This window comes from Bos javanicus, chromosome 2 (genome assembly GCF_032452875.1).
Source record: "Bos javanicus breed banteng chromosome 2, ARS-OSU_banteng_1.0, whole genome shotgun sequence".
NCBI classification, from domain to species: Eukaryota; Metazoa; Chordata; class Mammalia; order Artiodactyla; family Bovidae; genus Bos; species Bos javanicus.
Window position 1 is genome coordinate 128,169,746 of NC_083869.1, and position 57,370 is coordinate 128,227,115.

Here is a 57,370-nt window from a genome sequence, read left to right on the forward strand (position 1 = left end):
CATGTGCCATGGAAAGGTCTACTTGGTGAGCAACTGAGGCCTCCTCCCAACATTCATGTAAGTGAGTCATCTTGGAAAGGGATCCTTCAGCCTCAGTCAAGCCTTCAGATGAGTGCAGCCATAGCCAACATCTTCCTATAAACTCCTGAGAACCTGAAACAGAACCACACCCATTTAGGCTCTCCAAATTCCCAACTCTTGACCATGTGGGATAATAAATGTTTGCTGTCTTTAAGTTGTCAAATTTAGGGTAATTTGCTATACAATAGTAACTAATAAAAAACACAGACTGAGTTCTATTTCTCAATGAAGTCTCTAGGCTCTGCCTGCCTCTGTATATTGACTTTATCCTCAAAAGGGATCCTCCTTGGGCAGAAGAGCTGCTGCACCTCCAACTCTCACATCCCCTCAGTACACTCTGCAGGCAACCATATCCTGCCCAATACTTCTGCAAAAGCAAAAAGTAGCTTCTCTCCTCTGAAAGCTGTACTTTTCTTTTTTTAAAAGAAAATCTTTATTGAATGTTACAATAGTGCTTTTGTTTTTTAATGTTTTGTGGTTTTTTTGGCAGTGAAGCTTGTGGTATCTTAGCTCCCCAACTAGGGAACCAAAACACACCCCCGGCTTTGGAAAGCAGTCTTAATCACTGGGCCACCAGGCAAGCCCCCGCTGCTGCCTTCTTTTGGCAGATCCCTGACTCTGGCTCAGGTAGTGTCTGTTTTGTGACTGAGTGTAAGGGGATGAGGCATTGCCTGCTCCAAGCCATCAGAGCCCCCCCTGGAGGTGGAGGTGCCACCCTTACCCCCAGCTAGTCACGTGGGGTTCCAGTAGAGCCAAATATGGTTCCGACATGGGAGAGACGGGGAACACGTGATGAGAAGCCACATAATAGCCATGATGTCACAGTGGTGGCGGTGGAATGCTCAGGAACAGGAAATGAACCACGGGCTCCAGCATCCTCCAGAGCGAATGGATGACAGACAGGACTGAGGGGTTAAGGGGCAGGCTGTGTGATCAGACAGGATCCAAATCCTGGATCTATACTCACCTGCTTATGTGACTTTTCTGGGATGAGTCCTACTGTTCATTCAAAAGCTTCACTGAGCACCCACTGTCGCTTCATCGTCTCTTTCCATGGCTAGACAAAAAGGCGCCCAAAGAAAACTCCGTGATCAAGTCCTTGTTGTAGTAACCCAAGTGCTTGGCACTCTGGAGGCACATGTGGCTCGAGAGTTGAAGCATTTGGAGAAGTGAGCAAATGTTCTTCGTGGCTCCAAGGAACCTGAAAGGAGCTCTAAAGGACAACTTTCAGATAAGAGGAGCACAGATACTGGAAATAAAAGAGAAAATGAAAGAAATAATTATAGATACTTACTATGTGCCAGGAAAAAGCCTGTTTCAGGTCCGATTGCGTTAATTCTTCGCAAACATATGAGGTGAATACTGTTATGAACCCATTTCACAGGTGAAGAAACTGGATGCAGAAGACAATTGACGTTGCTCATTTACTTATTTACCACATGAGTGCCTTTCCTGTGCCAGGCCCTGGTGATTCACTCATAAACAAAGCAGCAAGGGTTTGAATCACTCGTTGAGCAAAGAGCAAAACTGGGACATTAGAACCCAGCTGGGTTTATTTTCAAAGTTTGAGTGCTTGACTATTACATGGATTCCTTGCACAACAGAAGCCTCATAATGTAGCGAGTTTCCTGTCACTGAAGGTATGCAGGTGAGAACTGGAGAGAGCTAGGGACTGGCTGCAAAAGAATTACAACTTGGGATGGACTAGGTGAGCTGCCAGGGCCCTGGAGCTGTTCTTCAAGCTCTGGAACCCTCCAGAGAGCCTCTGAGCACTGAATCTAGTGTCCCACCGACCTGAAGAAAGATAGGGATGGAGGGAGAAGGAAAGAGAAGGAAAAAGGAAAGAGAAAGCAGGAGAGATTGACTAACATCTAGGGCGTCTGCTCCTGCTGCGGGGCCCAGGGTCTGGGCGCCACCTCGTGGAAGAATGTGAGAAGCTGCTGGAACAGGAAAGAGAGAAAATGAAGGAGCTGGAAGTAGAGTCCAGTTGCTAAGTCATGTCCAGCTCTCTGAGACCTAGTGGACTGCCGCACGCCAGGCTCCTCTGTCCTCCACTGTCTCCCAGAGCTTTCTCAGATTCATGTCCACTGAGTAGGTGATGCCATCCAACCATCTCATCCTCTGCTGCCCCCTGCTCCTTTTGCCTTCAATCTTTCCCAGCAGCAGGGTTGGCTCTTCACATCAAGTGGCCGAAGTATTGGAGCTTCAGCTTCAGCATCAGTCCTTCCAGTGAATATTCAGGGTTGATTTCCTTTAGGATTGACTGGTTTGATCTCCTTCTGACAAATCATGGTTCACTGGAGAAGGTAATGGCAACAAAGATAAACGTGCATGTGGAACAATTCTCACAGGAAACCAACGGGGAACAGGCTGAGGGAGGTGAAGTGGCTTGCCTCGTCTCAGTGCGTCTGGCTGAGACGCTGCTGCAGAACATTACTCCTGACCATTGCAACACTGCACCGCTCCTCTCTTTCATGTCCCTGAGCATGAGGTCCATCCCTGATTCATCACCCCTCTTCCCAGCCATGTGCCAAGAGCTTCACTGGGGCAGGGACTACGTTCTGTTCATCTCATTTAATCCTCCTCACAACCCTGTGAGGTGGGTACCATGATTACCATTTTACTCATAGAGGCAAGAGTTTAAATAAACTAGAAGTATCTAAGGTATCCACCACCTTCCCTGGTGGCTCAGAGGTTAAAGTGTCTGCTGGCAATGCGGGAGACCTAGGTTCGATCCCTGGGTCAGGAAGATCCCCTGGAGAAGGAAATGGCAACCCACTCCAGTATTCTTGCCTGGAGAATCCCATGGACGGAGGAGCCTGGTGGGCTACACAGTCCACGGGGTCGCAAAGTCAGACACGACTGAGAGACTTCACTCACTATCTAATATATACGTAAAAAAAACTAGATATTAAGTATACAAAAGGGAGAACTGTAGCGGTTTTGATGTTGGCCTGAGTTAATTCACTTTCTATTTTCCAAACTTCCTGGTTGTAGAAAATCTTTACAATGTATCCGCAGTTTTAGTTCATGGTATGTTGAATGGAAAAAAAATTACTAAACTTTACAACGGACTTCTCTGGCGGTCCAGTGGTTTGGAATCCGCCTTGCAATGCAGGGGGCGCAGGTTCTAGCCCTGATCAGGGAACCAAGATGTCACACGCTTTGGAGGACTAAGCCCTTGTGCCACAACGAGAGAGGCCCCGCACCCCAACAAAGGACCCCACATGATGCAACGAAGATCCCGTGTGCCAGTTAAGACCCAACGCAGGCAAACTAATAAAACGTTATATATACATGGTTTGATCCTGATATGCTCTGTACTTCTAAATATATTTGGGGGAAAACCTGCTTTGTTTCATATATTAAAGGAGGGGAGCTCAGTGATGGTTGATTGTTTTCAAGTACAGTACTTGACCTGAGGTAGGTGCCTTTGGTTTTATTTGGATGATGGGATCAACAATTCCTTTTTTTTTTTTTGGTGATGGTGGTATGGGGGCACACTGCTGTGCTGTGTGGCTTGCGGGATCTTAAGTATCTAGACCAGGAACTGAACCCAGGCCCCCACAGTGAAAGCCTGAGTCCTAACCACTGAACTGCCAGGGAATTTCCCAAGTTCTTTTCTTTTTGTTTTCCAGTTTCTCTAAAAGTGAACATCAGTATCAGTTCAGTCACTCAGTTGTGTCTGACTCTTTGTGACCTCATGAACCGCAGCACACCAGGCCTCCCTGTCCATCACCAACTCCTGGAGTTTACCCAAACTCATGTCCATTGAGTCAGTGATGCCGTCTAACTATCTCATCTTCTATCATCCCCTTCTCCTCCTGCCTTCAATCCTTCCCGACATCAGGGTCTTTTCAAATGAGTCAGCTCTTCGTTCAACATCAGTCCTTCCAATGAACACCCAGGACTGATTCTCCTTTAGGATGGACTAGTTGATGTGTATTTTATAGTTAGAGACCATCATCTTAAATACAGTTCTAAGTCCCAAAAGGACATGGACATTAGGAGACAAGAAAGGGTATCCCAGGCAGAGAACAGCAAGAGAAACGCAAAAGAACGAAAGTGGGAAATCAAGGGTACCTGAGGGCTGCTCAGCACACCTTGGCTGTCTGGATGGGTCCCAACTGGTTGAGGTGAGCTTCCCCCTCCAGGTTGGGTCCAGACCCGGCAGGCTTACCAACTTCTGAGCCTGTGGGCTACGTAAGCCAAAGCCTCCATGCTTAAACTGCTAGAAAGGTCCCTACCCAGTTACGCTCTAGGTAAGGAGCAGATGTGGGACTTGAGGTTCACAAAGGCCACATTTGCACATCCTTTCCTGTTTGGGGGTTTTTCCTTCCACATTTCCACTATTCATTGCAAGCTACTACTACCCCTGCCTCAGAAGCACCTGGGTACTCTGTTCCCTTCGACTACAACAGAATTAAAGCTGGGGGCCCTCAATTCCTTGAGGGGATGGAAATAATTCTGAAAGAAAGTGAAAGTGAAGTTGCTCAGTTGTGTCTGACTCTTTGTGACCCCGTGGACTGTAACCTACCAGGCTTCTCTGTCCATGGGATTCTCCAGGCAAGAATCCAACTCTCTTGCAATCCCATGGACTGTAGCCCACCAGTCTCCTCTGTCCATGGGATTTTCCTACTGGAAGGGGTTGCCATTTCCTCCTCCAGGAAATCCCAACCCAGGTATTCAACCTGCATCTCCACTGCCTACTGGATGGCAGGTGGATTCTTTACTGCTGAATTCTACTCTGCAGAAACCCTGAGAGCCTACAACTACAATTTCAGGAATATTCTCATACAGATACAAATCTGCCTTAATATGGCATTGAAGTCTGTCAGCACATGAAAAGATGCTCAACATCATTAGCCATCACAAGACAAGCAAATCAATCCACAGTGAGATACTAGTTCACACCCACTAGGCTAGTTATTATCAAACCGTATTGTTAAGGATGTGGAGAAGTGATAATCCTCATACTCTGCTAATAACAATGTTAAGACAGTACAGCTGCTTTTGAAAATAGTCCAGCAGTTTCTTAAAAAGTTGGATTATGTATGACCCAGCAATGCCACTCCAAGGTATACATATGTATGTATATACATACCCAAGAGAATATATGTCCACATAAATAAAAATTTACATGCAAATGTTCATAGCAGCTTTATTCACAATAGCTGGAAAGCACAAACAGCTCAAATGTCCAACTGATGAATGGATAAACAAAATGTAGTATATCCACATAAGGCAAAGCCACTTAAGAAATAAAAAATATCAAGTGCCATCGATGAACCTTAAACACACGGGCTTCCCAAGCGGTGCAGTGGCAGAGAATCCACCTGCCAATGCAGGAGATACAAGAGACGCAGGTTCTACCCCTGGGTTGGGAAGATCTCCTGGAGGAGGAAATGGCAGCCCATTCCAGTATTCTTGCCTGAAGAATTCCATAGACAGAGGAGCCTGACAGGCCACAGTCCATGGGGTCGCAGAGTCAGACACAACTGAGCAGTTTGTAACTTAAATGACAGAAGTCAGACACAAAAGGGCACATACGAAATGATACCAATGAAATGTCCAGAATAAACACATCTATAGACAGCTGGGTCTGCTGGGACTGTCAGGAGAGTGAGAAGTGACTGCTAATAGGCAGTGTCTTTTTAGGGTAATGAAAACGTTCCAGAATAGTGGTGACGGTTGCATAACCTTGTGAATATACTAAGTACCACTGAACTGCACACTTTAAAATGGTGAATTTTATTTAAAGAAAAAATTACATTGTAAAGAGATGATTAAAATCCCTTTCAGACAGCCAAACTAAAACTCGTCATAGTTAACAGAATGACCACATATTATGTTACCTAAGAAAATGGGGACCTCGCTTTGTACTATCGTTACTTTATATGTATTAACTAACACATTAAACTCTTTAAAAACGGAGGTTGTTCCATTATTTGACTCAGATCCAAGAAAGGGAAGCACTTAGATGTTAAGTAACTTTAACCAAGGTCACACAGTGGAAAGCTATGGCAGAAACTTTGGCCTGCCAGACTTATGTTCTTGCCCACTCCAGATTGTATGTTTTTATCCCCAGGAGGCAAATCCTAGATAGCTGGCAGGAGTCACCATGTCTTCGCGTTCCTCACCTCGAGCCCCAGCAATGTCCGGCAAATGACAGTCAATTAAACTTCTTTCCCATCTGTTCATCCAGTATTTGTGCCTCTACAGCCTACTAGGCACTGGGGACAGTCACAAGCAAGACCAAGTCCCTAGGGACCAAAAATACGTCATTTCAGGTCGTAATCATCGCTATAAATGAAAAAAGAGAAGTCAGGAAAGCCTGTCTGAAAAAAACTTAGTAAAGAAACAGGTTAGATCGGGCAGTGAAAACAAAGGCTTTTGGAGAGAACAACTTTGATCAAAGCAAGAGCAAGGACGTAGATATGGCTTGAACAGACTGAGGGGAGGAGATGAGGATGCCCAAGCAGGTGCTACTGGGTCTTGCAGGCCAGAGTAAGAAATTTGGATTTTACTGAGGCAGGAAAGAAGAGTCTCTTGAGGGTTTTGAGCAGTACTATGATCTGACAAGACTCCCTGGTAGCCCAGTTGGTAAAGAATCCACCTGCCAATGCAGGAGACCTGGGTTGGATCCCTGGTTGGGAAGATCCCCTGCAGAAGGGAATGGCAACCCACTTCAAGTTCTTGCCTGAAAAAATCCCATAGACAGAGCAGCTGGGCAGGCTACAGTCCACAGGGTTGCAGAGAGTCAGACACGACTTAGCAACTAAACTGCCACCATGATCTGACAGGCTACTGGGAACAGAACGGCCTGTGTGCATGAGTACTGGAGGGTGGACGCCGCCACTGACGCTATCGACTCAATTCTGAGTGAATGTAACAGCTACCAAATGAGACTGAGACAAGATCGGAGGACACGTTCAATTTGGTATGCCTTTCAGACACCCAAATGAACTTATCAACCAGGTAGCTGGACAGGGGTCTAGGTCAAGGGGAAGTTTAACTGGAAAACGTGACACATCAACAAAAAGACATTTAAAATCAAAGGACCTAGGGATTCTTTTGTGTTCGGCAGCTTTCTCTCCAGACTCCCATCACATCACATTTCAAAGCATCCACGAGAGAGCAAAGAGCTAGTGAGGTAGAGGAAACCTGGTGTTCCCTCTAGAAGGTAAGGGTTTCAGTAAAGGAGCGAGTAAGTCCAAGCCTGCCAGCAGGGCTAGCGAAGGAGGGAAACTGCTCGCTCACTTTGGCAAAATGAAGGCTGCTGCTTACCTTAACAAGAAGTTCAGTCAAGTGGAGGAAGGAAAGCCTGCTGAATAAATGAGACAAGTGAACAAATGCATTGGATGAGTGAATGGCTAGACACAAGTACCCCCAAATAATGTTCATGGGTTTGTTCATATTGGAAGGGGTAAGTCAGGAGCAACCACCTTAGATACGGGATATTCTGTGCATTTCCAACATTACCGAATTGTAAAATCAAAAGGAAGTCACATGGAAGATCCTTGAACGCTCTCTTAAGTTGCCCCTACACAGAGATGTGAATGCTACTGTTCTACCTTACACAGTGTTATCAGCTTCCAAGTTCTCTCAAATTATATTACTCTCCTCAATCTTAAAATTAAAAATGGCCAGTAGGGAGCCAAACACCATACCCACTGACACCAGACACCACCCATACCAACCACCCTCGCCCCACCCCCCACACAGGTGCACGAACGCACCTCTGATAGAGGGAGGCTGCTCCAGTCATTTGTTAACCTTCATTCACTTCCTGGAATGTGCCACACTCCTTCTGCCTTGGGGTATACATACTGTGTGCTCTGCCTGAAATTCTTCTCTTCCCCTATGCCTGGCTGACCTGCCCATTATATATGTTCCAATCTCACTGTGTACTTCCCTCTCATGGCACTTATCATATTACTAAATAAAGATGCCAGGACAATTTTATCACCTTGTATTTCCCTTGCCCAATCCTTCCTCTGCCAAAGCTGCCAAGGGGGTAAAAATATAGGCACTGTAAGATTTCTAAGGTGGGTCTCCTGCAGTATTCAGATGGGTAATAAAAGTGAGTGGCCAACATTTTTAAATTTAGAAATTTATTCTGTTTAATCCACAAGCTTTATATAGCTTTAGTTAAAAAAAAAAAAAAAAACAGAAACAAAAACAAAACAATAACAGTGAAAACAAGACACTATTTCAAAGTCTGGGCCCTTCCAGCTTTCCAAATACAAGAGCTCTGAAAGTTGTATATACTGACTGGAACAAGACAAAATTATGAATGGAGCCATGACATTTCATAAAACAAAATTTTACGTACTGAAGGATCCTTCCTGGGGCTAATTAATTGCCTTTACAAAAAAAGAGAAAAGAATGAAATTCCAGTGTTCCAAATCAACTTGTTACACATCTATATAAACCCACAGTGTCCTGGCAAACAACATGCTTTCATTTTCTGTCTCATCTTAGAGTTCGAATCCTGATTCATTTCAGCAGAGACTCCACAGGCAACAGGAAAGATTGTGGCATTAAAATATTCATTTATACTTTTGTGGTAGTTCAACAGTGGTCTTATTTCTGGGCAAGCTTGCAAACCATCAAGGTTGAAAGCATCATAACTTAAATGGGTGCTAAGACTCAAATGAGAAAAAGGAAAGAAAAAGAAAGAAAAACCTCTGGGAATAGCCAGGGGTATTTAAAGGAACCATAAGAATGCCAACAATATTTAAACCCCCTTTTTTAAAAAGGGGATTTTTCTTTTTTGGCTTAAAATACTTCACTCTAAACGAAGTTATGTCAGCTGTCAATGAAAGAATGTCACTAACACACTGGGGACACCTTTGCAATGTAAATCCATGCCCTTGTTTACATGGTGAACTTCAACCTAGCAATTATTACAACAAATGTTATAGTCTAAAGCTCAAACACATTTTAGCAATTTTGAAATTGAATTGCGTACAAACCAAATAAAATTTACATCATAACAAACATTTCCACCTAGGACTGTGGGGACACTTGAGCCTTCCGCATTGATCTCAGGGCCTTTTCACGCAGGTGCTTTTCTAAGTCATCAAGGTTATCTTCAGCCTCACTTTCAGTCTCCTGAAAACAAACAAACCAGAAAGGTCGTATTGTTAAATCTTGAGACAACGGTTGCCAATGTTGAGTCTTATCTGTGGTGATGGCAGCACGACTGTGTGAATATACTAAACCATAAAATCACTCCACTTTAAATGGGTGAATTACATGTTTAATCACGTCAAAGTGCTCTTTAAAATATACATTAAGCCTTTTGAACGTTATTCATATTCTTATTTAGCTTTAGCAAATTCCTGCTCTTGGTGGGTGGTCCTAGAGAAACCAATCAGAACAGAGTTAACACTGGGCATCTAATTATTAGAAGAAAATTACAAGCTACTTCTGCACACCAAATAATTTAGCTCTTTGTACAAACTTCAAGACAGGGCCCATAAATACCTTCTTAGGCTCTGGCTCTGCCTCCGGTTCTTCCTGTGCTGATGTGGTTGTGGGAGCAGCTACAGCTGCAGGGGTCACAGCGGCTGCAGCAGCGGCAGCTACAGCCTTCTCCTTCTTGTGTTTTTTGTGCTTCTTGTGCTTCTTATCCTTTTTGTGTTTCTTGTCCTTCTTTTTCTTCTTTTTCTTTCCACCTCCTTCTGGGTCTGAATTCTAGCAATCCAGAAAAACAAAAGCAATAAAGTCAACCTGTCCAATGAAAAATTTTATTTCAAGGGAATAACCAGCTGAATTAATCTCAGGATTTCATAGGGCTTCAGGGGGAAGAAGGTCCAAGACCAGTCACCACCAAGAAAAGTACTCCTAAAGATGGGAGTAAAGACTTCCAAGAGCTGAAATAGATCCTGAAGGTAAATGATTTAAATTTCCCCAACTAACTTTGGGCTTTTCCGGTGGCTTAGCAGTGAAGAATCTGCCTGCAATGCAGGAGACGTGGGTTTGATACCTGGGTCAGGAAGATCCCCTGGAGGAGGGTATGGCAACTCACTCCAGTATTCTTGCCTGGGAAATCGCATGGACAGAGGAGCCTGGTGGGCTACAGTCCACAGGGTCGCAAAGTGTCAGACACGACGGAAACAACTGAGCATGTGCGCCAGGTCTCCCAGTCACAAACCATGAACCAGGTCTCCAAGACTGGCCTGAGGCTGGGTCTACTTCCAGATGCAAGGAAAAGCTCCATGATGAATACGAAGAAAAGTCTCTGAACTCACCCAAACTGAATTCTGGTTCCTGAACCTACTGGTCAACCTCACACAAGTTGTCTGACTTGTTCTGAGGCCTTTTTATCAACCCCAATTGAGTATTACAATCCCTAATAAAGCTGTTTACGATAATTAAAAATGGGAATATCTGTAAATCACCCATCATACCAGCCTAAGTAATAAAAAACTATTACCCTAATTATAAGTGTGTGTGATTGCCACATCTCTAGTCACTGATCTCTAGAATGCAGGGTTATTTATTCTCCACTGCATATATTCCAAATTTAAGCCAAGAGTAGTTTCTGCTATAAATGCATCTAGTCTGTAATGTAATTTTTAATTTCATATTTCCAAGCAATTACTTAAAATTCCTCATCATTCAACTAGTCTGCACAATAACACAACCCAATTAAGATGGACAACTAACTACTGATGTTTTTTATACAATATAAGAATCTGCCACGATTAATGAATCACAAAGGAAAACAGTTTAAGCTCTGATATTTTACTATCCCGATGATATGTAAGCTTGATGATGTAAAAACAAGAATGTTACTCTTATTTACGTAGCCTGCCAAAGATAAGACTGCTGCTGCCGCTGCTAAGTCGCTTCAGTCGTGTCCGACTCTGTGTGACCCCATGGACTGCAGCCCACCAGGCTACCCCGTCCCTGGGATTCTCCAGGCAAGAACACTGGAGTGGGTTGCCATTTCCTTCTCCAATGCATGAAAGTGGACAGTGAAAGTGCAGTCGCGCAGTTGTGTCCGACTCTTAGCGACCCCATGGGCTGCAGCCTACCAGGCTCCTCCATCCATGGGATTTTCCAGGCAACAGTACTGGAATGGAGTGCCATTGCCTTCTCCAAGATAAGACTATCTGGGTCAATAACGTACTTTCTGTTTCATCTAATATTTCACATGTTCCAAGATTCATTTGTTATTACAGAAATAATGTATTTCCAAATTAAGAGCATTAAAATGTAAAGGAGAAAAATTAAAGATCACTAATTATTCTCCTCCAAAACCACTGGTGACATTTTGACATCTTGTGATACTTTTCTTAAAAAATAAAATGTAATCATACTAATAGACATGATGGTGACTGCAGCCATGAAATTAAAAGACGCTTACTCCTTGGAAGGAAAGTTATGACCAACCTAGATAGCATATTCAAAAGCAGAGACATTACTTTGCCGACAAAGGTCCGTCTAGTCAAGGCTATGGTTTTTCCAGTGGTCATGTATGGATGTGACAGTTGGACTGTGAAGAAAGCTGAATGGCAAAGAATTGATGCTTTTGAACTGTGGTGTTGGAGAAGACTCTTGAGAGTCCCTTGGACTGCAAGGAGATCCAACCAGTCCATTCTGAAGATCAGCCCTGGGATTTCTTTGGAAGGAATGATGCTAAAGCTGAAACTCCAGTACTTTGGCCACCTCATGTGAAGAGTTGACTCATTGGAAAAGACTCTGATGCTGGGAGGGATTGGGGGCAGGAGGAGAAGGGGACGACAGAGGATGAGATGGCTGGATAGCATCACTGACTCGATGCAAGTGAGACTGAGTGAACTCCGGGAGTTGGTAATGGACAGGGAGGCCTGGCGTGCTGCCATTCATGGGGTCGCAAAGAGTTGGACATGACTGAGCAACTGAACTGAACTGAAGATCAAAACTTTCATTGATTGTGTAATCGTAACTATTCCTAAACAATACTAGAGAGAACAGAAACACTAGTTTGCTCCTAGATAATATTAGAATCAAGGTGTTTTTTTTCCCCCATTTTTCTAAGTTATTTATATAGCTCAACCTTCACCACCAAGATTATAGAAATTAATACTATAAAAGACACTGGAAATTAGTGGATGTCTATAGAGTATTAAGCATGCACAGTGATGCAAACACCACCACTTATGCGCCTCCTTTTGAAGTCCATCTGAATCACAGAAAATTATGCTCCTCTGAACTACAAAAGACAAAAACCTCTCTCCTTCCAAGTAACCATTTACACTTATAAAGGATGTCCACAACAGGGCAGACATACCCTTGCCGGTGATGGGCTTGGTGTTGGGCTTTTAGCCTTTTTAACCGGTACCGCTGGTGACCAGTTGGTGGAGGGTGACTGAGACTGGACAGGTGACGGAGGTGCTGGGGGCTTTTTAGCTGCTGGCTCAGGAGATCCCGAGACAGATCGGGAAGATGAGACCCTCCTTACCGACTGAGGGCTTGGTGAGGCAGCTCTAGAAACAGAAGGAAAAAATAAAACATTCAGCATTCAAAACAGAGATCCTTCTTTAAGAGAAAACCACCAACTACCATTACACAACCAGATCACCAACTTTAATATTTTACAGCACTAGTTTGCTGGTTGATTGTATCGACACAATTTTTATCATTTAAGTCTCCTGGAGAGTAGTTTCAAGCCCCACTATCCTCTACCCATTCTATTAATGGTTCTTCTTGTAGGAAATTAGTAATGCCATATTTAACACTGCTTTTATCAGTCTTACAGACATGCAAGAAGCATCCTATGCATCGCTTCAGAGCTGGATTTGGAAGCACACTTCTCAATTAACCTGATATCCTTAAGAACCAATAAAATCCTCATTTAGCTCATACCACAAGGAACTATCCTGAAAACAGAAAAGGATATATGAATAGGACCGAGAATTTGCCTTAAAGTTTGTATTCACAGCTGTTCTTTCCTGTTCTAAATGTGTGTGTGTGTGTGTGTGTGTGTTGGGGGTTGGGGGGAGGGAGGAGCTTCCAAACATAAAGAGCTATGCAAGTTAAGTGTTCCTAACCAAAAAGGATAAAACGTTTTTACTTTTTTATCTTTTTGGGTTCCGGAGTCCTGGAGACTCTCCTAATGGGCCTAGAACTTGGAGATGGGGACTGCCTTCTTTGGGGTGACGATGATGCTCCTCTTCGAGCAGGTGGAGGACTTGAGGTCTGAGGAGCGCGAGGCCGTGGTGAGGGCGAATGCCGTTTGTTTGGCTGTGGTGACCGGGCCTCCCGGGCAGATCGGCTCGGGGAAGACCCTTTCCTATGCTTTGATGACAATGAAGGCGAACGTCTCTTGGTGACTGGGGAGCTTCTTTGTTTGGGAGGTGGTGAATGGGAGACCCGACGCTTTGGTGGTGGAGATGGTGATGCCCTTCGTTTAGGAGGGGGAGGGGGCGAAGCCGTTCTTCTCTTTGGAGGTGGAGAAGGAGAGTATCTCCTCTGTATCGGAGGAGAGTATCTTCTTGGGGAAGGTGAGCGACGACGTGGAGGAGGAGACGGAGTCCTAGGAAAAATACACCATGAAAGCTTAAAGGTCCAACAGGACTAGAAACAGAATGCAAAAAAAATTATGCACTTACAACACCAAAGAGAATATTTCTAAGGGGAAATGCCATGCCTTTAAGTTTAAAAAAAAAGAGAAATCACTTAGTAAATTACTGTGTATCCTAGATGATAACAAATAAGACATTCTGGGTAGTGGAGATTTAGGGTTCAGATTGAATTCAAATTTGTCAAGTCATTCAGCAAAACCCATGTAGAATCAATTTAATATTTCTTCAGAAAAGAATCTTGCATTGCTCTGAAGAAACTGAAAATCCATTACTACTATGTAGAAACTAGATAACTATATTCATAAGATTCTACTGACTATGCAACTTGAACTCAGAAGTCTGCTTTAAAGAGCTGTCCTGTGGGGAACACTCTCTACACTGGTGTTTGGACTCTGTATTAATAATTAGTGCTCACTTGCACAAGGTTTAAAAGACATCACCCTGCCCTCACTGAGAGACTTGCATTTTGGGAGTCAAAAGAACAGTATTCAATGGAAATCTACTGCTAGGGAGACTGCATTCCTGCTGAAGTCCCACTTGGCCTTCCTCTTAATGCTTAATCCCTATATAACCTTAACTTGCCTCTTAGAAACTAAACCTCAAAATAACATTCAGCTTCAACCACTTGATTTTCTCCTGAAACATTCAGACCTTGAGCTCCAAAGTTTTACTGTCTAAAAATCATCTTTGGGAAAGGCCATACATTGTGCAACATCATAGAATGCATTTCCATTTAACTCTTATTAGTAACTCTGGGCTTCTGCCTATGGGGTCACATAGAGTCGGACACGACTGAAACGGCTTAGCAGCAGCAGCAGCAATAACTCTGAACCCAGATTTCCTTACCTGGAAAATGGGAATACCACTATTAAGCAAGACCATCTTGCGGACTAAAGATAAACTACATAAAGCGTTTAATGGTTTAGGTGGCACATAAAAGGCATTCAGGGTGTAGTCACTATACCGTTTGATAATGTGTTTGAGCGATTCTCTTAAAAAAAATTTTCCTTTTACTTTGAAATCATTTTTTATTGACAGAAGAGCTGAACAATAGTAAAGATGTGCCACTTAACATCTCATATAACTGTAGAAAAACTGCCAAGACTAGAATGAACCTTAGTGCTAATTTGCTCTTAACTAAAAAATACTAATGCCACCTTAGTTTTCCCCAGTAATGTTCTTTTTCTGTTCCAGGTTCCAAAAATTAGGATCCTACACTGCATCTAACTGTCCCATGCCCTTAGTCTTTCTGCCAATTTATAACAGTTTCTCAGTCTCTCTCACAATCCATTTTTCTTTGAAGAGTACTAATCAGTTACTATGTAGAATAGCTTTCAATCTGGGTTTGTCTGAGATGGTCAGTGCTCTGTGTTCAAAGACCCAGTATCCAGAGATTTAACCAACCCATATTCAATGGGCTGAAAATATTTGAACATAAAAATGTTCCCCCTAAAATCACTAGAGTGATTCTATCTTTTAATTTACTTAACCTCTTTTAATGATATATGGTTTACAAATCATAAAATTCACCCAATTTCAATTGTTTTAGTATATAGGTGACTCATGAACACAGGTTTGAACTACATGGGTCCACTTATATGTGGATTTTAAAAAATACACACAGCAGTACTACACAACCTGCCGTTGGATGAATCCACAGATATGGAAGGCCCAACTGCAAAGTTAGAGTCAGATTATCAGCTACTCGTTGGTACCTTTGACCTCGCTGAAGGTCAACTGCATTCACAGTCTTCACCCATCATGACTCCCAGTTCCCATCCCACCCTGGCCACCATCACCAATCTACTTTCTCTCTCCCTCTACATTTGTGTGTCCTGGACTTGTCAGGTAAATGGAAATGTATAATATATGGTATTTTGTAAACAGCTGGACGAGGCCACTCGAATAAATGTTTCAATCACAGAAATCCAAAGTTGCTCCCACTAGCACACACGAGCCTATTTCATAAATACCTTCGTCGTGGTGGTGGTGTGGGAGACCTGCGTCGACGAGGTGGAGGAGCAGGAGAAGGAGAACGTCGCCTTCTGGCGGGAGGTGGGGAGGGACTTCTCCTCCGTCTACCACTAAACCAAAGAAGAATTATAGTTGATTCAGAGTCAGTAACATCTGTAACTAAGTGATCGAGATGATTTAGTTTCAGTCACTGTCAACCCAAAGGGCAGGAGCCATCACTCCATCCCTAGAGCAGTGTTTTTCAAACTACACTGCAGTCAGTCAAAACTCCGTCAGAACAGATTTAAATTAAAAAAAGAAAGAAAAGAGAAAATCTAAGTGTTTTAACTATGGTAAATTTTCTTGTGTGAAACTTTTGTTGCAGTATATAAATATGCAGTCTGGGTCACATAAAACATTCTTAACATGACACAAGGTGAAAAAACTTTGATAACACTACCTCAGGGAGTTGCTTTTTAACTGGACTGTACATTGGAAACAGCTGGGAAACTTATCTGAACTTTATGTTCACCAGGTCTTGGCTGTGGTCCAGCTGATATAGGTTATTAATAAAAAGGTTCTTCAAGTAACTTTTGATTCCTTGTTAGGAAGAACTGCTGTAAAGCCTAGAAAAATACAATGTTCTAATATAGATATTTAAAATTAAAGGCCCAAAATCTGGGTGTCAGTGCTCCAAGTTCTTGATAAAAAAAAAAAAACAAAAACGTTCCTGTGGTTGAATATGAGTTGCAAACAATTAATTAAAAACACTACTCCAAAGACAAAGAAAGAAAGCTGCCTGAGCACTTAAGCCACCATGAGGAGCACTGTGGTTAAAATATAGATAAGAATCATAGACCTTTATTCTGAGCTCTGTTGCACAACCACAAAAGGCACACTTTCTCAAGTTAACTTGTCTTGATTCCCAATAAAACTAAGGAGAGTTCATTAACAGAACAATGAAAATTCTAACATTCATTAACAAACTTGATTTTTAACTTAAACTTGCTTATGCTTTGTGAAGACTAAGATTTCACTTTAAACAGATTTAAGACATAAACTACAAGCGCCCAATAGGTCAAGACAGATCAGCTTCAGATGACATGCAGACACCAAAATTTTAATTACAAGAAAGACAGTAAAGGAGAAGTCAGTTCATTAGCAGGGTTAATACAGGTAATGAAGATTTCAAATGGGTAAAGACATCTGGGTTTTGACTCAAAGAGAAAAAGGTTTACACTCACAAACCTGAGTGATGAGATGATACAAAGCAGAACTCCTAGTGTGTTATCAGTAGATATAATAGCACAAGAGGCTATTACTGTTGATTATATGGCTCCTCTTTTAAAATATTCTCATTAAAAAAAAAAAGACAAACCTGAACTCAGATTAGAATCTATGATATACTAATGACCTGAGATATTCACCCTGTGCCTCAGTTTCAGTTGTAAAATGAAAGGCTTGGCATAACTAAAAGGTCTCTTTCCCTATGTTTCCATGTGAGAAAATTGAAAAGAGAATAAAACCATAACCTGTTAAAAATAAAATAACTAGCATACTTAAGGAACTACAAGAAAAACTTGATAATCACTTATAACTGGAATCTTGACACTGAATAGATCTACAGCTTCTTTAAGCTGATATGACACACATTTCAGGGATTTAAAAGAGAAAAAGGTAAATATCTTCTAGTTACTCTGAACACTTAATGCCAACCCAAGCCTTCAACTGTGTGTAGACACTGTTGAGTATAGAAGTCCCCCACCACCCCACATTATGTAAGAACCAGTTTCATTAAGCCTTGAAACACAAAGCAGCCCTCAGGAATTAGGAATAGACAAGTCTCAGAATGAAGACAGCTTATTATCTATGCAGTGGCCTCTTCAGAACCACATCATTTCCTTAGTCACATGGTAATGAGGACAAGTTATACATGCAACAACTACTGTTTTACACTAAGTATGATTAATATTTGGGCTTCCCAGGTGACACAGTGGCGAAGAATCTGCCTGCCAATGCAGAAGATGCAAGAGACATGGGTTTGATCCGTGGGTTGGGCAGAGTCCCTGCAGAAGGAAATGGCAATCCACTCCAGTATTCTTGCCTGGAGAATTCCACGGACAGAGAACGGGCTACAGTCCATGGGGTCCCAAAGAGTCGGACACGACTGAGCACATGATTAATATATCTTTAACTATTAAGGAAGGAATATTCAACAGCCAAAGACAAAAGTTTAGAAGCATGAAAAATATTGCTTTAAGCCTTAGTCATTTTTTAACCTTTTAAATGTCTCTCCTAAGTTTCTCTTGCCTTCCCTATCATCATCACAAAGTCCCCCCCACCCCTGCCCAAATCTAAAGAGCTATTACTACTGTCCTACCTCATTAATTTGATGTGTAAGAAAATATAATTAAATCGAACCAAAACAACTGAGGAACTTCTCCACCATCATAACCTGTAAACCTGAGAACAGGATGTTACCTAAACAGTAAATTAAGTCACTAGAACTTTGACATGTAATCCTAATTTACAAAATAGCATCTAACCAACCTTTTAGTCATTGGCGATTGCCATCGCTTTCCCATCTGCATCCTGAGAGCAGTGGAAAAAAACAAGTGTCAAGAATTCCATTCACCAAATTAATAGAGATATATATATATATATATTTTAGATGTTCAAAGATAGTCAGGAAGTAAATGCCATGATTTAACTGGTCTATTCAGGTCATGCACATGCATGACATGCTGGTACAAACTTACTAAATTCTCATTAAACAGTAATAATCACTGAACAAAACAAAATGCAAATACCCCCAAATCTGACCATTTCCTGCTATAAGCGCTAATGAAATGGAGTTAACCAAATTCTAAACAAGCCCACAGCCCATCCCTTAAGTTATGAAGCTTTATCACAACTACAGATCAAGAGTGAAAACATTACCGAGGGGAAGCCTCTTTCTGGCGCTTTCGAGGTGATGGAGAGGCACTCCGGGAAGGGGAATGTCTCCGTCGCCTGCCTACCTCACCATTCTTCACATGGGACCTTTTGGGTCGTTCATCTTCTGAGGAAGAGGAGGAGCCAGAATCTAAAATTACACAATAAAGAAAAATTTACATCAGATGTATGCTTAACAGCCTGTACCCGTTTTTGGAAGCTAAGCAAAGGGAGTATCCAAATTAGCAAATCAAGTTCACTAATGTAAGTGAGCACACATACAAGCCATGAGTTCTGAAAAAAAAAAGACAATTACCAATATGGGCTCAATGACTTCAAAGTCAAGCATACATAAATATATATTATTATATAATTATTTCATACAAATCATTTCCATAGCACAAGCCAAGAAAACAGCACTCCTTAAGAATCTAGTGATTTTCCAAAAAGCTCAGTCAAACTTTGCTCAAACTCGAGCAATTACTTAATTCTAGTTACTCTAAGCACTTTTAAGGCTACTGAAAGCCTGACTGGGGTTTGAATAATTTACTTCATATCCCTATTATTATCAAACAAAATATATCTGCCATTTCCTATAAACATCAAAAAAATATCCAAAACATAAATGCATTTTCAAACATTTCCATAATTAACTATATCTTAAAGGAGCTGCAAAAGCTATATAGCTTTAACTGACTTAATGTCATTGTGGAATGCTCTGGTTTCCATTTTATAAATGAAAAGGAAAGGCAGTGTCTAGACTCCATCACAAATACCAACTGAGTTAATAAAACCAATATATCTGACTTTAAAATCAGATTTCTGTGTATGTACATTTTAATTCAGAAATTTCATTTTATAGATACACTCATATAAACACATACACAGGAAAAAAACTAGAAATAACCTAACTGTCCAAACAGGCAAGTGGCTCCATAATATATTATCAATATTTTAAAAATGTTGCAGCCAGTAAATAAATGAGGTAGATCCTTAAGAACTAACAGGGGAAGATGTCTAGATATATAGTAAGTTAAAAAGGCAAGCAATATAAGCTACAGTTTGAGCCTGTTAGGTGTTTTTGGTTTGTTTTTAAACTACAGATACTTAATACATGCACAGAAAATTTCTAAATAAAACCTTTGGGGAGTAAGACTGAGGGTTGAGGAAAGAAACATACTTTTCCAATTTTTATTCCTGTTTTAAATTTTGTACTCTGAAGATCTATTACTTTTACAGCAATCTAGAAGAAAATTAAGTTTTTAAGGAAATACTTAATACCAAAGCTCCAAAACTAACAATCCCTCGTATTTCTATGAAGGCACAAAAATATTTCTCCTAAATACACTCACTACACTTATGGATATTTTTATCTTAAATATTTTTATTAGGATATGCAGAGAGAAAAAGCATGTAGTCAGTGTCCATACCAGATGAAGACTGCTGGTTCTGTCGTCTATACTGGCGTCTCTGCTGCACAGAATCTGCTGCAGCCATTTTGCCACCTTTATCTTCTTCTGAAAGAAGGACGCATTTAGAAAGTGCTTCTTTAGTTATGCATACAGAAAATATACATATTTGAGTTGGGAAATGTTCTCCTAAACTTCTACCTGTGATAGCTGGGTCAAGCACTATCTACTCTTTTTTTTCCCCCCAAATAAAGGAGGAGCTTAAAATGTCAATTTAAATGCTAATTTAGATTATCTTCACCAAATATAATGAAAAAATAAACTTATCCAGGCATTTGTGACAGTTCAGGCTGTGTGCCAAGCACTTATAAACATTATTTCAGTTAACCACCAAAGACTAAAGGATGGTACTATTATGCATTTCAGAGATGGAGGGGAGGGGAGAAGAGGCTCAGATAAATTAAGTAATTAAAGCAAAACGTAGTGGAACTAGGGATTCAAACAGGCCAGTCTGACTTTCAAGTCCTAGCTCTTAATCATTAAGCCATAAACTATAATTAATCTTTAACCAGAATCAAATTCAGCTTAAAAAACAAAACAAACACAAAACACGTACCCGATTCAGACAACTCTACTTTCCGAGGCTTCGGTGCTGGTGAAGGGGATTCTCTTTTCTCAGTACCTTTATGTTTTGTCACTAAAAACAAGCGGGGAGGGGAAAAAAAAGCCCCACTTACATACATTAAAAAAACGAAACAAAAGGCTACACATCTTAATGATACAAAAAAAGTGTGACTTTCTCATAAATAATTTACTGACAATTAAAAAGTTCTTTTAAAGATCCTGTTGTCATTACCTGAAGCAAAAGAAGTAATTCATAAATATTTGGTGAAAAGCCTCAGAAAGTTCTACAATGACTTTAAAACTTTCACCCAAGAGAAACAGTTCAGAGAATAGCATTTCAGTTCAGTTCAGTATGCAGAAGGAAATGGCAACCCACTCCGGTATTCTTGCCTGGAGAATCCCAGGGAGGAGGAGCCTGGTGGGCTACAGTCCATGGGGTCGCAAAGAGTTGGACACAACTGAGCGACTTCACTTCACTTCAGTTTGGTAAACCTCTATGTGCTACCTTAAGCACACACTCTTGACCATGTAAGCACTTTTAAGCACTACTACAGGTTGGTCCAGAAAAGTAATAAAGATGATAAACAATTAATACATAAGATCTGATGAAACTTTCACAGAGAAAAACATTTGATCTGGAAATCTGAGGAACAAATTGGTCATCTAAGAGATGAAAAAAACTTTAAAAAAAGTTGGTCTTCCCTGGTGGCTCAGTGATAAGGAATCTGCCTGCCAATGCAGGAGACACGAGTTCAATCCCTGGTCTGGAAAGATCCCACATGCCACGGAGCAACTAAGCCCGTGCACCACAACTACTGAGCCCTCACACCTCAGGGTCTGAAGCCCACACGCCCTAGAGCCCAGTGCTCAGCTACATGAGAAGCCACTGCAACGTGAAACCCGTGCACAACTAGAGCACAGCCCCAGCGTGCCACAACTAGAGCAAAAGCCCAAGAAGCAATGAAGACCCAGCACAGCCAATATATAAAATCATACATATATATATATGTAGACTTTCACCATGGTAAAAATACTAAACACTAAGACTAAAGGTTTCTTTCTAAAGCTTAATTTAAAAAAGTAACCTCAACCAAAGTCACCCAAATAATTCAAGTGAACTAGGATCTGAATCCAAGACACTATTTCTATGGCATAGGCATAAGCTTTAATTTCTAACAATTACTATTTCTGTTTATACTATCCATCCCATTGCTTCAACTAAAATCAAATGTTTATACATAATCATTAATCTTACCTAAGATTAACCTGAAATATCAGAGAACAGTCCTCTAAGAACTAAACCTGAAGACAATATGATCCCCTCAGGATCCTCACATTTGTTTTTGTTTCACTGAAGCAATTAACATGGAATGTTTAACCTAACATTTATATAATTTTGTTTAACAGACATTCATATTCAAATTTCTCTAAAGATTTAAGAGGCAGTAACGTCAATCTAATCATCTTTGCTGAGGCAATCCAATCAAAGAATTTAACTATACTTTTTATTAATTCTACCTAATAATAAGCCTTTTGGACAAATCACTGGAATGGCTAATGAATCCAGTGATTAGATAATCCAGTGACTATTTAATTAGTGATCAGTATCAAGACTGCACTTAACAAGTATTAGCCTCCAATTAAAATAAATAAATTTATATTAAAACATGCATTTTAACAAATTCAAAGGCACAAATAGAAAGGCCTTTAAAATTTTAAACGTGCAAAGCTCTTTTCTGGATAGGTCCCTCTTCATTTTTAAGTGTCAGTGAATCTTCAACTCTTAAAATGATATTTTAGGGGATCTAGTTTATAAACCTGCATATCAAAGTACCACTTTAGAGAACTGGGTTCTGAAATGTGTACTTGGACGCCAAAATGCATTTTTCTCTAAGAAACATCAAAAATGTGGTTATGTTTGCTATATATTTGGCAAATAAATGCCTGTTTAGTAAATAATGCAATTGAGCTATAACATTATATTTTTCCCCTACAGAAGCTTGTTTTTGGAGTTTTATCCTGATTTAATCTCTACAATGGGTTGGCTAAAATAGTCTTGAGTCATTATTGATATAATCAGTGCTAAACATACTCCCTACTCTGGCTTAATAAGACTAACTGAATCATAGCATTATTAATACTGTTTCATCAGTGCTTGCTTGTCTAGGTAAGATTTTTCAACAGTTCATTTTTATCTTAAAAAAAAAAAAAAAAGCTTATTTTTATGTTGATGTTGTTTCGTTTTTAGTGTTCAAGGGGGAAAATCATTCTAGCATGAAGTTTGAAATCTCCAAAGTCACCGAAAAATCAGTATTTTAAATTTATTTCAGTAGTCCTATTAATCATTAATCTTGCAGACTTGCTTGAAAGATCAATCTGGTAAAGATAAGCTACTCTGTGACCAGAATTATTAGTAAAAGAATCATTAAGTATTTACAGAGCATAATTTATATTGCTGCACTGATCTCAACTTAAAATTATCATCACCACTATAGGTACAGATCCTCTGGAAACATATTTCATTAAATATTTCACTGACTTCAAAGCACTGTTTTATGTACTAAGATAATGCCAATTTACCTATGACATGCCATTGATTACAAAATGCTTCCTTTCAGATGAGAATGTGTATTATATTCCAAATAGTTTACCTTTAATTCTCCAAAAGTTTTCCTTCTTTCCTCCCACTCCATCCACCCACTATTAACAGTAGAACCTTAAGGCCGTGATTGATAACTACCACATGAAATACAAAAGTAAAATATATCACTTTTCAATGGTATCACTACTCTTATTAGCAGTGGAGACAAGAAAGGAACTTCTGAAATCACACTACCAGGTACAGAAGCTGAAAAACTTGATCCTGCCTTCCATCTCTCTCCCCTAACAATCAAAACAGGCATTTGGGGTTAGGAAAGCTGGGAGACATTTTTCAACTGAGAACCCAAATTCTAGTTCTGGCTGGTTGACCCTGACCAAATCACTTAACCTGAGAACCTGTTTCCTGATGACAATCTCTGAAGTCTTTCCTAGCTCTGAAATTTCATCACAAAGGGTTGGGATCTCTTTACTATAAAAAGCTATTTATCTCCAAGTAGTTAGAACCAGTATTCAGCTTCAGTGGACAAAAGGCAGCTCTCACTACACTGCCCACAGTCTGCTTCTTTGGTTGGGTTTTGCCTGGACATGGAAGACCTGTCCCATCAGCTCCAGGAATATAACTGGTCCCTTGTCTTCCACCTTCACTTCCCTTCACTGTGACTTGTTTTCAAAAAGCAGCAGTCCACTCTTTCTGACAACATATCAAAACAAGAGGTGGTACCTGTGCAGACCCTAAGAAAGGTAACAATGCTTAATCAACTTATTTAATAAGGATTCAGTCCTTCCGCTCAGGTACTTTAATTACCCTTTGGTGATGTAAATAGAAAAATCATAATCTGATATATGTCTGCAAGGTAACAGGTACCTTCATAACACATTTTTTTTTTTTTAACTAGACAACTTTATAGCTCCAGAGAAAGGAAAGAAGTATTCAGAAGTGCAAAAACTTCACCAGAAAAGAAAAATAGGTCAGGGCAATAGGCATCAGTGACTGGGAACTCTTCAACAGAAAGTAATATGGGACATGATTATTATGAAAGTAAGTTATCCTAAGACACCCATACTTAAAGGTATCTCTGTTTTTATTCAGCTGTCAGTCTGATGAGTCAATGCAACAAAAATGACTGCATAATATTCATGTTATCAGCACATTAACCTGTTGAAGTTCAGAAATAATCTAATCACTCTTTACATATTACCAGCATCTGACAGTACCCTCACCCCTCACTCTGACAGCATGTCTACACTTCACACTAACAGACTTCAAAAAAGCAGAACGTCTTTCTAGAAATCACCATATTGCAGAGTTATGGGGCCAGGGGGTGATGGAGGGGTGGACACAAACGAAGCAGCAGGGTGCTGATTAGAAATGCTGCTCTCGTCAACCTCAAAAAAACGCAACAGTCAATATTTTGCCTGCGATATCCCCTTTTTTTTCATTTATAACCTGAAAACTTAAATGTGATCAGAGCAATCCCAATATATATTAATCTACAGATTGCTCCTTAAAACCCAGTTACTGGAACAGTTCTTTTATGATCTCACCCTTCCCCCTCTACTCACCTATCAGGTTGTTTATTATTCCAGCCCTAAGTACCAGAGGCTCAACTCAAATGGATACCATAGTTTTTCTCCACTGTGTATTTAACACTTAAGAAACAAACGCCAGCAGACCACAACCTTCACTCAAGACTAACATAGCATTCTACTTGCCTGGCAGGATCACAGATCATAAGTGCCTCAGAAATCAATCTGCAGAATAAAGCAAGGACGACACTCAGAAGAACCTTGCCTAGAGCCTAAATTAAAAAAAACCAACCAGCTTTTAGGAGGACACCATGTTCCTCCCTAGAGAGTACAATATGCCACAGAAAGAATTAAAACAGAATATTAAGTCCTCCAGTAAGATATCAAACAAAATATCTGCAGGGTATAAAAAAAAGTTAACTGGTCTCATAGTAATAAAACGATCCCTTTACCATGACAACACAAACTTCTGGTAAGTTACCCCAACTCTAACAGCCCACGGCTGGTAATAGTACATTTTTCCACCTACTCAACGCCAGAGGGCAATGCTAAAAACAAAACCATTTTACACGTAAACTCCATTTCAGCAAACCCCCAGGAGCTTAAAGCAGGAAAAAAAAGGTGAGAGTCTAAGCAAATTTACAAAAAGCACGACACAAATACTACCCAGCTATCTCATACTCTGAAAGGAGCAGGGACAACATGAAGAAGAACATACTGTTTTTATGTGATTTTTACCTTTACCTGAAGTTCTCCCTGGAGAGACAGAAACACGACTTTTCCTTGTACGGTTTGACTGCTGGGGTGTTGGGGAATGACGAGTTTTTGGCGGCGGAGTAGCTGGAGGTGATGGCCTATGCCTTCGCCTCGGAGGACTTGCTGAAGGAGATAACCTACGAGTTTTTCGAGGAGGGCTGGATGTCCTCTTCGGAGGCTTCTTTGGCGGTGACCGGGAACGAGATGAAGATGATGATGAACTACTCCCAGACAAGGATGCCGATGAACGCCTTCTTCTGTGGAACAAAGTACTCATGTTCATTAACTGCATGTTTAGAGAGAATGACCTTACAGGTATGTATATGTACAGTTTACACAAAAATACAGCTATTTTTATCCAACTTTTGAGTTTATGTAGCTAAGCACATAAATGAGTTTGCTTTTTTAAAAAAGTGTGAAACAAAACCAAAACCCAGGATAGGAAACAGCTAGCTCTGAGACTAACTAAATAACTTATTCTGATAAATGCTTCTGTTTGAGAGTTGTCTTTCCCATAGTTATAAAATGTCAAGTGCTATACAACTAACCGGTCTCTTCTCGCCTTAGGAATAATGAGTGCTTTGGAGTCTGCATACAAAATTGGGGTGGCAAAGTATTTTTTCATTTAATAACACAATGTCAAGCAACCTTTTATGTTGCATTAAAAAAAAGCACAATATTAGGAATTCATTTAGCTACATAAACTTAGAAGCAGGGGACTCTCGAATTCTGCGGCAAAATCTGTGGTAAGTTCTGTTGCAATTATGTGTACCTGCAGAATTCACCTTTGGCGGAAGAATTCCTGAGAACCTGAAAAAAAGAAACCCTACCTTAAGTGTGAGACAAAAACTGGCTGAAAGGGAATCTTACACAATCTGCAAATTATCTTGACTGCTAAATGGCTTAGTAAGCAATTAAAACACACTGTTTGCAAAACTCCAGTATGAGAAGTAGCTGTTTCCACTAACCTTATACTACAAAGCACCAGCATTACTTTTCTCCTAAGGAGGAACAATAAATTTTAGAAAAGTGGGATGCCTAAAATTGACCATTTACATCTTTAGTCTCCTCACTAGTAACATCAATTCCATAATTTCTATTAGTACTTATAAAAAATGGTCCAAAATATCTGGACAACTCCTCCCTGGAAAAAAATACTGTCTTTTTTGTTTGTTTCTGTCTTATTTTGGCCACATTGCAAGGGTTGTGGAATCTCAGTTCCTCAATCAGAGATTGAATCCGGGCCACATTAGTTAAAGTGCCTAATCCTAACCACTAGACCACCAGAGAACTCCTCCAAAATATCTTCTTTAAAAATATGGGATTCTGGAAAACTTCAGACTGCAGAAACAAAACAAAATTACAGAGCTTATTATCTCCAAGTTGATTTGGTTCCTTGAAAAAACTTCAGAGACTCAAAACACAAAACATTCTGTCCTAAATATAATCTGAAGCACAATAACCAGTTCCTTCTAAAAACAGGTGAAATGCATCGTCAAGAAGGCACAAAACTCTGCTACCAGTACACTACACCTCTACTCAAGGCAGGTGTGGCAATAATCTTTTTGTTCAAAGTATTTGATCCTAACATTTTACCTTATGCTAATTTAAAAATTAAGAACCCCAGTATTGACAAAGTGACTTTTATGCCAAGTCTCTTCAAAAACAGGACCAAACTGCCATTAATGGTTATTATCTATGCAATGAGGCTGTAATTTTCAAATCATTTCATTTCTACTTGAACTGTTTATTGTTAAGTACTCTTATTTCTTTAATATGGAAGAAACATTATGTATAATGGATTATTTTAACACTCCAGCATTTTTGCCTGGGAAATCCCATGGTGGGCTACCATCTACTGGGTTGCGAGAGTTGGACACGACTTAGTGACTGAACAGTAACAAAAGCTGTTTATCGACTCTATAGTCATCTATATTCAGAAGCTAGTGGTAATCAAAAGCCAAAAGGAGAAGGTGGACAATTCCCTTACTTGGTTTAAGATTTCCTGGTAGGGTCCAAAAGGGTAAAGATGAACACAAATACCCAAAAAGATGGTGAATGTCTTGTTTTTTTAATCTTCTAACACTGGATTAAGTGTTACCACTCAAAAATAACAGCATTACACCTCAAATGAGGTATCCCTTCATGAGACATTACCTATTATTGCTCATGAGTTCTTTTTTTTTCTTTCCTGAAGGAACACTAACTCAAAGATTAGCCTGGAACAGACAAAATGCACTTCTGTACACCTGACAGCTCCACATTTAGAAAAGCCACCCCCCCAAACCCCCAAACCCTCACCGTCTCACTGGAGATCTACTCCTCCTGTGCCTTGGTGGAGGAGGCATTCGTCTCGGCGGGGTTCTTCTTCGAGGAGATGGCCGTCTTCTTGGGCTTGGCCGCCTTCTAGGTGAGTATGATCTGCCACAACAGAATTAGAATCTGAATAAACCATACGCAAGGAATGAATTCCTTAGCATAGTTTTCTCAACAGCTACATTTAAAAAATGGATTTCAAGGGACACAATTTCTTATTTGTGTGGAGATTTTTAATAGAATGTAGAGAGTGTTCTCAAATTATCTCTGGAAATCCAAAACATAAACCTGTGCTAAATTAAATTTTCTACTGCTTTGAAATAATTTACCTAACTCTACCTAGGAGAACACATAAAAAGCCAACATCTATTCAGATCTTAAAGGCACTACTCACCTTGATCGAGATCTATGGCGCCTTCTTGGTCTAGTATGAGAAGGAGAGCGAGAACGTGTCCTGGATCTTGACTTGGAACGTGACCGAGATCTTGGTCGGGTCTTTTCCTTTTCCTTTTTGGAGTTTTTCTCTGGAGAAGGTTCTTTAGGCTCTAGTACTGGTTCAGTCTTGGGAACTTTCAGGATGTCACTGTGGGGTGGGGGTGGGAGGTTGAAAAAAAGCTTATTTTGTGCCTTTTCTACTCAGACTCCTAAGTCTTAATACAATGATATGAAAAAGTTATTTCTCTCTTTAAAAAGTTTTCAAAATCTATGAAGACATCTAGAAAGATGTATATACATCACTGAAATCCAGTGAACAACTAACAATTTTAATCACATGTATTTTTTAAGAGTGCAAAGGTGTCCATGATACGGGGGATGGGGGAGCAAGCTACAGTATATACAATATCTGAAACAGCACCACCAGCAGGTAGCAGGGGTCACCTCTGGGTCATCTTACTTATACTCTACTATAAAGTTTTAATTTCTTTTCAACAATCTAACTTTACATTTTAAAAACCTGTAAGGAAAAGAAGTTTACATTTCTAACTCACAAGTATATTTATTGTCACTTAATAACAGACTAAAACTGTGATATTTAAAAATGAATTTTTATGTACTTGCCTCGTAGAAGTGGCCTCTTGTACTGAAGGTTCTTTTACTTTCACTGATGGCTCGGGGAGCTCTGGAGTTTTTTCCTTCTTCTCTGGAGCAGGGGAAGGACTCCGGCTTTTGGTTCTGTGACGGGGAGATCGAGAATGACTGCGCTTTCTCTCTCTCCTGACAGGGGAAGATCGTCTTCTAGGGGAAGGAGATCTGGATTTGCGTCTAGGATGAAAGCAATTTTTTTTTCAGGTTTTTTAAATAACGTGGACCAGGGAAAAGGGTCAAAATAAGTGAGGTTAACCTTTTACACCATTGTCTACACCTGTGCAATTCCTATAGATACAAGATATTGTCTCACATTTATTTAACAGGAAAAGGGCTGAGATAACACCAGAAAAACAAGCAAATGAAGGATAATAACATTCTCTAGTTTAACAGTTATAAGTGTTAATCAGTCATGTCTGACTCTTTGTGACCCCATGAACTGTAGCTCACCAGGCCCCTCTGTCCATGGAGTTCTCCAGGCAAGAATACTGGAGTGGGCTGCCATTTCCTTCTCCAGGCGATCTTCTTGACCCAGGGATTAAACCTGGGTCTCCTGCATTGCAGGTGGATTATTTACTGTCTGAGCCACCAGGGCAGTCCCATAACAGTTATAAGAGAGGAACATACTGACCTAGGACTCTAGATTTAGGTTCTTAATCATTCTGAGAGTTGAGAAGACCAAAGGACAACTTTTTACAGGAAGAGGACGTGTAAAAGGAATGAAATATGTAGAAATAAGAAAGCTGTCCGTTCAAAGTGAAAGTCACTCAGTTGTGTCCAACTCTTTGCGACTCCATGGACTATGCAGTTCATCGAATTCTCTAGGCCGGAATGCTGGAGTCGGTAGCCTATCCCTTCTCCAGGGGATCTTCCCAACCCAAGAATCGAACCAGGGTCTCCTGCATTGCAGGTGGATTCTTTACCAACTGAGCTATCAGGGACACTCTGCATATAAATCAGATCTAAAAAAGCAGTTTAGATCCAGACAGATCCCATCAAAATTCATCAGGTACTCTTGGTATTGCACAAAAAATGACTAGGGCAATTAAAGCAATATGCTCTTCAGAAGAGGATGAATGTATCAAACTTGCCTAAGAGAGCTTTTTGGGAAGAGAAGCCCCTTTTCCATTTCAACAGCAGTTTCCCTAACCTGAAATAAAAGAGTAAATCTGGTTCACTTCAAATAGTTACCACTATGATTTGTGCATAACTCTAGAACTACTGCTTCCCTGCTAACAGCTTTTCATATCAAGTATATCAATAAAAGGGACAAAGAAATTACCTGCTCTCTTTACTAATTCCAGCCAGCTAATTTATGAAGATATTAGAATCCTAAAAACGGAAAGCCTAATGGAATTCTCACCAGCAAAAATACAAAAGTTGAATCATGGATTAAAAAATGGGAACCTAACCATAGTCTCAATGGAAGGAAAAAGAAAGCAAGTATCTGTTTTGCATTCAGTACAACCATCTAAGAAAAGTGCAATATGAAAGGCTAGTAGGTATAGACTTCTAATTGAAAAAAAAAAAAAACTAAAGAAAAAAGAATTGGAGTACATTAAAGTAACTCAAAATAATTTAAAGCAATATGAAAGACAAGCCAAGATTTTGATTTAGGAATTAAGGGACTGACTAATTTACCTAGATTTTAGAGATAATTATTATAGTCAAATGATGATCTGTCTTAAAACAAGAAATATCTTAGTCCGGAGGCAAGCCATAGCTCACCACAAAAACTGTATGATGGAAAAATTTCCTGAATTGTACTGTTAGCTTCCTTTTTAAACTGTGTAACTTTCTGGACACAATATTTTAATACCTAAGATACTCATAAAACGTTAGGTATGCACCATATGTAAAATAGATAGACCATGGGAATTTGCTGTATGATTCAGGGAACTCAAACCAGGGTTCTGTAACAACCTAGAGGGGTCGGAAGGAGGTTCAAGGTGGGGAGGACATATGTGTACCTATGGCTCATTCATGTTGATGTATGGCAGAAACCAACACAATATTGTAAAGCAATTATCCTTCAATTAAAAATAAATTAACATAAACCCCCCAAAATATCAGGTATGCAGATTGTGCAGTACCTTCTTGGGCTTCGAGACCGCTCCCTTTTTTCTCTGCTGCTTTCTTTTTCTTCTTTATCCCTCTTATCCTTGTCTTCATCTTGCTTTTTCATAGATGCCAACTTTTCTTGTTCAATCTGTAAAGATAAGGTTTTCAAAGTAAACAGTTGACCATTTGAGATTAACGAGCAAACTGAAGACTGTATATCTGATAAAAACCAATGTTATATATAACTGTCTTTCACCACCCCAATTTTAGGTAACTGTCATTTCATCAGTCTCTGCTTTTCAATAAGACTGGTCTTTTTTCATCCATACTACAGACTGAATAACTCTGATGGCTCAGTGGGTAAAGAATCTGCCTGTAACGCAGGAGATGTAGGTTTGATCCCTGGGTCAAGAAGATCCCCTGGAGGAGGAAATGGCAACCCACTCCAGTATTCTTATCTGCAAAATTCATGGACAAGAGGAGCCCAGAGAGTTACAGTCCATGGGGTCACAAAGAGTTGGACATGACTGAGCACATGGCACTACAGACAAACTTTATGATTGGTACTGAATACTTGCTGAACTAAAGAGAATGGCTGTTGGCTGTTTTCAAGCTTACTAAGAAAAAAGAAATCATTTTCACATTTGTATTATCCATTCGTGATTTAAAATGTATTGCCCATATGAAGAGCTTGTGCTTACCTTTTACACTATTACTAAAGTTCAATTTTCTTTTAAGCTATATGTAGCTTAATGTACTATATACACACACACACATATATTTTTAATGTATATATATATGTATATGGTATGTTTTATAAAATATATATATACACACAAACATATATTTTTAATGTTTATATATATATAAATATATATACATATATAAAACCTACCAAATTATTGGACTCTGGGACAATGACATTTTAAACTCACTGTTGAGGGTGGGGGAGGAATATGACAGTGAGGGAAGCAGAGAACTGAAGTTGAACATTCAAACATATTACGGTAGAGAAAAACATACTGACCCTCGCCAGGACATGTAAAATTTAAAATGTCTCAGCAGTCTGGATACTACTCTCTCAAGTCAAACATTACAAAAAAGTAAAGGCCATTTACCTGTCTCTGTTTTATTTCTTCCTTCTTCAGTTCTAGGAAAGCAGAAGGGATCCCAGCGATGTTTTCTTGTGCACTTAAGAGTAGGGGCCACAGTTCTCCCATAAATTCTCTAGCATTTTTTCCATTCAAAAACCCGGTCAGGTTGATTTGCATCATTTTCGAATCTGGATTCTGCAAAAAGACATGACAGGAAGAAAGACAGGTTACTTCAAAACAAACCAATCAACCAATCTAAAACTCATTTAAATTAGTATTTTTAAGTCTATCATAGGGGCTTAGATACATATATTCTTTACTATTTTAAAAATAGCTTTCCCTAGTAGTTTCTCAGCAATGTAATCTCTAGGACAGATTACCAAATTCTCTCTCTCACTCTACCAAAAGCCATCAGAGCAGCCTGTTAATCCTTTGTGGATTTCATAAGTATTTTTAGACTATGGCTGTTAGTGGGCCTTACATTTATCAACTTTAAAAACCAACATGGAACATCCACAAATTCTTGCATTTACTAACAAGGAAAGTGCCTGCTTGTCTGGAAATTCTCCCTCATCGAGAAATAGAAAGTATATAAACTGTTCACTTCTAACACTGTAGATAGCTTTCTATAAAATATCTATTGTCCAGTTATGCATGCACTCTGTAACTTTTGAAGACTAAGCTGAATGTTTCACTTCTACATAAGGAAAATCTATTATAACAACACCTCAAATTCTCAACTGTCCACAAAGGGCTAAGAGGTTATTATTTCTCAGAAATAACTGGGTTTTTAAATGCTAAATCTGTTGGTCAAGCAACAAGGTCCATATAACAAGCACAGCTCAATAGCACAAAGCAAGTACAGATTCCAGGTGTCTTCAGTTTCTTCTTGGAACCTTGGGGGTTTGGAATCGCCAAGTCCCCTGTAGAGAAAGATGTTCCCTTGGCTTGCTTCCGACTCCCTACTGCAACTCAACCACCTTGAGTTTAATGTTATATCATTTATCTAAATTGCAAAAGACGAACAAGCAATAATGAGTACACAACCACAAAAAAAGAAAAGATTGTTTAAAAAAGTTCTAAACTTTAATCTCATGCTCACTATAAGGGGAATACTACCAGATACTTAAGGTTTTTAAATGCACTAAAATACAAATCAGTAAAGCATTTCTCCAATAAAATCTATCTTTAATCATCATTTAAAAAACATTTTCCCATGTTCCTGGTTTTCTAAGTAAAATGCATACATTTAAAAAGAAACATGTTCTTAAAATTAAATACTATTTGCAAATATTCAAAACAAAATGTAATTACCAAATTATGTCTTAAAAATAGAAATACCTTATCAGTTGAAATGCCAACTGTTCTGTCAAAACACAAGGGCGAACTCTTTGGGAAAAGGATTAATGTAAAAGTAAATTCACATTGGTATATTTGCCAAAAGGTTATATGGTGCATCTTACTGTCCTTTGGGTGTCGTGGCATAACAGCAGACTATCTTATAATAAAATTGTTTTTAAACATCAATTCTATTGTCATCTCATAGCTCATGTATGAAGAAAGGAACAATTACATCAACTGGGTCTAACAATACTGTCAATTTATTTTAGTCTGAAGTTTAACTATAATGTAAACAAAAAATTCTGTGCCTAAAATATAATCGCTGACTAGCTGACATGCAGCTACAACTAAAAATTTTAGTTTATTATTTTAAAAACAATATCCAATCAAATCAGAATTGCCCCTCATGCTTCACATAAAAGTCCATCTCATAATAGTATTTTTAAAGAGCAGTGTATAGATTTACCCATTGCTCTTTCCTGTTTGTATTTTTTGTTGTTGTTGTTGTTGATGTTCGGCCACTTTACACAACTCACCTCCAAACACACACTGCATCATCAAGGGAGTTGGGTCAGAGCGACATTGGGACACTCACTCTGCTGTGACCTAATAAGGTGATGGTGCTATACTTCAGACGCAAGGAATAACTTCCATTTTGGTTCAGGCCTTTTAAATCATAAATCACATTATCATTAGAAAATTGCTGTCAAAGTAACTTAACATGTAACAGCAAAATTACAAACAATAAGTTTGATTTTTCACCTGTGTATCTTTCAAAACTATGTACCTTCACTATACTTCCAGCCTTAATAGTTGTTTACAAAGTGAATTCTTTTCACAACAAACATTGTAAAATAACCCTCCTATATTTGTACTCCATAGAAAAATTCAGTTTCCATAGATTCACAAAATTATGTCACATATTCAGAAATAAGAGCCATCTGTATATTATTACCTTCACTTCCAGCTGGTTGAATATAAACTCAATCACAACATCATCTTCAAACCCAAGGATTTCCGTTACTCGTTTTGTTATCCAAGGCTTTATAACCTCCAAATTTACTTTGCTCATGTCCACCTGATAAAAGATGCAAGCAATTATTACTGAGTACAGCTTCACAATCCTGAAAGAAAGCTCACATAAGAATTTTATTTAACAAAGTTCCTTTGCTTATGATTCTTTAGTTTAGCATGATACAATTTATTAAGAGCTTGTTCTTATTTGCTTGTGCCAGTCTCCAAGTGTTTGCTATTGTTGCTGAAAGATGGAAAATGTTTAATTATAAATGTTTTCCTAAGTAGTTATGTTACAGTCCAGCTCCGAAACAGCCAAAATGTTTGAACCAACTGTGCTATAAAAGTGCAGAACAGTTTAACCAGAAGAATACCTTTTTTTCTAGGCATTCTGCGAATTTCAGCTGCTTCAGTAGCTTCTTCTGTTTGTTGCTGAACCGATTATCCTGTTCTGCACTTGTTCCCTGTAGGAAGAGAAGCACATTTCAATTAAGAGCTCAAAGTTAAACTCCTATTTTTTATTTGCTAATGATGGCTATGACCTTTACAGTTTTGGAATAGGGTAATCAAGTAAACAGAAATATCATAGCTAATATTCACAGGTACAAAATGTATACTCTTTTCCCAACACAGCTAACATTTTGAAAACTTGACTGTATTTAAAAGTTACAAAATATATGCTCACTATAACAAGTCAAACAATACACAGAATATAGCATAAACCTAACACCTCCCCCATAACCAAGTTATATTTGATGTATATCTTTTTCACCTCTTTCTATGCTAAGACATTTAAGGTTCTTCTTGGTTTGTTTTTTTAAATGAGAACACACTGAAATATAGTAAATATTAACATCCTTTTTAAACAAAACCATTAAGCTTCATCCTCTTCTGAAAGCCAGTACCATGCTTGCAAAATGACTGTGACAAAACAGGGGGAGAGGAAAAAGAACACCCTGAGACTAGTTGTGTTAGTCACAACGTAGTTGTTTCACAACTTTCAGAACTTGAGATGCATGAAAAACATAGGAGGTTTACTTTAATAAACTCAATTTCTGCAAAGAAACTGCAAAAATGAGAGCCTTCAAACACTACTTGGACCACCAAGTAATCACTACGAGTTTTGTCATTCCTAACGGCCCAATTAAATACAGAAATAGCTGGCTGTGCTATGAAAACTACCGAATGGTTCAGAGAGTTGGCCACTGTCCCTTGGAAGGTGATCAAGAAAATTCTTTTAGGAAGGTAAAGAACGTGGATCAAAACCCCAACTCTGCCACTACGAAAGTCGTGTGTCCTCAAACTTACTAAACCTCTCCGAGAATGTTTCCTTACTTGCTAAAATCTATTCACTATCTCGCAGGGCTGTGTATATCAGAAATTATATACTTAAAGTAACTGGCAGATGGCAGTAGTCCAGCAAATGAAAGCTACTATTTCTATCTTACTACCTGAATGGCCGTGTACTCAATAACCTTCCTAAAATCTTTTAACTCAGCTCAAATCCAATCAATCCCTCTAAGGAACTGTGGGAAGTATATATTGTACTCTTTTCTTCTAGATTTTTACCAACACTAAAAGCAAACCTCGTTTTTAAATTTATCAACCATCTTGCTCTTTTCCTTTAGGAATTCCTTTCCATGAGAAATAATGAAAATATCAAAAGAATACGCTCGTGTTTTAAAACATTACATTAACACTACAGGAAATACTCAGGATTTACTACAAAATACTTTGACAGAATTTGCAGTGTGAAAATTTGATAAACTCAACTGAAACTAACCTAAAAACAGTCATATCACTGGCTGTGTTGAGTCAAACGCCTGGAATAACACTTCAACATTTAATGAAAAACTAACACATTTAAAGTCAATTGAAAAGAAATTTCAACCCTGGTTCTGAAGTGTCAAAAGCTTTCTTTACTGAAGTCCCGGTCTTTCCCTCTTTTAACTTTTCCTTTAAACACACACCCACCCATGCATATTTCATACTCCACGGAGTGGAAAGAGCCAACCTATTTCTGACTTAGACCAACTGGTCTCTACACGGTCCGTTCAGCATTAAAAAGACCCTGCAAACTCTAGATCTCTTAATGTCACTTGCCAAACCACGATCTAGATCTCGACTGGGTGCTCATTTCCTACAAAAGTGAAAAAGGGGATGAACAGGCTCCAACACGCGCTCGATAAATTATGGGCCCTGAGGGGTAATTTCGAGGCGGTAACGTCCCTGCTTTCAAGTGATGGGTCCGCAGACCCTTGAGAATCTAAAGGCGCCTTTCCTAGAGCAGACTTTCAAAAGAGTAAAACAAACTGGAGAGGTGGGGGGACGGTGAGCGGGAAGGAGTGGAGCAGATCCATTCCATAACCCCGCCTTCATATACGCGCACTTTTTGTTGAGCTCTCTGCCCGCAGTCTCGGATTCAAACGTTCTAAACACAAATTATCCGCGTTCCCCTCCCTGAAGAGATATCAAATTGGGCGGGAGCTCCCGCGAACTCTGACCCGGAGCCTTCCCGAAGGCTTAGACCCGGGTTGGGGGCGGGGAGGGGGGGGTCGGCGCCCGCTTTCTCAAGAAAAGCTGCTCAACGTCGCTTCCGGTCCACGCTCTCCTGAAGCGGTACCCCCAAACCCGTCCTCCCCAACACCCTTCTGCAGCCAGTCACCTCAGGGTTTCCCTCCGGCCTCCCCCCAAGGACTTCCTCCTCGCGGGCCCACTAGGCCCCAGGGCCCGGCGGGACGCGAGGCTCGGTCTGCAGGCCCCGTCAGGCAGGCCGGGAGGCGAGGTATCGCTCCCTGCTATTCCCGCCGCCATTTTCCGGCGACCGTCGTCGCCGCCGCGTAGGGGGGACGATTCCGGAGGAGGAGACTGCGCAGGGGCGCACCGGTCCCCGCCGCAGGGCAGAGGGGAACGTCCGTTGCCACCGAGGATCCTCAGGATCTTCGAAGCCTCTGCTCGCCGGCTACCCCGTCCTGAGCCCAGGCGTCCTGCCGGGCTTTGCGGATAACCCCCCCACCTCACCCCAGGTCCCCGCGTTCCTACTTACGCGGAAGAATCCCGCGTCCATCTTGCTGCCTCGCTCGGAGATCGCTCCCTATCCCAAGGTGCACCGCGCCGCCGCGACGGAGGGCGGGACCGGCAGGGAAAGCCGAGCGCCGGGACGCAGCGCGCGGCGCTCCACCCGCCCCTCCAGCCGACACGAGGCTGCGCCTGCTCAGTATGGTGAGCGCCCGTCACACTTGCGCACGCGCGTTTTGTATGGCGGAGGGGTTGCTACCAGGCTCTGGACCTCTCCATTGGCCGGCCCATGAGGAGAGCCTCGCGATCTCAGCCAATGGGAGCGTGCGAGAGTCACTGGCTCGCCCTGCCCTGCGAATCCTTTTGTGGTGCTTAAGTAGCCCCGTTTGCTGAGAGTGAATTGACCCATCCTTCTACTCGTAGTGGGGGAGGTCTCCCGCCTTGGGGTTCCATGGAGCGTTTCAAGAAAAAGACTGTTACCTCATAGTGACGCTAGCGAGGCCGCCGTTGCGCAGAGGAAAAGCCTACGGCCTCCCCTGTCGTTATGAAAGTTGTGATTGTGTTGGTTTTACGAGCTTGCCAGTTACTGACTTCGGCCCTGAAGTAACCGAGCTACGTAGTATGAGTGAAGTTTGCATTCTAGCCCCGCTCCCTCGGCTTGCTCCCGTTTCCGTACAACTCCTTAGCTTTAGGGAGAAGCTGGAACTGTCCTTTAGATGAGTTTCGATTTCGGCTGCCCGGTCCCCACGCTTACGGGCAGGAAGCTGAGGAAAGCTGTGGCCCTGGGGGCCTGACGGAGAAGCGGCCGGTCTCCAGACCGGAGGCCAGGGCGTCGACCTCGCTGGCTCAGCTCTGCCTCTCCAGCGATCTGCTCTGACTGTGAGGACTCCAGCATCGATGTCTTCTGCTACACTTACTCTAAGCGCGCTCTTTTTCTCTGATAAGCATCTGACCCTTCTCTGACCACCTATTGTCACTCCTCCAACACACTCTCACCTCCCTTTGCTGCTTTATGTTCACAGCACTCATCTGGAGACTATTCACTCTCACGGCTTTAAACAGCAGCTTCATAGATTTCCACCTCAGATTTCTCTCCCGAACTTCAAACGTGTGTTGGCAACGTCCTCCTGGACGTTTCCACTGGGAAGACATCGCCTACTTAACCTGACCCGGAACTGGGCTGCTGGCTCCTCTCCCTCTCGAACACCCTCCATTCCGCCGAAAACCGACTCTCTCCTCCCGAAGTCGTCCCTGCCTTGATTGATGGCAGTTTTGTTTAATAAGAGACAAACACCGGTGTTGTTCTTGGCTCCTCTTCTTCCTATATCCCACTTCGAAACCATCAAGAAACTCACTCTGCTATCATCCTAGTTCAAAACACCATCATCCTCGGCCTGAACTTCTGCCTTGGTCTAACTGGCCTTCCTGCTTCTACCCTTGTCACTCAGCATCTGTTCTGAATATAGGAGTCAGAGTGGCCCCGTTAAAACACAAAAACGTAGAAGTGTGTCCTAAGCTCAAAAGCCAATAGCCCCTCGTATTTCCACCTGACATCCCCTTGTTTCTTTGATCTCATCTTCTAGTACCCTAACAGCTCAATGCTTGAACTTCGTAAGCTAGCTTCTGCCTCAACGTCTTTGCACTGGTTTTAACTTCTGCCTAGAATGTTCTTCCCCCCACATATCTACTTGCAAATGTAAAGATATTTACTCAAGCATCACCTTCTCAATGAGGCTATCATGACTGCCCCGTTGGGAATTAGTCACATACTCCCTCTGCATCCACGATACCTCCTAATCTACTTTGTTTTTCCCCTAGCATATATCACTCTCTAGTATTTGTTTACCTATATTTACTGTGTTTATTTTGTTTGTTCCCCACACCAGAATGTAAGCTCCATAAAGTCAAGGTGTCTGTCTTTTTTGTACACTGATGGCACAGAACAGTGTCTGGCACATGTTGATAGCATAGGCTCCATTTTGTTGAATGAACAAAAGCTTTGTCAGAGGGTCAAAGATGGGGAAGTGGCTGGTTTCTACAGAACAAGCCAGTCAACTAGATGGGCCTATGAAATCACAATGCATGTCTTACTGTTCTCTGTGATTCCGATCAGTCATTCTGTTTTATCCTTCCTTCACTGCTTTTGTTCTTTTGCTGCCTATCTTGTAAAAGTTGGTTTTCCTTCTGGTTCTGTCATTAACTCTTTTTCTCAGAAAAAGAAGGTGACCTATCTGTCCTCTCTTGGTTTCGATTACCTTTTTGTCTCTCAAACCTACGTATCGGATATAGGCCTGCCCCAGACCTGTATTTTCAACTTCCTGCTGACATTTGCTTGATGTCTATAGGTAGCTCAAGCTGAATTCATCTTCCTTGTACTTGTCTCACCCTCTGTTTTCTTATTAATGAATGAGCACACCTTTCTCCCTGTCATCATCCTTCTCTTCACACTCTACAACCATCAAAACTTGCCTTCTCACCTCAACTTCCTTCTAGCTCCATTGCCTCTTTAGGCAGTCTGGGTTATTGTCTGGCTCATTGCACTAACCTATTGACCATTGTCCCTGCCTTCAGGGTTGATGTCTCCATCTTATATACAGAGTGATTTTCTAAGATGATAATCTTGATTCTTTTGCTTCCTTGCTTAAAATTCATCAGTGTTTTCTTGGCTGTCCTCCAGATAAAGTCCAAACTAGTTACAGTGACTCTCAAAGCCCTTTACGGTTTGTTCACTACTGTCTTCTCCAGACTCATCTCCTGGGTTAATCGGCTCCCTTTCCCCATCTCTCACTTCTAAACTGCAACCACACTGAGCGACAGGCTCTAGTCTAACTATGAACAGGTTAGGTTTCAAAAGTCAGTTTGGGGTCTGTATGTTGGTAAGCCAAAACTGACCTAAGTGACTCAAGTGTCACCTCCTCAGATATACCTTTCCTGACCAGCCTTGTGGAAAAGAGCAGAACCCTCACCACCACCACCCCCATCCTACCTTGTTTTATTTTTTCTTTATAGTACATGACTTTATTATCTATTCTGTTTACATGCTTACTATCTTTGCCCCCCCCCTTTTTTTTTTAAAAAGGAAGCTCTATGAGGGCAAAAATCTTGTCCATCTTGTTCACTATTAAAGCCTTAGTGTCTGGAACAGTATCTAGCACATTCTTGGACATCAATAAATACTTATTAAATGAATGTATGAGTGAGAGTCTAAGGCTTAGTCACCAAAAACATTTCTACCGATGAGTGAATCTGGTCTTTGAAATATAACCATTGATTCTATAAGGGAAAGTCCGCATTGAAACTTTGCTGAGACTGAGAAGCCTCCACCTTAGAGGTACAATGGAGATACTTCTCCACTTGGCAGTGAAGGTATTTACAGACACCATCTCCTGTAAACTCTGATGCTCTGCAGTTGAAAATGGGCCTTAAACCAAGAAACCATCCCCAGGGAGCCACTATTGGTTCTTGGCTATGCCTGGTCTTTAAGTCCTCAAATTCTGAACTTCAAAAAGCTAATAGGCATCCAGCCTTGGTGCTGATCCTCTAGGCTCCATTTCCTCTATCACTTATTCTCATTGATTGTTGATTGCTTGTTCACTTGTTGCCGATTGCCTCTCTCCTCTAGAATCACTCCTACTGAAAGTACATTCACTGCTGTGCTCAAAGACACTTTCCAGCACAAAATGTATCAGATTTTATCCATCAGTCATTTTTATTCAGCTGTGAGATTATTTTAGTCTATATAGATTATTTGGTAAATTTCTGTTTTGTTTTGAGAGTGATAAATCTCTTGGGAATAAAGGAAAATAAAAGATTAGTTGAGTGTATCATTAATTAATCAAGCTATCCAATTATAAGATTTGTGGTTGTGTTTGCATATATAAATATCCAATATATGAAACATAGAAGTAGCAACCTAGGATTTTCTGAACCTCACACTTTCCTAGTCTAATATTAATAATAAGAGTCACTAGATGGCGATCTACTCTCTCAGGATAACATACCTCTGGCCAGAACTTGACACTAGAAATAAGTGTCTATCACAAAGATGCATGGTTTGATTTATTGTTTTTTACTGAGCCTTTACTCTATGCTCAGCATGGTGTTCTTAGATATAAGAGACACAAAGGAAATTTAAGGCAATCCTCAAAGAGCTTACAATATAGCCAGAAAGATAACAGCAACAGGCAAAGAAGAATACTGTTAATTGTCTGTCTTGCTTTCTAGCCAGAAGAAAGTCCCCCCCGCCAACCCCGCCCCGAGATGTTATGTTCAGATGTTGTGTTGGCACGTGTTTAACAGAAGGACTTGAAGAACACAAAATATCCATTAGATGGGGAATGAGAAGCCATAATTGGGAGAATTCTCTTTTTCCATCTGTGTTATCTTGTGTTTCAATGACAGTATCTTTTACATAGAGCCACAAAATAATAGCATTTCCCATTTTGCGGGACATACTATATCAGTGTGTGTGTTCATATTCCATCATGTCCGACTCTTTGTGACCCCAAGGACTATAGCCCGCTAGGCTCCTCTATCCATGGAATTCTCCAGGCAAGAATACTGGAGCAAGTTGCCATTTCCTTCTCCAGGGGATCAACCCAACCCAGGGATCAAACTGGCGTCTCCTGAGTCTCCTGCATTGGCAGGCAGATTCTTTATCACTGTGCCACCTGGGAAGCCATGTCAAGCTTTATATTAATGCTTTAGACACTTTAGACAATTCAGTCCTCACAATAATACCTAGTAGGTTGTTATGGGCTGAACTGTGTCCTCCCAAAATTCAGTATTAAAAGTCCTAAGCCTGGGTACCTCATAATGTGATTGTATTTGAAGTTAGGGTCTTTAAAGAGATAATTAAGTTAAAATGAGGTCATTAGAGGGGCTTCCCAGGTGGCTCAGTGGGTAAAAAATCTGCCCGTAATGCAGGAGATGTGGGTTTGTTCCCTGGGTTGGGAAGATCCCCTGGAGAAGGAAATAGCAACCCATTCCAGTGTTCTTGCCTGGAGAATCCCATGGACAGAGAAGCCTGGCAGGCCACAGTCCAGAGGGTCACAAAGAGTCAGACATGACTGCAGAGACTGAACACCCATGCATGAGGTCATTAGGTGGGTCTTATACCAATATGGTTGGTGCCCTTATAAGGACATGGACGCTATAATTATAGAAAGAGGACCATGTGAAGATGCCAAGAGAATGGCTATCTACAACCACAGGAGAGAAGTTTCACTAGAAACCCACCCTGCCAACACCTTGATCTCGGACTTCTAGCCTCCAGAATGAAAGAAAATGCATTTCTGTTGTTTAGGGGCTTCCCTGGTGGCTCAGTGGTAAAGAATCTGCCAATGAACCTAACAGTGCAGGAGACATGGGTTCAATCCCTGATCCAAGAAGATCCCACATGCCTTGGAGGAGCTAGCCCAGTGAACCGCAACTACTGAGTTTGTGCTCTCGAGCCTGAGAGCCACAACTACTGAGCCTGTGTGTTGCAACTACTGAAGCCCGAGAGCCATAGAGCCTGTGCTCTGCAAAAAGAAAAGCCACTGCAATGAGAAGCCCACGCACCACAGCAAGAGAGTAGCCCCTGCTCTTCATAAATAAAGAAGTGGGAAGTGAAGTCGCTCAGTTGTGTCCACCTCTTTGCAACCCCATGGATTGTAGCCTTTCTATCCATGGAATTCTCCAGGCAAGAATACTGGAATGGGTTGCGATTTCCTTCTCCAGGGCATCTTCCCGACTAGAGAAAAACAAAAACAAAGCCCTCACAGCAACGAACACCCAGTACAGCCAAAAATAAATTAATAAATATAACTAAAATAATTTCTTAAAAAAAAGGTCTACCTTCTAATGCAGGTGAAACCATTTACCACAGATTGAGACTTGAACCCCTGTGCTGAGACTCAAACCCAGCCAAAACCTTTCTTAGGACTCAAACCTAGCCAAAATTCTATTTGGGACTTGAACCCATGTGTCTGGAACTCAAAGTGAAAGTGAAGTCGCTCAGTCATGTCCGACTCTGCGAGTCCATGGACTGTAGTCCACCAGGCTCCTCTGTCCATGGAATTTTTCAGGCAAGAGTACTGGAGTGGATTGCCATTGCCTTCTCCCCGAGCCACCTCTAACCCAGCCAAAACCTTGCCTGGGACTCGAACCCACATGACTGGAACTTGAACCAGCCAAACCCTGCTTGGGAGTCCCAGCCATGTGGGTTCAAGTCCCAAACTGGGTTTTAGGTGGGTTCAAGTCCCAGTTTGTGATAAATGGTTTCACAGGGGACATGAGTTTGATTCCTGGTCAGGCAACTGGGTCCATGTGCCACAGCTACTGAGCCCGAGTACTCGAGTATGCATGCCACAATTTAGAGAAGGCACACAACGAAGTATCCCCATGCCAGAAAGAAGATCCCACCTGCTACAAGTAAGACTGTGCATGCGTGCCAAGTCGATTCAGTCATGTCCACCTCTTTGCGACCTTGTGGACTGTAGCCCACCTGGCTTCTCTGTCCATGGGATTCTCCAGGCAAGAATACTGGAGTGGGTGGCCATGCCCTTCTCCGGGGAATTGAATGCTGGCCTCTTACATCTCCCACATTGGCAGGCAAGTTCTTTACCACTCACACCACCTGGGAAGCCAAGACCTGATGCAGCCAAATAAATAAATAAAATTTTAAAAATTAAATAAATGAATTTCTGTTTGAATCGACCAGTCTGTGTCACTTTGTTGGAACAGCCCTCACAAGCTAATGCATAGGTATTATCCTCATTCTAGAGATGAGTAAAATGACAGCAGATGAATGGATAAGAAAGCTGTGGTACATATACACAATGGAGTATTACTCAGCCATTAAAAAGAATTCATTTGAATCAGTTCTAATGAGGTGGATGAAACTGGAGCCTATTATACAGAGTGGAGTAAACCAGAAGGAAAAACACCAATACAGTATACTAACGCATATATATGGAATTTAGAAATATGATAACAATAACCCTGTATACGAGACAGCAAAAGAGACGCTGATGTATGGAACAGTCTTATGGACTCTGTGGGAGAGGGAGAGGGTGGGAAGATTTGGGAGAATGGCATTGAAACATGTAACATATCATGTATGAAACGAGATGCCAGTCCAGGTTCAATGCACGATACTGGATGCTTGGGGCTACTGCACTGGGACGACCCAGAGGGATGGTATGGGGAGGGAGGAGGGAGGAGGGTTCAGGATGGGGAGCACATGTATACCTGTGATGGATTCATTTTGATATTTGGCAAAACTAATACAATTACGTAAAGTTTAAAAATAAAATTAAATTACAAAAAATGGCACAAAGATACAAAAAAAATAAATAAATAAAATGAGACCTAGGAAGGAGAAGATACTTGTCTAAAATCACACAGCTGACATACAACAAACTCAGGTTCAGCGTTTGGTTTATCTGCTGGGAGTTGCAACCACATTACAAATGGCTTGACATTCATGTCCGTGTTAAGCAAATGACTGGAGAAGGGAATGTAGACAGACCTTATCCTATTGGTCAGTAAGCAAACAAGTTTGGTCAGTGAAATGCCTCCCAGTCTCACCCAGGTGAGAGGAAGGGGAAGCCAGAGAGGCCTGGATCAACTTCCTTCACCTTCTGGCCCAGAACTCTTCTGGCAGTGGTGACCATAAGTGGTCAGTAACTGAAAATCGTTCTTGATTTTATTTAAAATGAGCAACAAATCCTGTCATTCTAAGAGGTCATTCTTTTTTCTCTTTATCTCCCACACCCAAATTCCTCGATGGGCAGGATCCTTTACACTGTCTTGTAAATGTAGGGCTGGCTAGAGACCAAACACAGGGAAGCAAGTCAGCAAATATAAGTTTGGATCACACACTTTCACTTTTGATCTTGCGGAATGCCTGAGGGGCTGTGGTCCAGTGACCCATGGGCAATTGATAAAGACATTTAGACCAGATGTAGAATGTATGAATTATGAATTGACCCATTTGCTTACATCCCAATGAGGGTCACCATGTCTTATCAATTAATCGAGTTTATTTAACTTACCTGTCAAACCTACAACCAGATGAGTGGGGGTGGTAGAGCCAGCATATGCACTGATCATATCTAGATACCTACCGCCACAGTAGGAATGCCTGTCATTCCTCCACTCTCCTGAGGCCCAGGCAGCAGCTGGAGAAAGAGGAGCTTCCATAATGGCAAACCCACTCCAGTATTCTTGCCTGGAAAACCCCATGGATGGAGAAGCCTGGTGGGCTACAGTCCATGGAGTCACAAAGAGTTGGACAGGACTGAGCGACTTCACTTTCACTTTCCATAACTGCAAGGCAACTCATGGACCCAACAGAGGCTAAGATGCTATGGTATATAACCTCATTCCAAAGAAGTGTGTGTAAATGTAAAGTGAATTAATGGAAATGTTAGTCTAGAATAGGTAGATTGGACATTTTATATTGGAAAATCTTTTGTTGTATTAAATAATCCTATAATAAAATCCGTAAGTTTTTTTAAAAGGCTACCTCTGATCTGTTTGTATTTTATATATTTCATACATTAAAGCCAATTGCGTGAACAGAGAACAATTCACTGCACAGACACTCTGTGGCTTTGACACCCTGGAGTTCTGGAGGCTGACTTTTCATTTCCCCTCAACATTTAAGAGACACGCCTGAACTGTCTTTCTTGCTTCACCCCAAGTTCAAACGGAAGATCCCCTGGAGAAGGGAAAGGCTACCCACTCCAGTATTCTGGCCTGGAGAATACCATGGATGGTATAGTCCATGGGGTCGCAAAGAGTCAGACACGACTGAGCGACTTTCACTTTCTTCCAGGGAAAGGGAAGTGGTTGAAATTTTGAGCCACAAACATTGGGTGGGAAAGGAGGGTAGAGTTCTATTTAGATCTCTTGGGTTGTTTTGAGGGTTGCTATTGAAAATTGGATTTTATAGATAATTTAGTTAATAGCACATGTCAAAGTTATATTACAATCTTGTTCCAAAGGAAAAGGCTTTTAGTAGGCCAAATAAAAATTTTGCTCCAGGGACTTCCGTAGTGGTCCAGTGTACTGGTACAGGTTCCATCCCTGGTTGGGGAATAAGATCCCACATGCCCATGCTGCATGATGAAAAGATTTTTTAAAAAGATTTGCTCCATTATGGAAAAAAGAAAATGGATAGACAACCATTGTTTGATCAGATGAAGAAAGAGTTTCTAGACCCTTGATAGAAGACTCTCAGATAGAAATCAGTGGGGTAGTGTGTGTATGTGTGTGTTAGTCAATCAGTCATGTCTGATTCTTTGTGACCCCATGGACTGTAGCCTACCAGGCTCCTCTGTCCACATAATTCTCCAGGTAAGAATATTGGAATGGGTAGCCATTCCCTTCTCCAGGGGATCTTCCAGATCCATGATTGACCTGGGTCTCCTGCATTGCAGAAAGACTCTTTACTGTCTGAGCCACCAGTTACTTTGTAGGTGAGTAGCTAGTTTCCTACATGGAACAATGGACTAGTTCCAAATTGGGAAAGGAGTACGTCAAGGCTGTATATTGTCACCCTGCTTATTTAATTTCTATACAGAGTGGTGGTGGTTTAGTCACTAAGTTGTGTCCAACTCTTGTGATCCCATGGACTGTAGCCTGCCAGGCTCCTCTGTCCATGGAATTCTCCTGGTGAGAATACTAGAGTGAGTTGCCATTTCTTTCTCCAGAGGTACTTCCCGCCCCAGAAATTGAACCCGATCTTCTGCATTGCAGGCAGATTCTTCACTGACTGAGCTATGAGGGAAGCCCTGTAAGTGCTCTCTGCAGAGTACATCAAGCAAAATGTCGGGCTGAATGAAGCGCAAGCTGGAATCAAATTTGCCAGGAGAAATATCAATAACCTCAGACGTGCAGATGACACTACCGTTATGGCAGAAAGCAAAGGGGAACTAAAGAGCCTCTTGATAAAAGTGAAAAAGGAGAGTGAAACAGCTGGCTTAAAACTCAACTTTCAAAAAACTAAGATCATGGCATCTAGTCCCATCACTTCGTGGCAAATAGATGGGGAAACAATGGAAACAGTGACAGATTTATTTTCTTGGGCTCCAAAATCACTGCAGGTGGTGACTGCAGCCATGAACTTAAAAGCCACTTGTTCCTTGGAAGAAAAGCTATGACCAACCTAGACAGCATATTAAAAAAACAGAGACATTACTTTGCCAACAAAGGCCTGCATAGTCAAAGCTAAGGTTTTTCCAGTAGTCATGTATGGATGTGAGAGTTGACCATAAAGGAGGTCACTCAGCTGTGCCTGACTCTTTGTGACCCCATGGACTGTAGCACACTAGGCTTCCCTGGTGTGAGCACGAAAGGATTGACGCTTTTGAAACATGCCATTGGAGAAGACTCTTGAGAGTCCCTTGGACAGCAAGGAGATCCAACCAGTCAATTCTAAAGGAAATCAACCCTGAATATTCATTGGAAGGACTGATGCTGAAGCTGAAGCTCCAATACTTTGGCTCCCTGATGCGAAGAGCTGACTCATTGGAAAAGACCCTGATGCTGGGAAAAATAGAAGGCAGGAGGAGAAGGGGATGACAGAGGACGAGATGGTTGGATGGCATCACCAACTCAATGGATATGAGTTTGAGCAGGCTTGGGGAGATTGTGAAGAACAGTAAAGCTTGGTGTGCTGCAGTCCATGGGGTTGCAAAGAGTTGGACACAACTGAATGAACAACAACAAAAAACTAGTTTCCAGAATGTGTTGATCCCATTAAAATTCATCAAAAAATTGCTTTAAACTGCGTGCTCAGTTGTTCAGTCATGTCTGATTCTTTGTGACCCCATGGCCCCTCCCAGGCTCCTCTGTCGATAGGATTTCCCAGGCAAGAATACTGGAGTGGGTTGTCATGTCCTTCTCCAGATTTAAACATTGTCAACTACAAATTGGTACCTGCCAAAAGTGTTTGTCAACGACTGAACAGCAACAAGGCCATTTGCCATCTGACTCTGTGGTGACTGGATACTGTGCTGCGGCAGTTGTTGACCTTTGACACGCCCTGAAGGCAGTCTAGGGTGGAGAGTGAGGCATTCTGTGTTCTAGGGAAACTGGTGGAACAGGTCTTTGTTGTTCAGTTGCTAACTTGTGTCCAACTCTTTGTGACCCCATGGACTGCAGCAGGCCAGACTTCTCTGTCCTTCACTATCTCCCGGAGTTTACTCAAACTCATGTCCGTTAAGTCTGTGATGCCATCCAACCATCTCATCCTCTGTCACCCTCTTCTCCTCCTGCCCTCAATCTTTCCCAGCATCAGGGTCTTTTCCAATGAATTGGCCCTTCATATGAGGTGGCCAAAATATTGGAGCTTCAGCTTCAGCATCAGTCCTTCCAATGAATAGTCAGGGTTGAGGATTGACTGGTTTGATCTCCTTGATGTCCAAGGGACTCTCAAGAGTCTTCTCCAGCACCATAGTTTGAAAAGCATCAGCTTTCTTGATGGTCTCTCACATCCATACATCCATACATCCATACATGACTACTGGGAAAACCATAGCTTTGACTATATGGACCTTTGTTGTCAAAGTGAGGTCTCTGCTTTCCAATATGGTGTCTAAGTTTGTCATAGCTTTTCTTCCAAGGAGCAACGGTCTTTTAATTTTGTGGCTGCAGTCACTGTCTGCAGTGATTCTGGAGCTCAAGAAAATAAAGTCTGCCATTGTTTTCAGAAACTGATTTCATGATCCCAATCCTTGTATCTTCTCATATCTAGAAAAGTACTAAATCCCTTTATGGTAATCCAAGCTCCTCTTGACTAGTAGAAAACCTTTTGTAAGGTGCTTGATTGCACTGAACTCCCCCTTCACCAACATCTTATATGTTGACCTTCCCCCACTGCCTCTTTGGAATACTTCCTCAGAGCTGGCTGAGGTACTGCAGTCTCCCAGGCTGCAGTTCTCATTCTGCCCCAAATAAAACAACTCTCACCCTGTGCATCTTTTTAGTGGACAACATGTTCTCAAAAATTTTGTTTTTGTTTTTCCTAGAGGGAAGCTGTGCATTAGATCCTACAAAAGCATTTTGCCCTAGATCAATTTGGGACAATTTGTCTTTTACTCTGATTAAACACGTTTATATTCCTAAAATGTTTAGTATAGTTCTTGGTATATAGAAAACTCTAGAATTCTTCAAGAGGGAGAAAAAGAAGAGAAAAAGAGAAAAGAAAAGAAGAAAGAGAAAGCCATGTTTCTCTCTTTTAAGCCTTAGCTCTTCACTCTTGTTAAGGAAAAACTACTCGAAGTTTGGAAATAGGCTAAAAGGAATTATTGCATTTCTTTTTAATATTTGGGGGCATTGCCTAGCAGGTCTTATCAGTGATTATCCAATTCTTTAGAGGAGTGTACTTTTATTTCATTTATTATTTACTATTGACTAGAACATTTAAAAACTATGGGCTTCCCTGATAGCTCAGTTGGTAAAGTATCCACCTGCAATGCTGGAAGCTCCAGTTCCATTCCTGAGTCAGGAAGATCAGATGGCGGAGGGATAGGCTACCCACTCCAGTGTTCTTGGGCTTCACTTGCAGCTCAGCTGGTAAAGAATCTGCCCGCAATGCGGATTATCCAGTTCTTTAAAGGGGTGTACTTTTATTTCATTTATTATTTACTATTGATCAAAACACTTAAAAAGTATGTAATTAATTTGTAGAAGGCTGAGACTGAAACCGAGAAGGGCCATGTGGGGATCCCAGGCATGGAGATCTTTCTGATCCCCTTTTCTCGTAGCAAGACTCCTGCCTCCATCACCTTCCTTGATTTAGAAAGGGCTGATTTGAATAGTTGCTAATTAAGGGCTTCCTTGGTGATTCAGGACTTCCATGGTGGCTCAGATGGTAAAGCGTCTGCCTACAATGTGGGAGACCCGGGTTCAGAAATTCCTAGGTCGGGAAGATGTCCTGGAGAAACAAATGGCAACCCACTCCAGTATTCTTGCCTGGAAAATCCCATGGACGGAGGAGCCTGTAGGCTACAGTCCATGGGGTCACAAAGAGTCGGACACGACCGAGCGACTTCACTTTCACTTTGGTGATTCAGAGGTAAAGAATACCTTTGAGTCTTTTACTGTCTCTTGCATTGACAGGATTCTTTACACTAGCGCCACCTGGGAAACACAAAAACTTCCTTTTTCCCACACCGGGAGTCGAACCCGGGCCGCCTGGGTGAAAACCAGGAATCCTAACCGCTAGACCATGTGGGAGAAGACAAAGGAGGGGCGGCCAAGAAGCTACCTGCAGTAGGATGAAAGGGCCCAGAGACGTTCATCAAGTTCAGGAGAGTAACCACCCGATTGGAGGTTAAGGGAGTGCAAGCAGTTTCACACCCAATCTTGTCAAGTGGTGGTTTAGTCACTAAGTAGCGTCCAACTCTTGCGACACCATAGACTGTAGCCGGCCAGGGTCCTCTGTCCATGGGATTTTCTAGGCAAGAGTACCGGAGTGGGTTGCCATTTCCTTCAAAGACCCTACATTTGACCCACTGTTATGAAAACCATCATTAAGTTCTCTGGATTTGAGACACAGGTTTTCGAGGCAAAAGCCCCGTGTGTGTCTCCCTTCGCCCGGCAAAGCAATAAAGCTATTCTTTCCTGCTTCACCCAAAACTTATGTCTCTGGGATTTGATTCGGCAAGGGTGTACAGAGAGGCCGAGCTTTCGGGTAACGAAATTAACCCAAATGTTTTCTGTCCAGAAAGAAAGAAAGTGAAAGAAAGTGAAGTCGCTCAGTCGCGTCCGACTTTTTGCGACCCCGTGGACTGTGGCCCACCAGGCCCCTCTATCCATGGAATTTTTCAGGCAACAAATACTGGAGTGGGTTGCCATTTCCTTCTCCAGGTGATCTTAACCCAGGGATCGAACCTGGGTCTCCCACATTGCGAGCAGACACTTTACCATCCGAGCCACCACGGAAAGCCAATGCTACTCTGTCCAATAGCGATACAAAACAATTTTTTACTAGAAAAAGATAATTCCAGGGCTCCCGTTGCAGCTCAGTGGTAAAGAATCCTCCTGCCAATGCAGGAGACATGGGTTTGATCTCTAATCTGGGAAGATCCCACACGCCGAGGAGCAGCTAAACCCGTGCGTGCGTGCTAAGTCGCTTCAGTCGTGTCTGACTCTTTGTGACCCCATGGGACTATAGCCCGCCAGCTCCTCTGTCCATGGGATTTCCCAGGCAAGAATATTGGAGTGGGTTGCCATTTCCTCCTCCAGGGGATCTTCCCGACCCAGGGATGGAACCAATGTCTCTTAGGTCTTCCTGCTTTGGCAGGCGTCTTTTTCACCACTAGCGCCCCCTGGGAAGCGAAGCCCGTGAGCCGCAGCTATTGAGCCTGTGTTTTAGAGCCGGGGAGCCGCAATAACTGAGTCCACGTGTTGTAACTCCTGAAGCTCACCGACTCAACAGGAGGAGGCACTGCAATGAGAAACCTGCGCACCGCAACTATAGGGCAGCCCCCACACACCGCAGTTAGAGAAAAATCCTAGCAGCAGTGAACACCCAGCGCAGCCAAAAATAAAATAAAATTAAATTAAAAAGAAAAAGACAACTCCAAAGATTATTGTGTTATTGCCCTTTGGGCATTAATTGGATTGTCTTTTTTTTTTTGATTATCGAGCATTCATTCTCTCTGTTGAGACCATATCCACTGATCTGTTTCCCCCTCCCCCTCCCAACACTATGCAGCTTTCAGGATTTCAGTTCCCCTGCCAGAGATTAAACCCGGGCAGGCCACAGCAGTGAACGCCTTGAATCCTAACCACTAGGCCACCAAGCAACTCCCATCTACTGATCTGTTTTTACGTTCACTGATCATTTCCTTGGTTATATCCAACCTAATGTTAATCACACCCAAAGCATTTTTGACTGCAGATACGGCATTTTCAGTTTGGGGATTTCAAACTGATTTCAAACTTGGTTTTTCTTTTATAGTTCCCAACTCTCTCCGGAAATTTCTCATCTCTTCAGTCATTATGCAGATCTTCTGTAGACTCTGATAAATTCATCCATGTTATTTCAACTTTTTGCTAATTTCAACGTTTGAGTCATTTGTGGGTATCTTTAGATTGACCGATCTTTCTCTTCATTACAGATCACAGTTTCCTGTTTTGTTGAATGTCTAATAATTTTTAAAAATCAATTACTTCTTTCTGGCCGTGCTGGGTCTTCATTGCTCTTTCCTTGGGCTTTCTCTAGCTGCAGCAAGTGGGGGACTGCTCTTTGCCGAAGGACACGGGCTTCTCACTGCGGAGCACAGGCTCTAGGTGCCCGGTGTGCAGTAGTTGCAGCACCCAGGCTCAGTAGTTGCTGCTCTTGGGCTCTAGAACATGGGCTCGGTAGTTGTAGTGCATGGGCTTAGTTGCTCCACAGCATGTGGAAGAAGAAGCCCTTCCCAGACCAGGGATCAAACCCATGTCCCCTGCATTGGCAGGCAAGTTCTTATCCTCTGCTGCTGCTGCTGCGAAGTCAGTTCAGTTGTGTCTGACTCTGTGCGACCCCATAGACGGCAGCCCACCAGGCTCCCCGTCCCTGGGATTCTCCAGGCAAGAACACTGGAGTGGGTTGCCATTTCCTTCTCCAATGCATGAAAGTGAAAAGTGAAAGTGAAGTTGCTCAGTCGTGTCCGACTCTTAACGACCCCATGGACTGCAGCCTACCAGGCTCCTCCGCCAGTGGGACTTTCCAGGCAAGAGTACTGGAGTGGGGGGCCATTGCCTTCTCCACTTATCCTCTGCACCACCAGGGAAGTCTGAAAGTCTAATAATTTTATTATGTATTTGACATTGTGGATTATATGTGATAGAAACTAGATTCTGTTATCTTCCTCTGAAGAACATAGTTTCATTCTAACCAGGACATGAAAGTAACCTAATGCTCATTGACAGGTTAATGTGGTACATATATACAGTGAAATATAACTCAACCATAAAAAGGAATGAAATTGGGTCATTTGTGAAGTGAGTCCAAAAGAGGAAAACAAATATTGTATATTAATGCATATATGTGGAATCTAGAAAAATGGTAAAGGTGAACCTATTTGAAAGGCAGGAATAGAGATTTTGACAGAGAACAGACGTGTGAACACGGGGAGGATCGGGCGTGGGGTGCATTAGGAGATTGGGACTGATACATGTGCATTGTCGTGGGTAAAAGAGATAGCTAGTGGAAACCTGAGGTATAGCGCAGGTTGCTCAACTTGGTGCCCTGTAGTGACCTAGGTGGCTGGGATGGTTGCTGGGGAGGAAGATCCATGAGGCAGTGGATGAATGTATACATCTAGCTGAAGTGAATGGACATATTCACTTCATTGTACAGTGGAAAGTAACACAACACTGTGAGCAGCTATAACACAATTTAGAAAAAAAAGGAAATTTTACAAACACTTCAGAAAACAATTTGGCCTTATTGAAAAAATTAAAGATGTGCAAACCATATGACTCAGCATTTCTACTCCAAACAGTTGTATGCATGTACCAAGAGATATGTATAAAATATTCATACCAGTATTCTTTCTACTGTCAAAAACTTGAACCTAAACCTAAATGTCTGTCATCAGAATAAGGGATAGATTGTAATACGTTTCCAAAGTGGGATATTATGCAAAAAGAAACAGGATTAAGTACAGCTCCATTCAACAAAATAGATGGAACAGAAATCTAAAGTTGAGTTAAAAAAACAAGTTGCAGAAGATGATGCACAATATTGATGGCTTTCCTGGGGCCTCAAATGGTAAAGAATCTGCCTACAATGTGGGAAACCCAGGTTCAATCCCCAGGTAGGGAAGATCCCCTGGAGAAGGGAATGGCTACCCTCTCCAGCATTCTTGCCTGGAGAATTCTTTGGAGAGAGGAGCCTGGCAGGCTACAGTCTGTGGGGAGGTAAAGAGTCGGACACGACTGAGAGGGTTTCACTTCAATTTCACTTCACATGCACAATATGAGCTCATATATTAAAAGCCGAAAAAAACCCAGCAAAACTAAACAATGTATTATTTTAGGAAAGCACACGTTTATGACAAAATTATTTTTAAAGTGAGGAACATTCAGGAAAGTGGTTCGCTGATGGGGTGATGGTGGAGAATAGAAGATAAGTTGGGAAGGAGTGAGGAGGTAGATTATTAAACAGCGCTGGTAATGCTCCAACTCTTGAATTAGGGCATGTTCAGAGCCATTTTTTAGAAATGTTATTTTTTTTTTGGCTGCTCTGGGTCTTTGTTGAGGCACAAGGGCTTCTTCTGGTTGTGGCACGCAGGTTTAGCTGCTCCATGGCGTGTGAGATCTTAGTTCCCTGACCAGGGATGGAACTCCTGTCCCCTGCATTGGAAGGTGGATACTCAACCACTGAATCACCAGAAAAGTCCAAAAATGTTCCACATTTCGCTTAGAAAAGAAAGAGAAGTCGCTTAGTCGTGTCCGACTCTTCGTGAACCCATCCTTCATGAACCCATGGACTGTAACCTACCAGGCTCCTCTGTCCATGGAATTTTTCAGTCAAGAGTGCTGGAGTGGGTTGCCATTTCCTTCTCCAGGGGATCTTGCTGACCCTGGCATTGAACCTGGGTCTCCCTCATTGCGGGCAGACACTCTACCATCTGAGCCACCAGGGAAGCCCCCACATTTACACATTTCACTTGGTATTTTACAAATACAGCACAATGTGGCAGAGAAAAATTCCTGGCCATATTATATCATTGAACTCCCTAATAGCTGGGATGCAAAGGACAATGGACTAATATTTTCAAAGTGCTGAAGGCAAAGAACTTTGGAACAAGAATTTTATCTCTAGTTATGCTGCTGCTGCTAAGTTGCTTCAGTCATGTCCGACTCTGTGTGACCCCATAGATGGCAGCCCACCAGGCTTCTCCATTCCTGGGATTCTCTAGGCAAGAATACTGGAATGGGTCGCCATTTCCTTCTCCAATGCATGAAAGTGAAGTTGCTTAATCGTGTCCAACTCCTAGGGACCCCATGGACGGCAGCCTACCAGGCTCCTCCGTCCATGGGATTTTCCAGGCAAGAGTACTGGAGTGGGTTGCCATTGCCTTCTCCCACAATAAACCATAATTGTGTAAAATAACCTAATTTGTATACATTTCCTAAGTAAAGTCTACATTACCCTCTCTTATCTCACTTTTTTCCTCCTAAGCAACCTGACCCCTACCCCAAATGCAGGTGTCAGATTCCTAAAAAGTCTGGAGGAAAGCTATGAAAAAATCAGGAGGCATGCAGGTTGGTGGAAGAAACCAGCCAACCGGTTCTGTCATTTAAATACTCAAGGAAAATAAATATTTATTCAAGACCTCAGGAATGTTGCTATGAAAGACCTTGTTTGATATCCCTCCTAAAGTAAACAGAGCAAGAAGAGAACTGAATCCAGGAGAAAGTGGTGAGATATGGGGAATAAAGGAGACTATATGACTTAATAAATTCTATCAGTATCTAAATAGTGATTTCTCCCCTTCCTCCCCTCTGTCCCCGCAAAAAACAAAGTAAAACAAGAACAAACAAAAACCCCCCAATATTGCAAATGTCAGAACTTAAAACTCTATGAGCTCTTAGCTGGTAATCAGAGAAATCCAAATGAAAAAACAATTAGATAACATGTTGGATCTATCATAACGCCAAAAAGTAGAAACTCAAGGCAATTCAAAGGGCCGGTAAAGATACGGAGAACACAGAATTTTCCACAAATTGCTGACGGAGGGAGGCATAAATTATGTGTGCTTTGTCCCAAAATGCTGTACATAGGTAAGTATATCGATGTTTGTCCTGTGACTCACCAATTCTACTCCTGAGTATATATGCATAGACCATCTCACTCCCTCCACTCCCCACCCCCAAATACCAAAAAGACCTTTCACACATATTAATAGGGTGTAAGTTTCAGAAGAGGGCTTACCTGGTGCCTCAGTGGAAAAGAGTCTGCCTACCGATTCAAGAGACGCATGTTCAGTCCCTACATTGGGAAGATCCCCTGGAGAAGGAAATGGCCACCCACTCCAGTAGTCTTGCCTAGGAAATCCCATGAACAGAGAAGCCTGACAGGCTACAGTTCTTGGGGTCACAAAAGAGCTGGACCCACACAAAAACATAATAATAAAAAGGAAGAGTCAGACACGACTTAGTGAATAAAAACAACAATAAAGTTTCAGAAAGTTTATTTCATGTTGTGTATGTAGCTGAGTGGAGGTGATGGAATTCCAGTTGAGCTATTCCAAATCCTGAAAGATGATGCTGTGAAAGTGCTGCACTCAATATGCCAGCAAATTTGGAAAACTCAGCAGTGGCCACAGGACTGGAAAAGGTCAGTTTTCATTCCAATCCCAAAGAAAGGCAATGCCAAAGAATGCTCAAACTACCACACAATTGCATTCATCTCACACGCTAGTAAAGTAATGCTCAAAATTCTCCAAGCCAGGCTTCAGCAATATGTGAACCGTGAACTTCCTGATGTTCAAGCTGGTTTTAGAAAAGGCAGAGGAACCAGAGATCAAATTGCCAACATCTGCTGGATCATGGAAAAAGCAAGAGAGTTCCAGAAAAACATCTATTTCTGCTTTATTGACTATGCCAAAGCCTTTGACTGTGTGGATCACAAGAAACTGTGGAAAATTCTGAAAGAGATGGGAATACCAGACCACCTGATCTGCCTCTTGAGAAATCTGTATGCAGGTCAGGAAGCAACAGTTAGAACTGGACATGGAACAACAGACTGGTTCCAAATAGGAAAAGGAGTTCGTCAAGGCTGTGTATTGTCACCCTGCTTATTTAACTTATATACAGAGTACATCATGAGAAATGCTGGACTGGAAGAAACACAAGCTGGAATCAAGATTGCCAGGAGAAATATCAATAACCTCAGATATGCAGATGACACCACCCTTATGGCAGAAAGTGAAGAGGAACTCAAAAGCCTCTTGATGAAAGTGAAAGTGGAGAGTGAAAAAGT

At 41.5% G+C, this 57,370-nt stretch overlaps 1 protein-coding gene and 1 non-coding gene across 12 annotated transcripts; both read right to left on the minus strand.

Moving 5' to 3' along the window:
- Positions 1-5,809: 5,809 nt before the first annotated feature.
- SRRM1 (serine and arginine repetitive matrix 1) lies at positions 5,810-37,580 on the minus strand. 11 transcript variants are annotated; one of them, XR_009731646.1, is made up of 19 exons: positions 37,424-37,580; positions 34,752-34,841; positions 34,319-34,441; positions 32,047-32,217; positions 30,961-31,076; positions 28,841-29,044; positions 28,176-28,364; positions 27,767-27,886; positions 25,448-25,722; positions 20,574-20,654; positions 19,979-20,065; positions 18,555-18,699; positions 18,165-18,206; positions 15,635-15,745; positions 13,151-13,612; positions 12,368-12,563; positions 9,574-9,783; positions 7,369-9,198; positions 5,810-6,344 (listed from the first exon to the last, which is right to left on the minus strand). XR_009731646.1 is itself a non-coding variant. In XM_061393105.1 (18 exons), the coding sequence occupies exons 1-18, from the start codon at positions 37,442-37,444 to the stop codon at positions 9,094-9,096; spliced, it is 2,748 nt and encodes a 915-aa protein (XP_061249089.1). In that variant the 5' UTR covers positions 37,445-37,580; the 3' UTR covers positions 5,810-9,093. The 11 variants fall into 11 exon arrangements, 10 of the variants coding, with proteins under 10 accessions (XP_061249089.1, XP_061249092.1, XP_061249091.1 ...); XM_061393105.1 differs by having other exon boundaries at positions 5,810-9,198; XM_061393108.1 differs by having other exon boundaries at positions 5,810-9,198; positions 19,979-20,062; positions 25,454-25,722; positions 37,424-37,561.
- Positions 37,581-50,553: 12,973 nt separating this feature from the next.
- TRNAE-UUC (transfer RNA glutamic acid (anticodon UUC)) lies at positions 50,554-50,625 on the minus strand. The gene has a single exon. It is a non-coding gene; the product is annotated as a tRNA-Glu (tRNA).
- Between the last annotated feature and the right edge of the window lie 6,745 nt (positions 50,626-57,370).

Coding starts and splice junctions, on each gene's coding strand:
- SRRM1 (XM_061393105.1), bottom strand. CDS start 37,444: ATGGACGCGGGATTCTTCCGC. Junction 34,442..34,751: donor CAGAATGCCTAGAAAAAAAG/GTATTCTTCTGG, acceptor ATCTTTTATCAG/GTGGACATGAGCAAAGTAAA. Junction 12,564..13,150: donor GAACCCAAAAAGATAAAAAA/GTAAAAACGTTT, acceptor TTCTGTTTCTAG/AGCTGCCTCACCAAGCCCTC.